At 37.7% G+C, this 72,089-nt stretch overlaps 2 protein-coding genes across 3 annotated transcripts in view; one reads left to right on the plus strand and one right to left on the minus strand.

The window, feature by feature from the left end:
* Positions 1–3,633, plus strand: part of LOC118162565 (von Willebrand factor D and EGF domain-containing protein-like) — an 11,092-nt gene extending 7,459 nt beyond the window's left edge. Inside the window, exons 4-5 of the mRNA XM_035318789.1 lie at positions 1–24; positions 1,659–3,633. The exon at positions 1–24 is cut by the window's left edge and continues 72 nt beyond it. Coding sequence (XP_035174680.1) covers positions 1–24; positions 1,659–1,768 — 134 coding nt within the window. The 3' untranslated portion in view covers positions 1,769–3,633. The remainder of the gene's footprint in view (positions 25–1,658) is intronic.
* Positions 3,634–6,612: 2,979 nt separating this feature from the next.
* On the minus strand, positions 6,613–49,344 carry VWDE (von Willebrand factor D and EGF domains). 2 transcript variants are annotated; one of them, XM_035318788.1, is made up of 31 exons: positions 49,169–49,265; positions 44,608–44,673; positions 44,029–44,213; positions 40,790–41,021; positions 37,564–37,820; positions 35,900–35,989; positions 34,365–34,509; positions 33,453–33,667; positions 33,047–33,120; positions 30,812–31,085; positions 29,078–29,286; positions 27,668–28,653; positions 26,395–26,531; positions 23,405–23,560; positions 22,652–22,756; positions 22,158–22,272; positions 20,254–20,504; positions 19,919–20,138; positions 19,240–19,377; positions 18,598–18,651; positions 16,293–16,973; positions 15,863–15,958; positions 15,685–15,780; positions 13,683–13,778; positions 12,361–12,456; positions 11,889–11,984; positions 11,369–11,464; positions 11,174–11,269; positions 9,812–9,907; positions 9,170–9,273; positions 6,613–7,594 (listed from the first exon to the last, which is right to left on the minus strand). In XM_035318788.1, exons 3-31 carry the CDS (start codon positions 44,071–44,073, stop codon positions 7,541–7,543), a joined length of 5,310 nt encoding a protein of 1,769 aa, XP_035174679.1. In that variant the 5' UTR covers positions 44,074–44,213; positions 44,608–44,673; positions 49,169–49,265; the 3' UTR covers positions 6,613–7,540. The 2 variants fall into 2 exon arrangements, with proteins under 2 accessions (XP_035174679.1, XP_035174678.1); XM_035318787.1 differs by lacking the exon at positions 44,608–44,673 and having other exon boundaries at positions 49,169–49,344.
* Positions 49,345–72,089: the final 22,745 nt, after the last annotated feature.

The following is a 72,089-nucleotide window of genomic DNA, read 5'->3' on the forward strand; positions in this document are numbered from 1 at the left end:
GGGTTGGTGGAGCATGTCACTTAGGTAAACAACTTCTGACATTTTTCTTGTATCCATTTTTCTACTTGTGTGATTTACACAATGTAGTGTTTAAATCTTCAGTGCCTAACAAAGCCGCTAGAAAAATATTTTAGAATAGTAAAGAGGTTCTTCTGCATACTGCAGATGTTATGTGTATGCATAAGGAATAGATGGCTTTTCAGATTGGTCAGAAAGACAGAGCTTTTCCACTTCAAGTTAACTTCAGATTCAGTTTTGCTTGTCACCAAATGTATTACTTAGTATATATTGTATTTCAGAAATACTTTCTGTAAACTGAGACCATGGTTTAAAGAACTAAAAATTACAGAAACACTAACACCACTGACGTGGGCTAGAAGCTTCATTAAATTTTATGGATGTCGAGAAGTGTAACTTGCTTCTCACTTCAAGGATAAATTGGGAGAAATCAATTCCAGGTGCTCTTTACAGCCAGCTTTCTCTCACCCTTCTATGAGGATTAGTTCTGACTGACATTCCTGCTGAACAACCACTTGCATTTTACCAAATTTGGATTCACAGAAGCAGATGAATATTATAAAACATTCACAGAAGCAGATGAATATTATAAAACCTTTAATCTACCTAGAGCTGCGTGGGCCTGTATGCCAGTAACAGCTCTGCCCTGATGCTAAAGATGATATAATCCCAAGATGAAAAAAGGAAAGCTTTTTGTTTGCTCTCCGGGAGACTGTGAGACAGCTCACTTAAGAGCTTTTGAACTGGATAGGATGGGTGCAAAGTCTGTGGATTATGTCCTCCTGCGTATGAAATATTTGTGTGGCTCTGGGAGTCCAAATTGGCTAGCATTAGTTCTGTAATATGTGTTGTCAAACAAACATTAACATATAAATACTTCAGTGTTCCCATTTGATCAGGAAAATGCTTGTTCTTTGTACTCAACGGTGTGTTGTGATAGAGCATGATATTAAAAGATAAGTATGGGACATGCAAAGAAACTATGAAATCCTTGGTTCCACTCCTTGCACCAGCAATAATGGTGGAAACGTTCAGGTTCTTAATGTCAAAATAATCACTGTGCCTGAACTACATAGATCTTTATCCGGTTTGACCTCTCTTGGCAAAGGCACTCATAAGCAGATTGAAACCCTCTCATTTGTTTCCTTAACTGGTGTGTAGCTGGGGGACAACTGAAGCTGTGCCTGCTCGGTTCCCCATTGCCATTCTTCTTGCAGAGGAGTGGGGAAACGGAAGGGCAATGTGTAAGCAGCAGCTAGTATGTGGTAACTGTTTCCTCGTGGATGCGTAGATCCAAGAACTGCCTTGAAAAAAGTTTCAGCAGAAATTTTTATTGGTCCCTCACTCCCATGGAGGCATCCATCTAAAAATAGTCTGTGCCTTAAAGAACAATGGAAATGATAGTATTTTAAAAGGGGAATGGAGCATGAGTAAGACTAGCCATACTGTGGCTGTATTCCAGTGAAGGCCATGAGGCTGTAAATTGAGAGGCATTGCTTTTCAGTTCTTCCATTATGCTTTTATTTATACTGTCCCTGTGCAGTCTCCAGGGAACAATTCTGCTAGTACAGTGAGACAAAGAAGAAAAACGATCCTGTGCTGTGCAGAAGACATACTGTGTGTCTGGTGTCTCATTTCAGCTGTATGTAAACTACCTTGTCAGCATGGAGGAAAATGCATAGCTCCTAACGTGTGCAGATGTCGACTGCCCTACTCTGGTCTACAGTGTACAAAGAAAAGGAAGGAATGAAGCAACTTCAGCAAAGATAAGCTGCATTTTCTTCACCATATAGAGATGAAGTCTGAGGGAGGGAGAAATTAAACATGGTAACTAGTTGATTTCAGGTAGCTTTTTTGTCTTCAGTATATTAAGTGAATGCTTTTCTGTATGAAAGGGAAGTATTGCTGATTGTAACAAGGCTGTTTTAAGTATCCAAGTGTGTTTAGTGTGTGGTGCACACTGCGTGTGTAGTGTATGATTTTTCTGCTAGTCTCATTTTTCTTTATAAGCAGAAGTATTATGTCTTGGTTGATAGAGCTGACCTTGAAATAAAATTTACTCTTCAAATAAAGTGCTTCAAAATGGATCTATTCTCTTCTGTTTATTTCCTTCTGACTAGAATCGATGTTTTATATTAGTGATGTGTTTTTTAAAAAGCACATGAAACAAAGCATCCTAATTCAGATTGTCAAAAGTGGATGTTAGTTTGTCTGATTTACCTTTGATAAGATGACAGTTGCAAGAGGAAACTTGCAGAGTTTGCATCTCTGCAGAATCACAGCAAAGAGCAAAGCATTTTATTAAAACCCCGATTCTTGCTTTTTGTGTGCTCCCTGCCCCTCACCCCCAATCAGATTTGGATTTCGATCAGTTAAGCCCTATTTAAAACAAAAGGGAAAAAAATGCTTGTTCAGACAGTTCCACTGTTACATTCTAAAAGCTTATTCCTTACTGATACTCTGAAAGTCCTTATCTTGACTACTTTTACTATCATAGTATCTGATTATCTCTGTACTCCCACTTTATTTATTTTCCTTATTGCAGCAGTATGGGGAAATGTCTTTATCTCCATTCTGGAGATGTAGATGATACATTTCCACTCAAGGTTGTGTCTTTGCAAGAGCAAGAAAATAGGGGGCTACAGACTGGCAGTGAGGAAAAGCCTTGGTTGCCATGAATCACCTGTTTGGAGGATGCCGAGATTTGCCTTCTGGCCATGCTCCATTCTGGCTTCATTTAGGTTTTGCAGCATTCTGTGTAGGCTGCAAATCTGACAGACTTCAACAGGCTTTGTTCTATGGTTCATCTGTGCTGTTTCTCAAAGGCTACAACTGAGGAAGGTTTTGCCAAAACGTGCAAGTTGAACCAGGCGATTTCCTAAATAATGTCCAAATAAATCTTTTTTAGATTGATTTTCGTCATGTTCTAGGTGACACGGAATTTTCAGTGGGAGTTTCAGCTTTGCATTATTTTGATCTATTTAACTATGCATTATTTTAATCCATGTGATAAAATAAGATTGTATCTGTGAATTAATTCTCTTATCAAAACACGTACCCTTCATAGGCAGAGTGAGTTCATGAACTTGTTTCCCCAGGGATCACAAGCTACCAAACATTGAGCAGCAGCAAAAGCAATGGGCCATGCTCCTTTACCGAACTAAGGAGAGAAACAAAGCATACTGCAGACAGAGCAAAGACAGCGTTATAGCTCACGAGGCTGCTTTTTTTCTGTTACAAAGCAGTTGTGTTGTGTAGCTGAGAAGCCTTTCTCTGCCTGTGCTGTGGAGGCTGTTGCATTTTGGTTCAGCTGAAACCTGCTGCACGTCTTGTGGAGGTTTTGGTTCTGGGCACATGGGGACAGAGTAAGAGGAGTGTATGGTTTTGTGCTGCTTTTGCTATGGTACATTGGGTATTTCAGACATGCTGGTGAAAAAATGTAGTTTTCATGCATGGAACAATGATTTCATCAACAATTCAGGATAGGATATAGGGTGATGAAATGCTGTGTCTATCGCAGCTCACTACAGTAATCAGGCCCTAACTGAGAAGTTCAGGAGTGAAGTTGAATACCTCAGATGAAGTACTGGTTGCAGGGAAGTGAATGAAAAAAAAAATGCCTCAGATCCAAGGTTTCACGGCAAATGAGCAGTATGTAAATCAAGGAGGCGTATCTCCGCGTTGTTCCTGAAAAGCCCAACTTCTAATAATAAAGCCAAAAGTGACAATAATGGTGGTTAGAACGGAAAAGAGATACTAATATCATTAGGAATGTAAGGCAAGGAACGGTCAGTGAAGCAGACCTGTAATTCATGTTCTGGGCTGGCCTGATTTAAATTGTTCCCTTTTTAGGAATGACTGAAGTGAAGTAAGCAGTAATTTGATGGAACACCCCAAATGCGATGGCATATTTTAGAAATAGCTTGAATGTAGCACCATCTGCTGGCTAAAGGATTTGCTTTTTCTCTTCCTTCTAAGAAAAATCATTTAGATCTCCACAACATTTTAATCGATTTAAAAGTGAATTTGCTAGTAGTTATCTCAAAATAGAACAGAATCATAATGTATTATAAATGACATCTGTGTCCCCAAATGATTGTTTCCAAAGTCCCACATATATCTGCTTGAAGAGCTGTCAGTGTTCATTTTCTTTTGTTTCTCCATCTCCCCCCCCCCACTGGAAGGCTGAACGTGCTTACCAGTTACAGCATGCGATTATTGGAGCTAGGCGTAGCTTCCTGTGAAAGAGTTCTGCACACAGCTCAGAGGTCAAGAAAAATGAGACAGAACAAGTTATTTATTAGAGTTAACTACAACCACTACAACACCTTATACAGATGCTCTGATTTTCGTTAAAATGACTGGAAAATTTGTAGGGGAGGTCCACTGGTTGCATTGTTGATATTCTGTCATTTTAGAGTGTGCATGGAAGGATGAGAAGTGTTTATTTTTAATGTACTTACATTTGCAGTTTACTGTTTATATCTTCTCTTCTGCTGTCAGTGTTTGGACCAAGAATGGAGTTGCTAGGTTTATTTGTGAAACATCCTTTATTGACAAACACTTCTAGCAAATATTTTTTCTAAACTAAGAAATGGTGAAAATGTTAAATTACTTTCTCTTCTCAGCAATGACAATATATAATTAACTTCTGTAAAAAGAGTAATCACGTGGACCACTTTCTTTTTTTTTTTTTTTTTTTTTAATCTTAGCCAATATGGATATAAGGTAAGTCCTTGCTAAGATCTGTGATATATCCTGTGATATGAGTGACTCCTTCCTCCAGAAAATACTCATCATACAGCATTTTAAAGATCTTTTCAGGATCATGGATAAAATTCAATCTGTGCTTAGGAGACTTTCTACTGGCTTGCAGAGCAATTTCAGTCCAGCCAGATGCTGTACATCGGATGACAGATGATGTGCATTGGTATCTTCAGTATTTAAGGAAATAGTGCAACAAAGTACAGTGAAGAGTCCAGTATTCTTATATGCCATATTGATTTATTTTACCTCTTGCTTGCTCCACTTTTTCTCTACCTACTGACTTCTGACTCCAAATCTGACGGAAAAACTCTGACATATGCAGACTATAACAATGATTTACTTCTTCAAAAACCCCTTCCTCTTACTGCAACCTGGCTCATGTGCTAAGAATCAGCATAAAAGCTTCCATTTGGCACAAGTTACCCTTTATTCCATCTGACCGCTACTGTGGCAACTCCTGCAGTAAAGTCCTCCAACCCCCATTCCAAGTCCTTAAATTCTGTTTGGCCTAATTTCTGATCAGGCTAGGTGCTTTTAGAACAATTCTGTTAACCTGTGTACATAAGCTGTTTACATGCTTCTGCTGACAAAGCTTGTGTTAAAGTGAGAAGTGTTACTGCATTCTGCTTTTCAAATTACAATAAACAAATTCTATTCCATGTGTATGATGAACAATCTAGTAACAAAAGTTTCATGTACTTCAAAACTGCCTAGTAATTATCTGTCATTATGCATGTACTAGTAATTTTTCTGCTTCATGTGCTTATTAGAACATAGTTAAAAATCACGTGCTCCATGCAAAGTTAAGCTGGTATAGCAAAAGTCTAGATGTGCTTTTGTTTGCTTAGCATGCGTTTTGAAGGTGTAGAATAAATAATATCTGCCTTTAGAAACACTGAAAATTAATGGGAAATACTAAATGTTGTGATTTAAAATATATATATATATATTCAGCCTGAAATCCTAGAAAGGCATCTGTATTGGGTCAGTTTTGTGAATGGAAGGTTGTACAAAATCATTAACCAAATACTGTTCCTGACAGGTGTTACCTTAACGCTGTAGGTAATGACACATGGAGTAGGGGTTGTTACAAGATGGGCCTATGCAATAGCTTTGTGCCTACGTTTTACAAATATTGTGTATTCAGGGCTTCATCCTGAGGCATCATTTCCAAAAGCTAGTCAGGTTTTGTTCACAGAGATCATTGTGAGCTGTGAAAAAGGAAACAGTTCAAGTGAAGTAGGTTTTAAATAATAGAACAGTTCCCAGCATATCTGGCTACCAGCCACTTGGATGCTGGATTAAAAAAACAAAACAAAACAAACAAACAAAAAAAAACACTATTGAACCACTGAAACTTAGAACGCAAGTGGGAGATGAAAAATATTTTTGAAATAAACATCAAGCACTTAGAAATCCAAAAGGCATCATTCTGGAATGATGCTGAGATTCACAAATGCCAACTTATTTTGCTGAATGGATTAAGAGGACTATCAAAAGGTGAGGAAAAATCTAGGCTCAGAACTGCTCTAACAGCTAGCTATGAGCTGGCATTTGGCATCCCATAGTGGCACTAAATGGCAAAATGAGCTTGATTTTCTTCCCATTCAGAATTAATGCACGTAAATGGGATGTTGCTCATGAGATCAGAAAATACTGAAGCTTATTTTTCAGTAAGAAAAACAACCCACAGCCCAAACCAAGTCAAAGTGGTAAATTCAGATGGCTTAGCTAAAGGGAATTTTGTGTCCATTACCAGAACTCAGTTGCTGCGGGAATTGAAATGGCTTTTGCAGCTCTAGGGGAAGGTACAAGAAAGAAGGAAACTTCAGAAAAACTAGAATTTTATTTGCTCAAAAGTTATCTGGCTTAGGGTTGGTGATAACAATTGGTTGGAACAATAGGTAATGTGAAAAAAAATATCCATATGGTGTGCTTGCAAACAGTTTCTGATTTGATATATGCAGATGGCACGACCTACAGCAAATGCCTACTCTTGTCAGTTCCTATTTTAAGGCTCAGCATGGGACATCTCTGAGTAAAACATTGTCATTTTTCTCTAAAAGACTTTATTTCCTCATCTTTCCAAATGCTATTTGAAAAAAGGAGCAAAAGTCTTACGGACACAGCATTCATCCTCTACTCACGTGAGTGTGTGTGTAAGTAATGAAGAAGGCTTATTACCTTGAAACCAGAATTATTCTGCTGCTGGTTGACTGTTCGTGAGACGTAAGGCTCTGCCTGCACTGCTACTACTGAAGTTTTGTTTTGGGTTCCCCCTTTTTCCTCACTACCAGGAAGTCAGAGCAATGCAAATACAAGATGAAGAAAAAATACCTCTGCTTTTTCTTCTCTATGCAGCCAAATAATATCCATGTAAACAACATTTAAAACCAGAATGTAGTATTCACAAGTGATTATGTGTTGCCTACTTTCCTGGAGATGCTCAGCAGATATTACAGTCTCACTCCCAAAATGGGAAGATAGTCCAGCTGACTACATCAACAGACTGAAGAGTTTTGGGTGTGCATGGTTCATGAAATCTGTGAGTCCAGTGAAGAATCAGAGGCTCTGAGGTAGCAAAAAAATATAGAAACACGTGTTACAATTACTACAAGATTGTTGTACTAAAGCTCTTCAAAAATTCATGACTGTAACATGATTTTTTTTAAAATAGTGTTCTGGATATTCCTTTCATTTAAATAAACTCTATGAATGCCTTCAAAACTTCTTGGTATTTTCAAGTCTCATGCATCTATGCAGCATTTAAGTGGTATACTTCTTTTCTTCTTCCATGATGTCTTTGTACCTTGGAGGGAAAAATAAATAAATGTGAAGAGATTTTAACTGGACCTGCTTATTGAAGAAACAATTTTAATGAATCTCTGCTTTCCTGATATGGAAAGAAACAACATCAAGATCAGTTTGTGCATACAGATTGTTCATTTGTTTGAGAAAGAAAAATTTGAGAAAGAAAATGCACTGTTTTCATCAAGGTATAGCACTGTCCAACTGACCAACAATTTATTTTCTAGATTCAAGATACACTAACGCACTGAAGGATCTTTTTATATGGGAATTTAAATTATTTCAAGTCACAGTTTGGAAATCCATACCACAAACATTACAGACCTATCATCTTTGTGGTGATCAGCATGTGTAGTTTTGTATTTTCAAAGTGTATATGAGCAGTTATTTATTGTTTCAGTTTCTTAAAAATATTTACCCCATCTCAGACAAACCATCTCATATCTAAACAAAAATGTTAATGGCATTATATGTTGTACTTGATAAAGCACTAGAGAATCTGAACTCCCAGTAGTTTCAACTGGGAGAAATCAAGGCTTAGATGAAAGTACCTATTGCTGTTTTCCCTGGTTTTTGGTTGTTTTGTTTTTATACTTATTTCTCAAAAAAAAAAAAAAAAAAACTGCATGTCTAGTAATCACAGTATAGACTTCACCATAAAAGATACTACATGGCAAAGAAAGGAAGGAGGGGAAGGATAGGCTATATTCTTGGCTGCAGCAGGAGACGAAATAACTGAATGTTTTCTTCTTTTTTAAAAAAATAATGCATGTGTGAACAGTGGCATGTAATTAAAGATGAATGTAAAGGAATAGCACCAGCATGCAGTATGAAAACCAGGTATGTTCCAGCTCCTCCAAGTGAATTCTACTGGCACCAGAAAAAATGTCTAAATATGCTGAAATTAAAAGAAGAGGAAAGTCATAGATGATGCAGAGAAATGTAGAATGCTTTCTATTTCAGATGTCACAAAGTTGTAATGAAATGTTTGAATAAATAACTTAAGTGAAAGATAGTGCCTAAGCAAAAGGAATATAACAGAAAATGACAAGACAAAGCAGAGAAATGGTCATCAGTCACTATCATGCAAGAAAGTAAAGCTATGCCCAACCTCACACCCGGGGATAATAAATGTTTGCATGAAACAGGGATGAAAAGAATGGCAGAATAGTTAGCTTAAAAAAAAAAAAAAAAAAGATCAGGGCTTGACATCATACAAGCCAAGCAATTCAGCAGTGGGATACTTTTCCTGAAAATAGGGCTAGACTCCAGAAAAGAATGAAAGTTGTTATGAAAAGAGTAAATATCAAGTCATGGCCTGCAGCAGAAAAAGAGATAATCACCTTAATTAGAAACAAAGGAAATTTACTTTAAGTGTTGGGGAGAATTCTGTAAGTATTAGCGTTCATAAAATGCTGGAATAACTGAAAAATTTTAGGAACTTTCCCTCACTGGAGGTTGAAATGAAAAAATTAGACATATGTGCTTGGTATATTTGGTGCTGCTTCATTGGATGAGGGCTAAATAACAACTTCCAAATTGCCACATCTGTGATGGCATCTTGACATCAACTTACCTGAACTCTCTTCCCACAGAGGACTCCAGTGTAACCAGGACGACAAGAGCATACGTTAGGTGACACACACTTGCCTCCAAACAGACATTTCTCATTGCACACAGCTATACCAAGAGAGAGACTTGGCTTTAGTAATTAAAACTTAGTGAAGAAAGTGGCTACAATCTATATTTTGCTAGCATAAAGGAGCTGAGAACTTGGTAAGTATTTTCACAGCAGAAAAAATCCTTAGTGCAAGGAAACTTCACACTCAAAGGAAACCAACAATACTTTTATGCCTGTCCATTTATACAAAGATACAGATTTAATATGGGAACATCCTGAAAGCATAAATGTGTGGAGCAATAAGTAAGGTGTATTTTAAAGCATCCTACTGTTTCAGGCTATTGGAATGATCGCTTAGGGCTTTTCAGCAGCCTGTGGTGTTAGCAATCCACTGCATACAGCCATGGTCACACGGTATGTTTGTATTCTTGAGGGCTTCAAAATGGGCACAGGAATATTTACTCTCTGTCCTGCCCTTGACACAGATCTGTGTTAAAATACAACCAAGGAATAGGACTTCTAGACACTGGACATTTCTGAAACATTCTAAAATGTGCTGAAGCAAAAAGAACGATGTGGCCCATACTGTAAACTTACGTGTTTGACACTGGATTCCTTCCCACTGCGGAGGACAATGGCACATGCTTGGTCCAATACATTCTCCTCCGTTCTTACATTCCTGAAGACAGATGGCTGCACAAACATCATCACAAAGTTTGGTTATATCCCAAGTTGTTACTTTACTTATTATACACATTTCAGGATGCCCACTAGATGTTGAATGCTTTTCATGCACAAAAGTCACCTCCCCTTCACTGAAAACCTAACATCAATACATTACTTAAGAGGGAACCAGAAACAATAAGGCCCATGAAGGCACTGAGATGTTCTGATGCATCAAGTACAGCTAGAGAAGCTGGATATACTGAATTCAGTGAATGCCACTAAATAGTTTTGCTTTTCTCCAAATATACCTTTCTAAAATCCAAACCTTAGCGGAAGATCTTTTGTCTATCATGCAATTTAATTCACAGTGAATTAACCCCTTCATATTTGATCCAAAATTATTTTCCGTGACCCATGTTTTCTGCATGTTCTTTCCTGCTTATTAAGCCACAATCTAAAGCACTATTATTTCTCACTGGTTAACTGACTATTTGATGATGAAATCTCTTTTCTACAACGTCCAAGAATATCTAAACCCTGTCAATATGGGTGATTTTTTTTTTCAATAAAACTTTCCAAGAATTAAGAAAAAACATGGGAAATGTTTTTTCTTCCATGCCATTAGAAAACTCACCAGCCACATCAATATCTGAGCCTCAGGTGGGGTACTATGACTGACATTAACATTTTATCTATTGGATTTCTATCATCCATCCTCATGCTGATTTTCATGCAGACTCTCCTTTTATTCAAGCTGCCACATTTTATTTATGTGCCATCAATAACTTCATTAAGATACACTGTGAACCACAGCTGTGCTACCGTCACAGTCCTATTTCTACCTTTCCTATAGAGTTTATGGCCATCGCCTCTTCTGTTCCACTTATTTCCCACCATGTTCCCAGTTTTTCAGTTTCACTGTACTTCTCTTTCTATGATATTTGGTTCTATGACCTACAGTACAAATTGAAATTCTTTCATTTCATTGACTTAGCTCTCTGCAGTTGTATGTATTCAGAAATACAGATACTTCTTATTTAGACAAGAATCGAGAAAGAAGCAAAGTATGCAAGAGTTAAAAAGATATTTTGGTCTCATGATTTAACCTAAGCTGCATGGTAGTATTAGCTCCCTATCCAAAATTTTGCTGCGAAGTTATAGACCATTATTTTCCAATGTGTGTATATTTAAAAGTTCTTTGGCACTAACTTCATATTATCTATGTGGACAGAGAGGTCCTTTAATCATATATTACATTTACAGTGGGGTTCTCCTCTTAACTACAATACTTACGTGTGTTACATCTTTTTCCTCCCCACCCTGAAGGACAAGAGCAAATGTTTGGCCCTACACATCTTCCTCCGTTCATGCACCTTGGCTCACAGATACCTTAAAGTCAAAAACATTTGCTGTTTAATACATTTAATGGTTTACAAAGTAATTGATCGGTTATTTTCAGACCCTGGAAGGATTTCAACACTGGCTTACTTTTTTCACATCTTCTGCCTGTGTAGCCATCAGGACAAGTACAGATATTGTTTCTCATGCAATGACCACCATTCTTACAAGGCGGGCTGCAGACAGCTAAAAGATACAGAAGAGAAAGCCCGTGGTTTGCATTTTGTTTGCCTTTGTAATATACTTGTAGGAAACAAGAGTGCAACACTAAAATTCTTATTTTTATATAGATGTTCAGAACTATCAGGCCTGTCTAGTAAAAATCCTACTGCTGGCCATCAATAGCAAACACAGAATAAAATAAGGAGGTGTCAGGATTGTGAATGCATACACAAGTAACCAGACTATATAACGTACAATGCCATAGGTCAACTGGTTGAGCACTGCTCAAGAGCTGAGTGCAAGACAGAGAAAGCAAATTATAAATAAATAAATAAATAATCTGTTTTGTACCACTTCTCAGGTACGTGAATTGATTATGAATTCTGTGTCTTAAGCTAACGATGTTTTCTCATATATTTAATGGCAGCTAATAGGAAAAAAAGATTACCATTCTGACACTGGGCACCAAAGAATCCACGTGGGCAGAGGCAAACATCTGGCTTAGTACAGGAGCCACCGTTAAGACACACAGGATCACACATTGCTGCACAAACAGAGTGAGGAAGAGTGAGAAGTGTGACAACAAAATGAAGTCTGTAAGATACCTGTTTCTGTTGCAAGGATTGGGGTTAAATACCTCAGATAAGTGCATGTTATACCATTCACTTAAAATCTCTATGCAACCTTTCGGATCAGTACCAGATTTCCTAGAGCTGCTACATCTTCTAGAGCTGCTACTGGCAGCAGAACTAGCACGTGGAGATGAGAGGGGGTGCAGGAGCTCCCCAGCAGTCAGTAGCCACCCAGCGCTGCTGTCAGAGCCACATGGTTCCAAATTTCAAACTATGGGAGGCCCTGCACACACTCTCCCAGGACCGTGGAACGTGCAGGAGTCCACAGTGGGGACTATCCCATGTTACCTGTACTGCATGTAGGTCCATACCATCCAGGTTTACACTGGCAGGTGTCTGGAGAGAGACATTCACCACCATTTTCACAGTGCCTGTTGCAAACCACTGCCATCCAAGCAGACAAGGAAAACAATGTTAAAAAAATAGAAAAAAGTAAATATGCTACAGCTTTATGCTTAATGCATTTTTGAGTTCTTTCCCAGATACTATCACTGGAAATTACATACAATTCCAGAAGAATACTATTCCAGAAGAATTGCTGAACAGACTGACCCAGACTCAAAGCTAGCACTAGAGATAAAGGCCGCATCCTTCCATGTAATTATCCACTATCCATCTGGTTTTATTTAGTGTTAAAAACATTAAAAAAAAATCTAGGAAAAGGAAATCCAAGACTAAGATATGTTCAGATTACACTATGGATTTGATGAGCTCCAAGGAAGGTCACTCAAGTGTCCATTACTTCAGCAAGTGTGGCTGCATGGATAGAGCAACACAAGACTAACAGACAAAGACATTAAAATATCATGGCTGTGAAAAAACATGGATCATTTTTTTCAGAACAATATCCTTTAGTCTTACCTAACAGAGAAGAGATTATTTTTGTGTCACAATTGAAACCAAAACAGGGAAAAGTGAGAGTGCAGAGTCCTGGGATTTGAAGAAAAGATGAACAAAACTCTTTTTCAAATAAAGGTCAATAGTACAGTAGCTTATTCAGGCGAATTATATACTAACAGCATGACTAAATTTGGAGTCTCTGAATGATATAAATTACCAGTATGAAGTATACGCTCAATCTGAGATTGCCAAATTGTAGCATGTAGAATTTAGTATATAAAAGATGATTGATGTGAGACTAATTTCAATTTTTCAGCTACAATCACAGCAAGTTCTCCAATTTTCATGCCAGCTCAGAAAAGATCCCACAATGTGCTTCTTAATTCAGTTTTCTGGTATCACGGTTTTTCTGATCTGCCATTCACTGATACTAGCTTCGGGACATATCTCAGCAATTAATCAATTTAACATTAATCATCTGTTTGTTGTGAAGGTAGGTGTCTCGTGCTCCACAAGCTCCGTGTTCCTGTTGCCTAAATTAAAAAGTGTTTTCACTTTTTATAATGCATTATGTTTTTAAAAGTTATGGACAAATAATATCTAATTATTGTTCGTAAAGCCCAAGTACAGGAGCCTTTAAAGAGGCACAGCTTTATATAATTTGCTAGCATTAGACTAAGCACATCAAAAACATTAACCATAATTTGCTTTGTTGTTCCCAATAAACAGGGGAAATGTTCTGTATTTTTCACTTACGCTTTTTCACTTACATGTATCACATCTTGGTCCCACAAAACCATATGGGCAGGTACAGAGGTTTCTGGCCAAGCACGTGCCTCCATTTTTACAGGGTGGTTTACACTGTGCTGCAAATACAGAATTATGCTCTTCAAGAAACTGCCTTTAAGAAGATGCATGGATTGGTTATGCTTCAGCAAAAGGGAAATGTTAATAATTTAAAGTGAGGAAAGAAGGAAATAAAGGAACATACGTAATGTTTTTGACAAGAACAACAAGAATTTAATTCCAACAGAGCACACAGAGTCCCAGCATCGGTGGTCATCCTAAAGAAAGGAAACATGAGATAATTTCCAGACAGGACCTTAGTCTTCCCACTTTAGGGGAGTGTTTAACTTAGGGGCATCTGCAGTCACTGGTGAACTTTTCTAGTTGCTGTGAAAGCTTCCCTGGTTACCATCTTCATGTAACTGCACATTACCACAAATACTGCAGAAAAAAAAATAAGATTAAACATTTATTATGGTAGAGGTTTAAGGAAATGTGTACCATAAATCCACCAAAGAGACTGGGAAAGCTCTGAAGGTAGATGTACCCAGAATTACAGTTAAAATGGACAGTCATTTTGGGTCAGCACACAAATGGACCAAGCCCTGCAGCAAAAGCAGTCAAGGAAGGGAAAAACAACAACAACAAAACAAAAAATGAGTAACAACAACAACACTGCTGCACTGCAGCCCGTGGAGAGGAGCCCATGCAGGAGCAGGGGGTCTGGGGGGAGCTGCTGCCCGTGGAGGACCCATGCTGGAGCAGTTTGCTCCTGGGGGATGGACCCCCAGGGATGGTACAGAGCCATGTGGGAGCAGTTCTTGAAGAGTTGCTGCCTATGGGCAGCCCCCGCAGGCTCAGTTTGGGAAGGCTGGCATCCCGTGGGAGGGTCCCCCCATGGAGCAGGGGCAGAGAGTGACTGAGAAGGAGCAGCAGACACGAATGACCACAGCCCCCATTCCCTGTTCCCCTGCACTGCATAGGGGAAGAGGAAGGGGGAGGAAGGTAGAAGAGAGGGGTAAAAGGTGTTTTTAGATTGCCTTTAGTTCTCACTGCTCTTGTCTGTTATTAGCAATAGGCAATAAATTACATAAATCTCCATATGCTGGATTTGTTTTGTCTGTGATGGCAACTGATGAGTTATCTCCCTGCCCTTATCTCAGCCCTTGAGCCCTCTTCCATCTAATTTCTCCCTCTCTTCTTTAGAGGAGTGAGAGAGCAGTTGTTGTGGAGTTTAAGCTGCCCAGTGGTGTGAAACCACCACAGGGTGTCACCATTACGTGCCATTAGGAACTCTCCCTAAGAGGATTTGGAACACTTGTACTTACAGAGAAATAAATCACAAGTAAGCAAAGTGGGTCACCACCTGAAGACAACTAGTATTCTCTATACAGTCAATAGAGAGAAGACAGTATTTACATGGAGGTATTTCATAATTGTTCTTCACTGAATTATAAAGAATTCAGAGGGTTGAGATATCCTCTTGTATTCTTACCCGCATCCTCAGAGACAGAGATTTTTATGTGCCAATTCAGGGATAGCAATGCCTAAGTGAAGGTGTCTAGCTTAGAGGGACTGGATTTTCACCATAGGTCATTGTCTGCTGGGAATGCACATGAAAGTGAGGCGAGATTCACTGACCTTCATTTTCCTAAAACGTGCAGAAAGGGTGAAGTGGAGAAAGGCAATTCTGAACGAATGTCCAGTGGATAAAGCATAGTAAATCTGCTTGCTCAGAAGTGAGTGATAAATAAAAAAACAACCAAACAGTTTTTTCATGATTTTTAGATTAGCACCGTACTGAAGGAGCTAGAGGTTAAATCAAAATACAGCATTTTGCTGTCATAACTTACTAAACACAGGAATCTCTGTTAAAGTAAAAGTAAAATTAACACACATCTTTCCTGTTAGAATGCACAGTTATGAAAGTCATTTACAGTACCTTTTGGGTATTTATTGATTCAGGAGTTTAAATATTTTGTTTACCTTCCTCACAAGTGGAGCCACTGAATCCTGATAGACATTCACAGACATTGGGCTTAATGCACTTCCCATGGTTTTTGCAATCAGGCCTGCATAGAGCTGTGTGAAATCAACAACAATCTTGAAATCGTTAATTCATTGATACGAGTTACCAAGGGCTAAATCAAAATACCATACTCACCAGTCTGACAGTTATAACCAGCATAACCAGGCTTGCATTTGCAAATATTGGGCGCCACACACTCCATATTTTTGCCACATGTTTGTCTACATAGTGCTGAAAGGCAATTAAGAGAACAATGGAAGGAATAAAGAAACAGACAGTGGCATTTTAGCATAACTGTGTCTTGCCTAACGAGGTAAACATATCACATAGAATCAGTTATGTCCTTTCCTGTACGTGAGGAACTTCAGGTACATTAGAAAATTATTACATCCGTACAACTAAATCCATACAACTAATAGCCTGTTATCTATGCCAATATCAATAAGCAGAAATTAAAAAATTCAATGCTATATGCATTTCAGTGATCACACAACAATGAACTTTCAGGTTAAAAGAGATCATAACATTCTTTAGAAAAAGCATTGGGTACAATTATTTGCAATACCTCTGCAAGTGAAGCCATCTCCATAATAACCATAAGGACAACGACCACACTTGACACTTCCATCGTGACCTGGCTCACAAGGTACTCCAGGAAAACAGGGTAAATTAGCACAGGTTACTGCTTTAGGAACCATGATTTCATCAGAATCTTCAGGAAGCATTTTTGGTGGGACAGTCACTTTAACAAGAACAACAGGTAAAGGACTTGCTTTATGCTTGGCTAACAGGTACTGAACCCTGTGAGCATTTCTGCCTCTGAATACTTTGTTTGGCAAAGAAAGCTCTTTGCTTGTATCTGTTGTGCTGCTAAAAGAAGCCTTCTTGTGAGTCTCAGAATAACTGTAGGGCTCAACTTGTGCCCTTGTTTTCTTCTCAGGTGATACAGCATGGCTCCTTGATGAAGTGGTCACCGCAGTGTTTACTGAGGAACTCCCTTCTGTGTTGGTAAGGTGACTGTCGGTGGTGCTGAGAGCGTGAGCAACGTTTCCAGTAACAGCTGGTTGTACAGAAGCACTTCTCTGAGAATTAAATGACTTCCAAGAGGTGACTGTTTTTACTGTGGAGGCAGGTGGAGTGCTGCTACTGGCCATTTCTATAGAAATAAATCTCTCAGGGACATCTGTAGAACTGGGAATATAGCTTGAGATGCTGAAAACCTTGACAAAGGATGACTGTTGAAAACCTACAGAATATTAGAAATAAAGAAGGAGAAAAATACAAAAATATAATAGGGCTTATTTCTTTCAAGGGCAGGGAACGTCTTCTGAACAGAAAAACATACGACCCATTCATTGTGTGCTTCAGGAAGCCTATCCTCCTGTGTGCTACATCAGAATACATGTACCCAGTAAAACATACCTCCTTGCTGGCAGAATCAGAGCAGATGAAGGTACTCTGGCTACCTCGTTTCCCACCCTCACCATGGCCTTTTCATGGATGGAAGATAAGGAGAAAGCACCACATGTATGAGGCATGCAGCTAGGGATTTTCCCATGTTGGGGCAATGAACAGCTTTACTGTCAGAGCAAATTACCAGCACCATAAATTACTACCACCTAGATAACTGCAACAGAGAGCTTAAACAAAAGATACTGCTTATTGTTCACCTGTGTATCTACATGCAGGTAATAAAGCTAGAGTCTAGAAGCAGATATTTAGTCACAAAATATACTTGCACACATTTATACTTACTGATGCGTTATCAACAGTATTTACATGAACAATCCATCTCCTTTTAGCAAAAGTATTATACATTACTTTATCAGTTTAGTTATTTCAGAGAACTCTGAGCATTCTCCAAACTTTTATCTTCACTTATGTAAAGGTTTTTATTACCGGGATGTTACATGTGTTTTATGAGTGACAGAGATGGACTCAGCCTTCTCTTTGACAGCAATGTAAAATGAACGATAAGTGCCCCATGTTCTGCCCAGGAAAAGTGAGTGTTTTGGTGGATTGTGGAAAGGAATGTGACATTGTAATTATTATAATTAATTATATGGGCTTTCAGTATTATGGATCTGAGAGGGAATTGAGCTGGAGGAGATTGTTCAACCTAACTTCAGATTTGTCCCTAACCCCATTTTGAACAGTATTAGAAAACTGTCTACAAAAAGTTAAACTTCCCCAAATTTCATTGCGACATGCCATTTCTCTGATTTATTTATTTATTTATTTATTGTTATTTGCTGAAAAGCAAAATACTTTGCAGTTGATGAAGAATTATCCAGCACTGGCAAATGAGTGAGAGAATGTTCCCCCTGCCCTGCTAACAAGTCAGTAGTAAAGGGAAAAGACACCCAAGGAGAATTCCCTGTGAATAAAGCCCCAGCAGGCACAGAGCTGGAAATGCCAGCAAGAGCATTTACAGAGTTTTGGAATTAAGGACATCCATTTGCCATATCCTTCACCTTTCTTTTGAGTTAAAGTATGAAAACGGCATTCAACATAATGCCATAAACTTTTGCTTATCTCATATAACAGATGTCCCTATCCCCATGTTACCTATTGTATGTCTGTGGTTAGTCACAAAAACAAAAGGCAACAGAAAGAATGTCATACATCACCCTGTCAATGAAATGACTTGACAGACCTAAGGGATTTGTTGATATTGACATTTCAGTGTCATTTGTAAGATCAGAAATAGGAATGCAATCCAAGTAATGAATTAAATTAAAACTGAAAAATAAAAGTGAGTAAAATAAAACTTACTAAAACCTTTAATTTGCCAGCTATATTTTTATCAGTATGAATCAGAAATTTCACTGTCTTCATTAAAAAAAAAAAAAAAAAATCACCTTTATTACCTTCAACTTCTCCTGTGGAATCCTTTCTTTCAACAGAAATGTCTTCAAAGATTTCTAAAAACAGATGAGAAGGGACGGTAATAGTCACTTTTGTTTCAACAGCAAATAAATTACAAAGCTTTAGTACATAAAATAACTCAAAATTTATAAAGCAGGTGAAGAGTAAAAATTGTTTCTTAAAGATTTTCAGTGGAGTATTTTAAAAATACAAGTTATTCAGGACTTGCGTTAACAGACAGTAAATAAATGTTTAGGCACCTTATTTCACAATTGTCTTGCTTTGAATAAACAGTTCAATGTTAAGAAGTCTAATAGTAAAGCAATTTGTCAACAACTACTTGTATTAGGAAAATAATGCGGAAAAAAATACATCACATGCTATTCTAGTTTTAGATAAACAATTTTGGACATTTTGTAGCTATTTTTTCTAATCACCTGAAAAAGGGTTTTACTACTATGTGACCTCCTGCCTTCCAATGTTGTGAACAACTGAGATTCAATCCCAGCAGTCAGAGAAAACCAATTTTTTTGCTTATTACTGAGGAGTTCTAAGTTACTGTTAGAAATATATAGCACAACCGAAGATACTTTATCTGATTACAGTCAAATAATAGCATTCTTCTGAAAAATAGATCATTTTACCATAACAGGATTTCCCATCTCCATGTAGATTATTCGGGCATGGACCACAATAGTAAGAACCAAAAGTGTTGAAGCAAAATACTCCAGGAAAGCAAGGACCAGAAAGGCATTCATCTACATCTTCCTGACAATTTTTACCTGCATTCAAATACAGATTTTTATAATATTGTTACCAGACTTTGACAGTATGTCTATAAGCGATAAAAGCACAATGTATGCAGATGATGAACACAAAGAAGTGAATCTGTTAAGTACATCAAAGTATTTCAGTACATCTACTGTGTACAGCTGACTAGGTTTGCTATGCATGATTTTTTATCATATGCCAAGTATCTTGCGTATTGAGGAAAACAAAGAGGATGGGCTCTGTGAACTGTTTTATGTGCAAGCATGGGAGGAACCACACTGTAACCAACCCACCACTCCTATTTCACCATGTTCACCAGAGGAAAACATGGAAAATTTGCTCGCATAATCACTTGCTCTTTCACTATAATCTACCCTTGCATTCATGCTAGAAAAATCTTTAAGTATATCATAAATCATAAGATCTTAACATTTCTTCATAGAAACACTAAACTCTTTTCAGTCAAAAAAATAAAAATAATTAGACATGAAATTAAAAACTCCTATTTATCACTAAGGGTGATAAATTTGTGTAAATAAAGTAGTAGTTTACCTTGAAGTTCAGGTGGACATTCACAGTAATAGCTGTTTATTCCATCCACACATCTGCCAATACCACACTGGTTAAGTTTACAGTCATCAGTATTCACTTGACAGAGATCACCTTCAAATCCAGCCACACACACACAGAGGTATCTTCCACTTCCAGGTGGGAAATTAATGTTTGTCACACATGAGCCATTATTTAGGCAATCACACGATTTTACCCTGACCTACAAGACATGCCCAATAAGACAGTTTTCTCTTTTTATGAACTAGCAACGACTTTGTAATTAGGTATTGTAAACATCTTACTAGCACGTGTCTTTTTACTATAAAATTAATTACCTCTATTTCTACCTTAGTCTCCGCATTGCAGTCATCTGTCAAAGAAAATGTTAATTTATGGGGATTCTTTGACACAGCTTTCCATAAAAGGAGACCCGATGGGGAAAGACTGGCACCTTCAGGACCAGACTTCAATGTGAAATGAATAGCAGAGCCCTCTGGATCTGAAGCCAAGAACTGATATACAAAGTCTTCTCCATAAAAAGTCTGTAGCATATCCTGAAAAGTTTCAAGCACTGGAGGTTGGTTGTCTGTAACAAAGGAGATATTTTCTCTTTTAAGCAAGAGTTGCAATATACGTATAAAAATAAAAAAGGAACATATACTTCTGTTGAGGAAGTCATATGTGATTATTTCAATAAATTCTAATATTAATTGAATGGCACAGCAAAAAACAGTAGATATTTTCATTATAAATGTGACAACATTAATTAACAAGAAATTAGTTTATTCAAGGGCTTGTAAAATGCATTGCATCTACACACAAAAAGAACTGAGATTTTATTGAAATTAAACACTGTTTTAACTACGAAGAGTTACAGTTTGCAGATCAAAGTATAGAAAGCCATGAAACTCAGAGTTGATTGGTGTTTCTGTTATAAAGGAACAGACATTGTTAAGCGCTACTTGGCAATGGGCTGAAGTTATCTTTTGTTATCTTAACAAGTTATGATAGATAAGAAGGTACAAAGTTATCTTTTGTTATCTTAACAAAACTGAGCATAGGGTGATGGAATAAGTAAAGCACTCGCTGTTCATTGGAAGCATTTCAACCACACAGCCTACTCACTTTAGATCTCTAGACACCAGGTGAAAATAAACAGGCAAAACCACCAACACCAGGACAAGGTCAGTGAAAGATTAGGAAAGGTCAGGGGAGTGAGGAGAAGCAGGAGCCCTGGGGAGAGTGTAGGTTTTGAAGCTAGGATGTAGGAAGGGGATTAAGATTGTTAAAATAAGGTTTACAGTGAAGTGACCATTTCTCCAAGCAGGAGACCATCAACTGTGGCAAAAATCCTGGAGGAAAGAATTTGTAATCAACGCCTCAGCAGTTAGACTCTTATATCCTGTTCCTGATATCATCCAGCCTGGAGAAGAGGTTGTGTTTCTCGGTTTGGGGGAATTGCTCTGTTTTACATTCTTGTCCCATTTCTGACTTTGGTTAAACTGAATTCTAATCTAGGGCTCTAACATGGAAATCCCTTGACTCACCAGCTGCTGCAGGAGCTCACATTACATCCTTTTGGAACAGAGATAGAGCTACCTTGGCTTTCAGTATGAGTTTTCACATAAGGTAATATGAAAAGAGTAGCAGCTTATATGCTGCTATTAACACCCTAAATTAATTGTTGAGTAAGTTGAACAGAGCTCACAACTGACCTTTAAACAGGAGGATGGAGTTGATAGCATCCTGAGACCTCTCCCAGTATGAATTTTCCTATAACAAAATTCTTCATATATAGGCTATCCATTCAAATAATGAAAAAAAAATACCTAAGAACATGTATCTGATTGTTGGAAAGTATCTTTTATTCCTAAATGTTGAAGACAAACATCTGTGGACATAGCTGTCCAAATATAAAGAGACTGTAACCTGCCAATTAGGCTTAAAGAGTTGTTAAATTTCAGCAGTTGAATAGTAGCAAAAAGGGAAAAAAAGGAAAAAAAAAAATGACAACAAGACTAGTCTAGAAAAGAAAACATCCTTTTCAGAAATTAGGAGAAATGCAAAATGAAAACCAAGATCAAATCACGAGCTAAAATAGTGCTTTATCTAAAACGCTTAAGTAGTTAAACTCAAAATTTCAGTACTTCCATAAATTTTGAAGCTTAGTAGTTTCAAAACTTCTTGGTACATCAAAAAATAAATGAAAAAAAAAAAAAAACAGCTATTTAGAACTTACTTTCAACAACTGACCACGTTAACCTTGAGATGTCAGGTCTGCACAGCAAGCAAGGGCTGGTTGGATTTGTGTCACCTTCACCATAACAGAGTCCATTTATGTTGCATGTTTTCTCCTTTTAGAGAAATGACAATGTGATTCATTAATTGTTGTCAAACAGTAAATCACAGAAACACAGGATTTGTATTTGTATTTTTTAAGTGTCAACTAAAACCTCATCTATCTTACATTTCCACTACTTTTAGAACTAAACAACTGACAGAATGATTTTATTTGGTATTTTATAAAGAGTTTTTGGTTGTTTTTTTGTTTGGTTTGTTGGTTGGTTTGTTTGTTTTCTCAAAATTGCTCTACCTGAGCTTCTCTTTCTGTACTTTATTTCTGTGAAAAGAAAAAAATCCTGCTGTAAACAGGGTATGATTTTTTTAGATTTTTTTTTTCTACCTGAAGAGATGTGTTTTTTCATACTAAACACAGAATAATGGCATATATACCTTTAGCGTACATAACCCAGATTCCTGTGATTCACATGTCTGACAGGCTCCATCATATATGATCATTGTTTTAGAGTTGCTATAAATGAATCCATCATTAGAAATCTGCAAGATGTAGAGTGAAAATGGATTAACCCATATAGGTATCAACACCTCAGCAGCATAGATTGCTAGCATGGGATTCAACTCACTGACAGACATAATATTTAACTGTTTAAACTCTCATAGTAGTCAGCAAAAATCTAATCAACCCTGTCAGTAAGTCAAGGCAGATACTTAACTGACCACAGGTAAGTGTTTACATTAGGGTAGATTTAATAGTTTCTAGGCTCTGTTGACCTTATTGACTCAAGATGTCTACCTCCAACAGACACTTGCGCATGCAGACTGGGCTCAACTCATTTTTTCCATAAACATGTCTGACATAATTTGATATGCAGGCTCTTGCCTTCTCATAATTTGATATGAAGGCTCTTGCCTTCTGCTCTTGAAGGATGTGTGCCTCTGTAGATTCTAGGTCGTATCTACCTAGATCTATCTGTCTATCTGTCTATCTAAAGTGGGCAGTTCCCTTGAAGGACTTCGCTCTCAAATGGCACTCATTGCTTAAGCTTAGGTTACAAAGCTGAGACCCTAAGTTAAGCAAAATGACTTCTACCCACAGTACCATTAAAGAAAGGAGAGTATCTATGGAATATATTTTTACCTTAACAGGACTATCTGTAAGTGAGTATTTGAAATTTCTACATGTACCTTTATTTGCCACCAGGCAATGGGTTTATCATCAACCAGATCCATGGCATCAGACTGCTGGCCATCATTCGGTAACTGGCAGTCGACAGTCCTGGCATTTTGGAAGGCAGCTGACATAGTTAGAGGTTCTCCAGGAATCCATTGGCTATCACTATACTAAATTTTAGGACAGAGAATCTGTTTTTCAGTGAAATGCAATATGAAAATATTTTTAATTAGAGGAAAAAAAATGTATTGCATAGTGTTTCAATGTGTGTACTGTCTTTGGATTAGAATGCTGTGGAAAATGTTAAATGTCTTTTTTTTTTTTTTCCTCACAAGTACATTTCTAGCCTGTTCCTGTGGGAGAAGAGGCTGAGAAATCTTCCCTGGTGCATGGTACTTGGCATGGCCTTACCAAGGAAGCGGAGTGCTTGCATTATTAACAGGATTAACGGGAGGGTTAAGCAGCAGTAGCACTGATGGAGCTCCAGTAGCACTGATCCAATGTATCAGTGCCTTTATTCCCCTCCATCCCTGCTCCCAGGAGAGGACAAGCTTTAGTTAAATGAACTGATGAGGTTTTGGCAGGGATCAGCTATCATTTTGGGTGCCAGGGGATACTGGCAGTTAGCCACTGAACCCCTGCACAAGCCAATAGATTACACCATTAACCCCTGTAGAGTTCTATTCTAAGCTACAGTGAGGGCAAGTCACCCAAGTCTTGAGAGACCAAGATAATAAAATAGGGATGGTAATACTTAAGTATTGATTGCAATAGGAAGCAGGGTTAAGCATACTGAAAATAAAGTTAGGCAGACTAAGAATCAAGAGAACAGCAAGTTCAAAATCATTTTGAGCTTAACTAGGTTTTACAGTGCTGGCTGCTTTTTTCAGTTTGGAGGCAATTGAGGCATTTATTTAATCCCTATCCTGACATGGGAAGCATAGCCTTGCATTTTTACTAACAGAAAAATATATATCTGAAAAGACATAACTTTCTGTTAAAACCAAAATTTTGGTTTTCTTTCATCTTATACTGAGTTAAGAAATTCATGGCAAGGGTGACTAAAAATGTAAGTAAATATTTCTAAATAGGTGATTCCGAGAGCATTTAACCTTCAAAACATGATGCAATCTGTTTCTCCAGAAACATTTTTTTATTAGCTGGAAGCACATTCAGATAAGGTTTTTCAGAAACGTACTGACCATTCAAAAAAATCAATTAAAATTCTCCATATCTACTAGAACAAGGTTCATAGAAAAATGTGCTTCTGCATTTCAATGTAAATAAGAAGAAACTAAAACTATATTTTTGTTTTGGGGGTTTAAATGCACTCTTATCCTTTACAAAATCTAAGAAAATTCTGGATCTTGGCTCCTTGGCCATGTCTTACCCAAACCTCTACCAAGAGATGTGTACTAGTTCATCTCTGAGGTATTCCATTACAGACTTATCTCAATCCCCTCTTTTAGCATTATGCACAAGACCAACACCCTTCTAACATGGTAGGCCAGTCCACGGACAATGGATTTGATTTAGTATTTCAAAAGTGAAAATATTAAAAATGAAAATTTCAGTGTGCATTAGCTCTAAATTCTGCTGAAAAGCCTCTTCTATGAAATTTTGATCATTTAAGTTTATCTCAAAATACAAGGAGTTCCATACTGTTGTGACTCCACTGGCATTTGCATAAACCCATTATTACAAGAGCCTGAAAATTAAAAAATCTTTCATGGTATTTTCAAGAAACAAAACAAATCACCTCTCAGCCTCTTCCTTAATTTTAAATACTATCACTGGTGTTCACTTTCTAACCTGGCTCTTGACAGTATGAAGATCAATAAAAGTGATTAACTAGGAGGTTTGGGTAGTTAGAAGCCAAGTATACTACCACAAAGAGTGTTATACCAGAATATCTTGCCATGAGTTAAGACAGACATTTCAAGCTGTGACAAGCAAACTCCCAATAATTGTTTCACTGTGAGCTGGGTCTAAAAGTCTTTTAAACTAATGGAGTGTAAACGTACTCTCAGCTGTCTCATTTCAAGCCAACTTGCAGATGAGTGGATACATATTGTGCTCAGGAAAAAATAAAAATAAAAAAATCTATAGCCCATATTGCTTAATCTTTCAAAAATAACCTTAAATAACCTTAATATCCACTACCTAAACTTTTTTTTTTCTTTGGTATCAGGGACAAAAGTTTCCCATTGAGCGTTTCTCCTTTTGCCATCCCCTCCCCCAGATCAGTGAAAACCAGTTTTACTTGGAAGCTTTTTTATTCTCATGTCTAACATGATGTAAAAACTTGTAATTACAGATTGTTCATTTCAGGCTAACACTTGTAAACAGCTTGTAATTTTCCCTTGGGCAAATTCTAAGTCTGAGTAACAGCATTCTGTCTGTACAGACTCCTCTTTATAGTGCAGCATTCTTAATCTCCTGTTCAAACCTGGGGTATAGAACCAACATATTAATAAATAGCCATGGCATTCAACCCTAGGGAAATGGACAACACATCAAAAATGTCTTTCCCTTTTTGTAACAGATTTATTATGTTTTTAACAGGGCTATTTCAAGCATTAGATTTGAGACAGAAATCCAGTAATGTCTTTAACCTTGCTGTCCTTTTTCAAAGAAGTGGTATTTCACTTCCTCTCCATAAGCACTTAAAAAAAAAGAAAAAAAAAAAAAAAGAAAACGAACAACAATGTAGTGGTTGCTACTAATAGGTCTGCCCTTGCCCTTTCCTGATGGATAGCTGCTGTATGCTGTTATCTCCCTCTTAGCTGCTGAACATTCCCATTATGTTTCCTATTTCTCTTATCATTGAGGAAATGGCAATCTTGCAAAGACTTGAGTGTCTGCTGCGAAGTATTGAGTGCCTCTGCTTTTAGTTTCTACTAAAGCATTAGGTCGTACACACAAATGATTACTAGATGTCAGACAGTTTTTCCTCATTTGCTGAGAAGTTTAAACATAATTGTTACCATACAATGAGATCTACCTGCAACTTGATAATTTCACACTTCAGACTTGATGACTCCCTGAAGCCACGTCCAAAAACTCTCACTGATGTGCAGTCATACTGCCGAATATCGCATAGCCCAGCATTTTCCAGCTCCAAAATTTCTGGAGCCTGGTCTTCAAAGTAGAGGTTAGAAAATGAAGGTAAATATATTGAACTCATTCGTATGCATTTACTTTAAGCAATATGTTTCTTTGTCTATCTAACTACTTAACTATGTGAACAATAAAACCTGGAACCAGCTGATGAAAGGTACAAACAGAAACATTTTGTGTTGTTAAAATGAGTTTTAGCTTTAAAGCCAGACTTTTTCTCTTCTCTTGGAACTTCAGTATCATAAAGCAGAAAAAAACATTCATGCCATAATAAACACTTGTGAATATGTGGGTTGCTTTTTCATCTATGGCTCTTTACATCATGCTTGCAGTATAAAATATAATTGAATCTCAGACTCTTGTAATAAGAATTGGAAAGATTAGAATTATAAAATAATTTATAATTGGAATTTTTTATTTAAAGACCAAACAGAAACATCACAGGTAGAGGTTAGTTCATGAACTAAACTTACAAAAATTAGAATACTCAGTTTTTTTGAAGTAAAATTAACATATTTGATTTAAAGAGGAAGCAAATATTTATTATTACTCTCTTCTTTCTTCCATTTATTTTTAAATGCTATTGTAAAACAAAATATTGTTTTTGTTTTGAAAGGGTTTCACATTTTCTAGTACTTCTCATGTTTTTATAGTATAGCTGCTTACCTGCATTTTCAGTCACTATCTTTTTACTGAAAAAACCCTGCCCAGCTCTATTTGCTATACCTCTTTTCTTCACCATCAACTCTGCTTCCACCACACTTAACAGTTAGCTTACAGACATGTAGACACCTAAAACATCCCACTTGCAGTTAATAAACAGGACCTCAGGAGTGTACGGCAGATCTTCCTTGAAGAAGGCAGCATACAGAAGCACGGTAATCTCTTGAGGCAGTACTCTGGATTGCAAACTGAGTGGTCATTTTTTAAAATCTGACATACCAGAAACTAAGCCCACGTTTTGCCCTTGGGAAACAAGAAGGCTGAATAGAGAACAATAACGGCTGTATTAAATTGGAACTAGACTGCTGAACACAGTCCCATGATAGGGAACCCCTGTCAGTGTATAAAAAGCAGGAGAAAAAAGCAGCAAAATAAACATATGTTGCAGAAATATGGAAAACGTTAAGGAAATCTCATTGTTTTTCCCCACTTACCAGATAGTATGCTGCAGTCATATGAGCCATAGCCTTGAAAGCAGGCACAACCCCAGTCTGTACATTCTCCGTTACCACTACAGAGACCGGGACATTTCAGTGCAATAAGTAGGTTCTCAACAGAACCTTGAAGCTCTTCTTGATTGTCATTTATTTCTTCTAAAACTCTCTTTTCACATTCATTCTCTAAAAGAGCTAAAGAAGCTTCTGCCCATCTGAGGTCATCTTTCAGCAGCAAATCTTTAATACACATACTGATCGCATCTTCTATTCGCCTGCCAAGAAGGCCACCACAAGATCTTCCTATACTGGAATTGGCTATTGCTTGCTGGCACAGTCCCAAAGCTCTAGATTCAGTGAGGCCAGAAGGTGTGGGCCAAGAAGGAAGAAACTTCTGGTCTGTGTCAGTGGCGTGGTCCTCTGGGAAAAAGTACCTATAGCCCTCCAAGTCTGTTTGGCTAAGACTTTGGAATAGAAATACTGGATGATATTCATAATAATTTTGGCGCTTTTCTCTACTTGTAATAGATTGACTTTCCTGAAGATTACTACTGTAACTGGGAGAAATTATTTTCACACCTGATCTTGAAGTTTCTTCTCTTTCTGCACCAAAACTGACCTCTGAGTTTGCAGAGACACGTGTGTTTACTAGTGAAGGTTTGTGAAGTTTGGTTTGATTATCCTCCCTCTGCACAAGTGTAGAGGAATCCATTTCATGTGCAGGTGAACGTTTCTTTAAGCCTCTGACAAGCTCAACAGGACTGAGATACTCAGCAGTGACATCCAGTCCTGGTATCAAAGAAAGAAATCTACCATTTTCACTTTCTTTGCAAGACAGAGGAAGTTCTGATTTAGAGACTGCCTCTAGTTTATTCACGGATCGATATAATCCAGCAACTTCAAGTGTGCAGTCACAGAAGGCTGTTTTCCTAGAAGATGGTAAAGAAGCCGGTATCCTGTCAAACAAGCTATCTCCTGGTGGAATTCTACAGAAGAAATAAAAAGAAGAATCTGTATCAACTTCCTTGTCTTTTTTTTTTTTCTTTTTTTTCCCCATAAAGAATCAGAGCTTGTTTTGCTTTTTGTTGTTTCATACTTCTACAGGACTGACTACAGAATCTGCAACATACAACTATGATTACGGACCCCAGTTAAATCACAAAACCCGTATGAATAACTTTTAAAAAATAGTTTAGGGGAATAGATCTTTTTTGGATATTTTGTTCAAAACCTACTCAAACTAATCTTACATCACAGTATTTAAATACTAATTTGGCACTTCAGTCTGAATTTACTCTGATTTTAACTTAAAAAGTTGGATTTTTTTATTTCAACAAGTTTTTAAACAGCACAAAGGCAAGGCTGAACCAAAACTGATGATGTTTGATTGAAACAGAAGTGTTTTGTTACCTCCATTCCTTAATAAAAGAAAAAGGAGCATTAGAATTGTTTGGGATTTCCACCCCACCGGTAGTGTGATAGTCATTCTCTGCAATTCCGTCAAAGGTGCCACAGAGTCCCATTGTATTTCTGTAATCTGAACTGGGTGCCCTAAGTGTTATGCTCATCCCCCATTCACTCACATCAGCACGAATGAAAGCTCCAGAAGAAAACAAAACCTAAAAAGAGATTGATGATATCATTGTGAGAAGCATGACTTTTAATTTACCTAATAAAATCAAGTGTTTGTTGCCAAGGAACAATTTGCAAAGCCAGGCATACCAAGTTATCCCATTAAATTCTGGCTCTAACTATTCTAAATCAGAAAAATTTTGTTATTTCTTCTTCTGGAGAAATGCTGTAAATGCAAATCCAATGCATCTCAGTCTTAGCAAGCATCTGGATGGTTCTCTACAAGTCAATAAGCTTCACCCATCATTATCTTCTATATTATTGACTTTTGGGGAGCACTTTACTCACTTTTGTTTTGTCAGCTACATGATTCTCTGTGTTAGTAGCTTAAAACAGAATAATTTTCTACCTGCAAATGCAATCCTAAGTGTTCTAGACAGCTCAGAGTAGTCTCAAATATTCATTATTTTATTCTACAATGCTCAGTAATTCTTCTTGATCAGTAGAAATATTACTATCTTGAAAATAAACTGAGAATTAAAATTTTTAGTTTACTAATCTGAAGAATTAAAAAATACAATCCAGATTTATTTTTACTCAAAGAAAAATAAAAAAAAAAAAAAGGAAAAGAAAAAAGCTTATGAGTGTTGTGCCAAAGGAGAAGATGCTCTTTTCCACATAAAGGAGAAAGAAACACTAATCATTCATGGGAATCCATGGAGAATTTTATGGCTGTTGTGAGGATACAAGATTTTATAACTTCCAAGTTTAAATACTGTTTCTATTATTAATGGTGCACAAACCTCAGTAAGTCACTTAATTTTTCTGTTTCTCAGTATCTTTACCTCCAAAACATAAGAAATTTCATTTCTCTATTGCCTAATGATATTTAATATTTAATATCTGAAGTCTTCAGGTAACAGCTAAATATTTAAAGGATTCTTATACTAATAGCCAAATCTACTTTGAAATGGTATATCTGTTTTTATGGCTTGCTTTCCAGACCAACCGAATGATTAAGAGCAATTCAGTGTTTCATTTTGAAATTCTGCTTCATTTTAAGCTCAGCGGAGTCCTATGGCAATTCTATACAAACGAAAAGCTACAGGAAATTATAAAAGCAAACATGAATCTGAGGGCCAAACTCTTCAGAGAAACCACCTACACTTCCAGTTCTGTGGATGTCACCTGGCATACTTCATTATGCGTCTATACCACTTTCCCATATGGCACTGGTGTGAGCAAGCAGCACACAGAGATCCCATTTCAGAAAATTAGAACTGCTAAATAAGTGCATATTAGATCAGAAAACAGCACCATCCACACAAGGGTTGTATATTGTAACTGACAACACAGTTCCAGAAAGGTGTGCACATTGACACATCTTTGTTTTTGAGGACAACGTCCCTCACTTACAAGCAAAACACTAGGTAAAGGATGATGATCATAAAATAAACATTATGCTACCGCTTAATTGCAGAAACTAAAGAATGTTTTAGTTCTTAAGTTTATGTGAACTGGTAAAAATAATTGCTGAATTAATTGTTACCTTCCTAAGCAATATTTACTTACTGTTACTTTCCTTCCTAGGTAGGATTCAGTGATTCTGACATGGCTTCCTGTCGTGTCTCTACTTATTACAGACAAGTGTGGCTGTGACTCATGTAGCTGACCACTGCACATGTCAAATGCAATTATATCACTCCCTTCTTTGGCAACAAAGCCACAGTTACAGGATGCTGGATAGTGAAGACTTCCACAGTCCCACTGGCGAACATGAACTTCGAAATCTCGAGACATGCTCTTAGAGAGAACAAATGTTCCAGTTTTAAAATTGTCATAAAGTCTGGAATCAAAAGAAAAGTATGTGATGTCACTTTGGTTATAAAACAGTTTTATCACCATGTGTCAGCAACTTTACCTTAAAACAGATTTACAATATCTGATGGGCTTTGATACTGCAATTCATTTTCACGCATCAGAAAAAAGAAGCTCAGCCCGCAAACCAATGCACAACTTGTTCTGAACAAACACCATCATATCTTCTGTGAAGCTCTAAATAAAAAATTTCAAACCTGTTCTACAGCAGAAAAAGAAGAAAGTAGAGAAGGGTCACAAGTAGAGTGTAAGTAGACAATGTTTGCAAATGGAAATGTAACCATAAAGCCACTTTGATTCTTTAATGCTTTTTAATTGTGCTTATGCATACATTAACATGGAATCATAGGTACTTCTCACCCTTTGTGTTTCTACTGCAATGCACCCAGACAGCAAGAGCAAGATGCTTAACTGTGTGCGTGTGGGGGGCAGGTGTTGACGATTGTATGAGTACCCTTGAAAAAATGATTTAGAAAGTCACATACTTTTAAAAAGGTCTGCTTTATTAAGATGGAGATGGGGAATGCGTATTCCCAAAGATTTGAAAATGATTTAAGATGAAAACCATAAATAGTCACTTCCATTTTTTCCCCTTAGGGTTAGCCATCTGTTCCCTGAAGCAAGGTTAGAATAGCCAATTTAATGATTCAGAGGTGAAAAGAGGAGGAGGAAAAAAAATAAGAAAGAAAAGGAACAACAACAAAGAAAAAAAACTTTTGCAGCAAGTTTAACAGCCTCTTGGCTATAAATGGCATTTGATAGTTAATTGCAGAAGGGTGATTTGCTTTCTGTTTAAAGGCCCAGCAGACAAACTGCAGATGGCCACCCTGCTGGGACTGCACGAGATTACCCGTGATTCAGCAGGGACAGCTCCCTTTCTATTTGTTTCCCCAGTTTGTAAAATAAATTAGCAACACTGTTTATCATTAAAAATAAAGTTCTTTCCCAGAAGCCCCATGCTTCCAGCAAGAACATATCACAGTAAATCACCGCTTCACAAGAAAGCTTGATCACAATGCACTGAAGGTTAAAATGCCCACTGAAGCCATCCCTATAATTTCTACTGAAGAAAGAGCGGCAAATCTGCATTACTCCTCTGACTTTATTATTAGTGTCACAGTGCTATCAGAGCAGCCATTACAACCTGCCTTTTCCGTTCCTTTATCAAATTCACAAAAAGAACCATGCTGTGGGCCGAACACCCTTATTTGGAGGCAACACATCCCCTTCCTCTCACCCTGTCACTTGAAGAAATGTGCTTCTGTTGAGCAGGGAATACACAAGTCCCTCAGATGGAAGCTGTGCTTGTTTTGATTTCTTCCATGCATTTGAAACACTTTGAAAGACAGAAGCATACCAAAACCGTGCCAGCTGTGGCTAAGGAAGCTGTCTTCACTTTGTAAAGAAGGTTTAGTGATGTGCAAGTGACAGCAGTGAATAAATTGCTGTCAATGACATTAACGAACCTAGCACAATGTTATACTGACAGTAGATAGCTTCTAGCAACTTGATCCTTTCAGGAATTCCGATGCTTAACACCAGAAATATGGAAACTATACTGCAGACTGGAAACACTTCTGCATTAGAACAGTTTTGCCTAATTTTATCATTGTTCATACTTAATGATATTTCCACCTTCCATATTCAGACTGTACAGCCACCATTCCTCTCATGGCATACTCCTCTAAATAGAAAAATAGTTCACTTGCTTCCACTTTTTGGCACAACTTAAATCTTGTATTTTGAAATATAAAATTACAAACATACTAACAAGCTTTAACTAACCGAAACATGTTTATCGTTACTGTCCACGGAAGAGTATAAAACACACAGCACAATTACAGAAAACTACAGTTTGCATCACCAGCATAGATTAAAACAGAACCAAAAAAAAAATCTTAAAATTAAGAGCAACAATCCAGTGATTACCTTCCATCAAATGTAATTATATGAGGGTCAGTAAATGAGTAGCAGTAGGCAGTTGGTAGATCCTTCACTGTAATCTTCAAAACAAAGAAGCACATAGTTAAGTCATGTCAGGTTAAGACATAAACAGACTCAGGCACATTATTTGTCTTATTATATTAATTTACTTTATAATAAATAGGTTATATTATACTTTTTAACCAATCTAAGTGGTTGTATTAATACTCAATTATATATAAAAAAAATTTATCCAAATGAAAATGCAGCATTTGAATAAAAATAAACCAAGGGAAAATTGACCACTTAGAAATCTTGGTGTGATCAGCACGTCACAATTGAAATAGAAACCTCATTTACATCATATTTCTGGCCTGTTGGTTTTAAAGGGCTTAACATGAAAATTTTCAACCTGTATGCTTTCTGGAACATAGCCATTCCACAGAAAATTCTCACTGGATATAGGTTCAACAGCAATTCTGGTAATTCTGTCTCCATCCTGCATAAAGTCTGTCACAGCAGTGAAATAAATTATAGCTTGACTACAGATTCCATTATTGCAGGGTTTCTGGAGAAGATCCACATGACAAGAAGAAAGAGCCAAGTTTAAACCTAACTGCTCTTTACCTGTTTTAATGAAAACACATCATTAGTGAGCTTTCCTCTAAACAAGTCACATTTTTTATATTACTGTTAACATAAATACTGATTTATTTGCAAATAGCAAAGATTTTTCTGTTCATAAATGAAAATAACTATATGTTTTTGTTGGGTTTGGTCATGCATACCCCCCTCTCTACAGCTTCACACAAACACAAGAAAATGGTTTTAATTTTCCACAGTGATAGACAAATTAAAATCATGGAAGTCTTGCTGATGTGACAAAAATGACTGTCTGCACAAGCAAGGCTCCTTGTGAGGTTCACAGGACTTGGGCTTGACAAAGTACTACAGAAAAAGACAATAATAGTAACAACTGAGGACTTCATGACTGTGTATACAATACTTCCAAAACAACAAGTCGAAAAAAATAACTAAATTATAAACTTTGCAAGTATTGTGGTACTCTGACTATTCGAGTCAATGTGGCTCTGATAGCCATAGCTGTGAAAGCTGCCTTCTACTTCAACAAGTAATGGATTATGGTCACATTCTTCTTTCAACAATAGAATATACAGTCTGTGAATATTTTAATATTTTAGGAAGTATTTTACAGTATTTTACAATGTACCTTCTGCTCCCAAGAAACAAACTAGGAGGAATATTTGGATAAACACAGCAAACATACAAAATGCAACACACTAAAAATCAGATTAATACTTACCTTCATCAACAGTACTCAATGTTAGTGATATTTTACAGTCACTTTCAAGCTGGTTAAATTCAGGGCAAGGAATAGGAATTCTACTTTCTATTGCCAGCCTGTATTCCTTGCCATCTTCTGATATATCATATGTTTCTGGATGTATCTAGCACAGAAGAAAGTATACTTAAAATGCAAACAACCTTTATGAACTACAGCACCACTACTGATCAGGTGGGAGTAAAGTACAAAAAACTAGACACAGAATGGCATGGTGCATGGCTGATTATACTTGATTAGTGTAATCTAGACAGTCTGAAGAGCAGTGGCATACTGGGAAGAAGATGAGGATACTGTAACAAGAGTCTGGAAAGTGTGAGAATAAGGGGCAAGGATAAAGTAAAGCTAGCTAAATAGGCAAGGGATTAGAAGAGCACATTAACACCACTAAAATGCATTCCCTGGGTAACTTCTGGAAATCAGTATACAAGTGATTTGCTGTTTTGTCTGGAGAAAAAAAAAAAAAAAAAAAAAACATACGGGCCTCATATAAAAAGGAAATGCATTCAGATTTTATAGATTGTACTACTTACTTGCACTTTTATGAGATTAATCTGGCCCTGATCCTGCAGAAAGGTAAATTCTTTATGACAGACAAATCCTCACTCAAGTCAACACGATTACTCCCAATATGTAATTGTGTGCAGCCTGTCCTTGTGGGATCAGGGTCCCAACTCCTGCCAGCAAACTAGTACATAAATCTACAGTACAAATTAAAGTTTCCTTTTGGACCTGTTCTCTGGCCACTGATCAAGTGGCATCACACAGCTCATATCTACATAGTTAAAACTTTTTCCAGTTTTCCTCTCTAAGCCCAAAGTCTTCTTCCCCTCAGACAGCTGTGAACAGGACTTATGTCAGCCATGCTCTGGGACAGCCGGTTGGCATAGGCCAAAATCAGGCCAGAGAGGGTAGAAGTAGCTAAACATAATGGACAAAAATATGCCAGGGCTCAAGTCTAAGCCATGGCCCTCCTTAGTTTACAAATACAGAGGAAGCATCAGAATCTACTCTAGTTGCTGGAGGTCAAGGCTTTCACTGGGTTGTTATAGCTTGCATGAATTCTTGATTCAATCTTCCTGCATTTGTATTAAATCATAGAATCATCGAATCATTTAGGTTGGAAAAGACCTCTAAGATCACCTAGTTCAACCTTTGAGTAGTCAATATGGGGAATACAGAAACATCTTTGACTCTTCCAGTTCACTACACACAACAATGTACTTTATTAATAAACAATTAATAAATTTTGAGTACCTTCTAGTCAGAGGACTCACTGTCTGCTGTGACTACTGTGATTTACTTGCTTTTGTTTAGCATTCTACATTGTCTTATCAGACTGGGACACAGTAATTGCATATATATTCACAATATCTACCCATGTAAATGTTCTAGTGTACCCACAGAAAAAGTCCAAGTAGTTACATATCTGCTGCATTCATACTCAGAAAGTCCTACTACAATAAAGTAAAATATTATTTTCTTTTTCAAATTACCTTAATGCCAGCAAAAAATTCCTTGCTCTCAGCTGAAGAACTTTGCACACCTGGCTTTTCCACAAAAAAAGCAGAACTGCTACAGTAGACCTGTAGAACAAAATCAACATCGAAGAACACACTTTTGGTATGAAGTGGTCATGTGAATATAAAACCCAGCCATAATGCTTGCTGAACTCATCAAGCCTGCTCTTCTGTTTGCATCAGAAGTTAACAGTTGCCAGTGGTGCAGCTTAATTGATTGAATTAGATTGAAAATTCTAAGATCTGTTCCTGGCATACTCTACCCGTTACTCAGACACTTCTTGAACTAAAGGCACCATGTTTAATAAGAACCTAAATCTCCATGCATTTAACTAATCCCTTCTGGAGCATTTCTGCACCCCAGACCACCTTGTGGAAATGCATTCTATACTTTCTTAATTGTTGTTTATTTATTTTTGTCTGATTTATGTTTGTTGCCTTTTAATTTCGTTGAGTACTCACTAGATCATAGATAATGCAAAACAATCATCCCCTCTTTCTCTCTTCTCAGTACAGTTTTTTCCTGGTGTTACGGGCCTGGATTAACCTTTTATTAAGCTGAGAAACTTTGCAGTGATTTCCCTCCACTGAACCAGTTCCATGCTTCTATACACCATTTTTTTTGTTGGTGGTAGTTTGTTTTGCTGTATCCTTTTTTTGCGATGTGATGACCACACATGCAATATTTCAGATCTTGAGAAAAGCAAGGACTCATCACAGCAGCAGGTAGTTTATAACTGCGCCTTTTCTTTTGATTGTCACTGAGCTAACACACGCAACAATTCACAAATTCTCTGAAGGATTTTTGAGGATTAGCAATTACTATTGCCTGTAAACCATTCAAGCAGCCTGCTTTTGGCCTGAACCCCACGGCACTATCAACATAAAACAGCTTGAGAAAACAGACTTCAGTTGGGTATTAGTATATGTACACACACAAACACAAAATGTTCTTATGTTTTTTATTTTGGCTAAGAAAGCTTAACCTCTGTTTTGATATATGCAGGTAGGAAGCCTATTGACTTTCCAGTGCTTAAGCTTCTCAAAAGTTACCATACCAACCTAGATCTTCATTCTGCTACCATTGAAGCTAATGTAATTACTCACACTGCTTTTGAGAATTATACTATTTAATCTGATACCAGAGACAAAATCATCAAGCAGTGCCTGATTGATTCTGAAAAAAGAAATCTATCTGCTGAATAAACAGCACAGCTTCTCAAAACCACTACCTCATATAGGCTCTCAATTAGACAGTAACATCCAAAATATTCTTAATTTACAGGATCAAATAAAATTGTAGTAAAAGTAAAGAAGATTCAACTTGAAAAAGCATTTATCTAATGAAGGCACAGTATACTGTACTGACACAGTCTCAAAATGATAGTGGCACTGATAATTGCTGATATATTCTGTGACGTTTCCACATGCATATGGACACTGACAATGTAAACAAGAACTAGAGGCAGTATATTTCTGCCAAGAAAAAAATATACAGAAAGATGTTGGGACTCCATCTCTAACAACTGTTAATATTTGCTGAGCATTTATGAAATCATAAACCTTTAGACAAAACAGCTACAGAGGAGAAATAACACATTTACAAAAATAAGAAGAGATTATAATAGTTTTTAACATACTCTGTCTCCAAGTCTGACGTTTATCCCATCTAGCTCTAAAAGTGAGAATGCACGAACTGCTGTCTCACGTTTCAGTTCCTCTTTGATACCTTCAGGAGAAAGTCTTGACCAAGTCACAACAAATCCAACCGAGCTGTTTGCAAAAGGAACGTCAAAGGTACACCTTAGATAAATGCTGCCTTTGATCAACTCTGCTACAACCTCAGGAATGTCTGGTAGTGGTGGTGACACAGATGGAGATGAAGGAGCCAGCTTACCTAGTTAAACAAAAGTGTGGTTTGTGCTTTTTATTCTGTGCAAAAACAATATCGGATGAAACAACATCGACATATACTTTATCAATTAATACACTAATAATATTTACCTTTTTTCACATCTTATGTAATGGCTTAGGGAATCAGAGAAAACATGTATTTTGCTTTCATTAGTTATTAAAATTAGAAAAACTGATTATATTCTATACCATACAAAGGTGCTGAAGAATCAAAAAAAATGAGCAAATTAAATGCAATGAATCATTTCACCAGACAGCAACATCCAAAGGAATTTGCCTACTTATGAAGAAAAAAATAGAATGGGCTACGTAAAAAAGGAAAAGAATACGGAACAGTATGATTCCTTAGGAGTTAGATATAACATGAATCTGCCAGACAAAGTAATATGTAAATTAGTATTATTAAAACTACTTTTTAATATTACAGTACTTACTCTGAACATTATGTTGAGAAATTACTTTTGCATTTGCAGTTCTCAAGTTACCTTCTAACTTCTCATTTTGCATCAGACCAAGCAATACCATTGATAAATGAACACTTTTTTGTATTTAAGAAAGTGTGTAATTTAGAATGTGTTGACATTATTCGGTCATGGATGCAAAGAAAATCTCAAAAAAAAAAAAAAAAAAAAAAAAAAAAAAAAAAAAGGCAAAAGAAAATACTGCTACAGATGCCTTGAATTTTCATTCCCTCAGCATCACAGGTCTCTGGCTTTGCATCTGCAACATCTCTAAATTCTTCCTAACTCAGATATCGACATACATACAGAATATTCCTATAGCAAAACTCATAAATTATTGCCCCATGTTAAAACAACAACAATGACAACAACAAAACAAATATCACAAGAAACTAACTGATATATCAGTTCCCAGAGCAGTCAGTACAAAACCCTAAGCCAGAGATCACAAGTTGTGTGGCTGCATCTAGGAGCAAGGGTACAGAACATTTTAGCACTTACATCTTTTTATACAGATGTACCCAGCAAATACCGGGAAATGTTGCTAATAATGAATAAATAAATAAATAAGAAAATAAACTATTCTCTAAAATACATCTTTTGTCTCCCAAAGTGCTTATCTGAATGCTTATTTATTAGCGGTAACCTAGGACAGCCAAATTGAGCGCAGACCTGCTTTGTTAAAAAAAATATGCATCTTTCCTACATGGGCCTAAGAAAACATATCCATGCACTGCTATTGTTTGCTTTGAATGCTATTAAAAACAAACACAACAACAACAACAAAATAAATCACAGTGGAACCTTGATTAAACATGAAAATAACAGCATTTTAACAGGAATAGGGCAAGGTTATTTGCTCAAAGTTGAAAGGGCAGCAGCAAAACTGAAAAACTCATCCATTAGAAAGAATGAAAAGTAGATTTTGATGTTCCATGCTTCAGCAATACAACATTTGTATTCCTTAGCATGTACAGGATTAACTGCTTGAAAATCTACATCACGCGTTTACAGCTATCAAGCATTAAAGAGAAAATGCAGTACATATGGTAACCTAGATACAAAAAGCAGCACAAAAATACAAACACTTAGCATGAAAAACCATCACCTTAAAAAGGGCTTTTAAACTCAAAATGTGTTTTGGACTTGGAGTATTCACCAGAGTCAATCCAGAGTTATGTTTCTTCTCTGCTTTGAAGCAGTAGAAATTTGCTAGCCTGCTGCCTATAGTTTTTATGTGCTCTTTCCTCTTCATGAACCCATCATCAAAAGCAAATGCAGAGTCATTTTGTGCAGGCGTTCTTTGTTGTTTCAGTCACTTGCATTCTGACATTCAGTCCCATTTCTGGCATTTTTTTCTGTCAATAAACTCTTAGAGAATTACTTAACAATTGGTCCTAAAGGGATAATGATGGGCCAATAACGCACAGTAAAAACTACCAGTAGTGTCGCTACTAAGCTTTTGCAAGCAGTCAGTAATAGAGAATATGACTTAGAGCAATACATTATTTCATGCATAAAAGTATTGCAAGTATTTTCATCAACAGTGTTTTACAGAACTAATAAAAATCTCCTACCACACTGGCTTGTCATTATTTATCAATATTAACTGTAAGAGTTTAACAGTACTTTCCTTAAGTTATCTAAAGGAAATTCCATTATTCCAGCATGAATAATGGAATACTGAAGTTTCAGGCTGTGAACAACACAGTTTAGCAGCACAAGGGTCCACAACATTACAAGGCATTGCAGAAGGACTCACTTCAGTTCTTTCTCACCATACTAAGAAGTGTGTATCAGTAGAGTATTTATGGGGTGAACTTTCTTCTGGCAACAATGAATGTACTCTCCAAAAACAAGATAAAAGAGTTAGAGCAAGAAGGATACGCCTAATGAAAACAAACAATAATTGATATAAATATATTTTCCACAAGTTCTTAAACAACATTTACTCTTATACATGACTCTGTAAACTTTCAGTAACGGTGATTCATACAGTATCAGTGCCAACATAGGTACTCTGAATTTTGACTTCTGGGTGTGTCTGATAACCCTACCAGACTACATGGAAAAAACAAATTCCTAAGTTTTGGGGACTTTGAACAACACTTGTTTGCCAAATAAAATTAAAAGGGGTGGCGTGATTGCACCTTGCTATAACAAATCATTTTCTATCACATCCAAACTAAGAGTGCAGAAAACTTTTGTATAACTATTGCTAGACATGCTCAGCAAAATAGCTTATAAAAAAAGACATTTTCACTGAAACATCATTTACTGTTTTTATGTTGTTACTTTCAGCTATTTTTTAATAACTATAAAATAATCAAACACCAGAGAACACCAACAGAAGATACATTCTTTTTAAGAAGATTTACATGAAAGAAATGCTGAAGAAGTGAAGAACGCTGCTGTTCAGAACATGAGAAAACTTGAAAAACACACTAATAAACATACGCTCTTAACTGAATTAGAGCATGTACTTTCTCACCTTCTGCACAATACCCCATGCATCCTTGGGTGGGCTGCAGCAGGTAAACAAAGAAGTCTCCGCAGTTCCTCACACTGACAGGGATTCGGAAAAGACAACAGTCTTTTGAAGTGCTGAAGAAAAACTGCCATGTCGCACAGGCTGTTAACTGCTTGATCTCACCCGGTTGAGGCATGGATTCTGACTCCCTCAGAGATAACCAGACAGGTGCTTGAGTACCACAGTGATTCATCTGAAGCACCAGAAAAAAATGCCAGAAGATGGTTAATGCTATGTCAAATTGTTGCTGTGGTTTAAGGAGGTACATATGTATTCAATTTCCTGCATGAGCTTTTAGCAAAGTTCAGATAATGTAATTGAGGGTTTGCTTTTTTCCCCTTCAAAGTTGAATACAAATACACACAAAAGAGACTTAAGTCCTTATTTGGGTCTCATGAATTTGGCTTTCTAAAGACAGGATAAGATTTAGCCCCTGAAGCAGGAGCCACCATACATGAGCTTTCTGCCCCAAAGAGCTACCAGTTGTGTCATGGCATAATGATTTAACCTACAACAACTGTGTGAAGGCTATCAGAGCACAAAGGGTAGAACATACCTGCACCGAATATCAATTAAGGGTATTAAAGCATTTCACTGCCATTTGCTGTGGACTCAAGGCTCAGCTAACCTTCTGGATTTTATCTAATCACCAGATGATGCAAGGTTACTCGCTTGCACCCTAGCTACATGACACCTACTAAGCACAGTCTGTCTTTCAGCTTCCCACCTCTGTAAGCGGACATGCTTGTAGCACCCCTGCACCAACCACAGTAGTTTGTAGAAACCATAAATCCTTGGCTGTTTATGAAGCAGTGGACATTAAAAGGTCTGTGGTTCCGCTGCCAATTCAACAGATGATTTAAGACAGTTGTTGCTTCCTCTCACCCAAACAAAAGTCTTGCCAAGGTATGAGGAGAGCTGTGCTGTGCAATAGTCCCCATCCTCCTGCCGCCACTTTGGCTGTATGTGGTCTCCAGGTCAGGGAAGCTGCCATGCAGGTCACAACAGTAGCACCCCTCGTAATAACCAAAACCTAAGCCTGATTCATCGGATGCTGGAGTTTAACAATGGAATACAGAAAACTAATCCTGATGAAAGGAGATGAGGGAATCTGGTTCATGGGTTACCAGAACGGGTTCAAGATCACTGCCTGTCTTGTGATGCAGAAAGCAAGCACAGGAGAAAGACAGAAGGACAACAGTACGTATTTGTCCTCACAAAACCTTGAAGATTTTTCTCAGTTAACTAATTATTAAATATAATAAACCCCAAACTTTCAATGAAGTTCCTGAAGTATGCAAAAACCAGGATTTGAAAAATATTTACATGATAAATATAATCTGAAATTTTAAGATTCTGAAAACCTCTTTTCCTTCATAAATTGCCTCAAATATTTTTTGACCTGAGAGTGAAACGAGGTCTCTGAACATCTTCTTTTAATACCTCTTGGTCTGAAGTCTAAAGACTATTGCAGGCTCATTGTACACAGAACTCATCTCAAAAGTACATTTTTCTTTATTTAGAGTGTCTGAGCCATCAGACTGAGTGTCATCAATCCATCAGACAGACAGAATCTGTGAGAAGTAGACACAAATGGGATGGATTGTTTAACACAGTCTGAATCTTTGACAAGCATTAAGTATAGCTGTAATAAAACTTCTCCTAAAGGGAAGGAAAGGAGGAAACTCCCAAAACAAGATACTCATTTTAGTTCAGTTTTAATGTTTTGACTTCAATGTTTCAAAATAATTGTCTTGGCTTTGTCAACACATGCAAAGAGGTAGATGTCAGAGCATAAAATCTCATTTGCTGACTAAGATTCAAATCAATCTCTTGCCAAAAGTAATTACCTGGGCTCTTCCCTATTTGGATGGTAGCCTGTTTTTACCATACATTTATTAAGCACTGAGAGCTTGGGACAGATTTTTAATACTCTTCTAAATTATCAGAGTACGTATCTTGACAGTTTAATCCAAGGCCAGGTTGGATGAGGCTTTGGGCAACCTGATCTAGTGGGAGGTGCCCCTGCCCATGGCAGGGGGCTTGGAACTGCATGATCTTTAAGATCCCTTCCAACCCAAACCATTCTGTGATTCTATGAATCTGTGTTCTGATTTTTTTTACTGGTTTATCATATTGGTTCTTTTGTAGATGTGTCCATTTTGAGGAAATAAAACTATTCAGTTAATTTGTTTCTATTAAATCTAGCTGATAAGTCCTTCATTCAGGAAACAGGCTTTGCTCAAGCTTTTTGCAGTATAACAGCATGGATAACAATAGCCTCTACACACAGCCCTTTAAGTCCTTGAGTCAGTTGCACAGTAAAGGTACTTCAGTGGCTTTATAATGCTCTAAAGATTTTTTTTTTTTTTAAAAAAAAGGGAGAGACAAAGTGCTATAAACTCAATTTATTTTTTATAGTATTTTTTAACTGTTTTGAATTCCTTTTAAAAGGGTTTTATTTTGTTTTTGAAGAGACTGAACTGAGGCAATTTCAATTCTGAATAAAAATCACAGGTAAAATATTCTAATGACGCTTAATGACATTTTTTTAAATAAGGAAATATTTTCAAATAGGAAGCTACAAAGATATATCTCCTTCAAATGTAACTATTACAAAGATGTTGAAATAGCTTCAAAATCAAGCATTGTAAGTCTAAAGTGTTACATATTCTAAGTCGTTCTTGAGCCTTAGTGGACTTGCCGATGATAAGGGAACTAATCTGCTGTTAGCTCTGTTAGTTCAGTTCATTTTAGGAGTAATCTCTTCTCTCCAACATGATCACTTTTAAAAGCTCCACAATTACTGGGATTATGTGGCTGCAAGTCTTCATACTGCTTGCACATAGCTTTAGGAAAAGACTGACCATCACACAGCTGCAGCTTTACAGCATGATATCCCTGCTATGCTAGCATTGAGAAAATCACCCGTAGCAGTGACTATCAATGACATTTTTTGAATGCTCTAAAAGTGATTTAATTTATCATCTTCTGCCATAGCCCATGCAGTGTAAAATTTTTCAACACATAAGACTTTATTGTTCAGTTAACATACTTTAATATGCCACACACTTAGAAAAAAAGGTGCTTTACATTCTTTCACATAAGTCTCCATAACTGTGTCATTTTTATACCTATCTTACTGAAAAATTCTTATGAAAAATGTGTATTTTTCATAAACAAATGAGGTGTAACAATACCTCCACACACTTGGTCGGCATCTCAGCAGGCTTATCAAAAATCATAAAGCGATACCAGCCTGGTGTTAGGGAATGGTCACATATTAAATCCTGAATAGCTGACTGCTGGATGTGGGATGAATCAAAATCGACACTTCGGTAAGGGCTCTGCAGGATCTGATGTCCACCGGGATGGCATTCAAGAACTGTGGGGAAAGAGCATTGAGACAAAATGTCAAACAAATACATTAAAAAAAGATTTCAAGAATTTTTAACTGGAAGATAGCACAGAATGGTATGAGACCACTTTTACTGAAAAACATATTGAAATCTTCGTAATAACAACAAATAGCTATGTTAGCACTCTAAAATTTAATAGAATTCATCACGTGGTAACATTCCTTTGTTTAAATGGACAATAAATGCAAATTAATAAGTATGTTAAGTATTTACTCCAGATGTTAAAAAGGTGGGAAGCTTTTATAATTTAAACAGTGTTTAGGCTTTCTCTCTGGATTTTAACTCATTGCTGATGTTTACAAAACCTAATGACCTGAAGAAAAATGGGGTGTCTGATATGTGAGAGGATCAAACTCTTACTTCATGAGGAAAAAGGATTATCCAGAGGTCCATCTTTTGCATATAGGCTACCACTTTACAGGGGCCCTGTGTATGAAATGAGGAATTCCCTCAAATGGATCCAATAGTTGCACATAGTTTGCATGTATAAATGTGGATTATACTATAAGTACCTATCATTTTCCATACTTTATTACACATTTTAAATCAATTGGCATAGCTGGCATGGTCAACTGTAATAAATACAAGCATATTTTGGGACATTTAAGTGACCTTATGGCCTCAAAATAATCTCAAAATTACTGCTAGGTAAAATTAGGATTCAGAGTCTGAAAAAGTATTAGCAACATTTTTTTTTTTAAATGCAAACTCATTCAGAAATAAAACAAAACACCAGAATATCTGAGACCACTCTTTGGAATCAGAGATGACTCCTGCCAAAGGCAGTAACAGTAAAAGTTCTGGCTTGTGCTGTTTTTACCTGCAATGTAATGAATGGCCATTCTTTCTCAGAAAAGTGCTTGGGAAGTTAAAGTAGCAAAAAATAAAGCAAGAGGATGTCAAAATATATGTATCTTTTAAAAATGGATACCAACTGATGCTGACTGTGAATGGAATTTCAGGCTATACTGGATAATAAAATTAATCTCAATTCTTCCCTCTACAATGAATTAAAAAATACATCTGTAAGCAAAGCTCCATAATATTATATTTTGAGTATTATTAGTCTGATCTCTCAGTGCTTATGTACAGATTGTTTTGTTTGTTTTTTATATTTGTTCCATATGTTGCTTGGTCTAATTGTGTCACAGATTACAAAAACATTTTTGGTTCAAACTGTGCAATAATCCAGTATCTAGCATAGTCTTTCAAATCATTGTTTGGATAACCACAGTTATAAGACAGTTCCCAAATCAGTGAATTCCCACCCTTTAAATGGAGAAGATGCGCGCTAGTGAAACAGACCTCTTTCAAGCAAGATATAACAATCCTATAGTCTTTCAAAGACTAAAGATTTAATCTGATATAGCTTTAGGCTACCCAAGCAGGTAACAATAGCTTTATCTTCTATCCTCTAAGGGCAGATGGAAGTCAATGTGATTGACTGTGCCACCACTGTGCTTCTGAGTTGCCTGTCGTAGCCTGTAGGCTATTCATGTCCATACAAGTTGACCTTATCGAGAACTTATCCCTCGTTGGAATTTGAAGAAAAGCCCTTGAAGAATCAAAGGTCAGTCATGTGTGTTATTGAAATGTTTCCCAAGCAAGCTTTAGCACAAGTAGTTTATGAACCATGGTGAAAGTTTCTTCCTGTCTTCTATTTTTTTATTGGAATTCTACCTTTCTTACAGCACCCTCATTAGTTTTCTTTCCTGTAATTGCAACACTCCTGAAACAATTAATATCCGTTACATTTTCCATTAATAAATCAAGCTAGACACGAGACAAGTCTTTATTTTTTTTTCTTCTACAGTTTAATTAGATCAACGTTTGATTGATCTCTAAAACAGCTGACTGTACTCACTTGTAATAGGGTTATAAATCCTACTAAAGATCAAATTATATGTTTCTTATTATTATGCACATTACTTTAAAATGTCACCCAGCTCTTCATATATTCTCTCTTCGTTTCTCGAAGTACGCTGGTATTTCCAGAGCTGTTCCTTAGAAATCTCATGTTGTTTAATGCTATTTGATTTCTTTTCATTTTCTATCTCCTCACCCACTCTGAAAACAACTGAAAATACTGCCCATCGTCAGTAACACAGTTTAAACTATTGTTATCTGCATGTGTACTGCTGTGCTAACTCCAGCAACAGCAGAAACGAGTACAAGTATTGTGCTGATGGACACACACACAATGTTCTGTTTGTTTGCTGTGAGAAAGTTACCAATGCAACGTTACCACTCAAATCACAGACATTTTAGGAGAGATGGCTAAATTTTCCACTGAAATCTTTATTTCCTTATTCAGGACTTGTAAGAAGTAATGTGGATATAAGCAGTTCTTTCAACTTCATTCTCAGAATGACTAACACCGGTTCTGCAGTAATGGTCCAGAAAAGCTATGCCTATGTCTAACCCCCAGCAATTTTCAGCCCAATGAGTCAAGTCTGACAAAATAGTAAGGAACTGAAAACAGTGTTTGATACTCAAAGCGTTAAGGAACTTACTTACAGGGTAAGCTTATCTACCAGCTCTGTCTAGTATTGAAGGTACACTAAAGTATGGCAAGACTTTGTCACAATATATCCTGACACAAAATGAAAAACTCGTGTTAGTTTGCTTTAACAGAATTTATCGTTTGATTATTCTTGAATAAAATCTTACTACATACATGGGAATATTCCCTTTATTTCTTTTAGGACTTTTAAACATTTAGTGATTTATATGTTTAGTAACTTTCATTTTTAATTTTTGCTTTATTAGAATTTGACTTCACTGTTCTAAAATACAAAATACACAAATAAATACTTAAGAATTGAGATTGAAATTCAGCCTCCTTTGAAGATTGTGCAATTGGTTTAACTTAACCTAGGGTCAACACAAACTAACTATGAGGAGATGCTTACTTCTAGGAAGTCAAACTCTCCCAGTGTGTTTGGAGGTCTAGATACAACATGCGGAAAAAGCAGTCAATCTTGAGAAAAACATGTATCTGTTTCCATAGAATTTGAGTTTATTTTTCATTTTCAGTCCTTTTTTCCACAAACACCCTGTATACTGTCTTATAGCTCTCTGCTGCTCGTTAACAGAGGACTCTGCCTGCCAGGAAGAATTTGATCCCCTATTTACTGTTTCCTGACTATTGTCAGGATTAGTACAGCAAGCTTTCCCTGGATCCCTCCCAGACCTACTGGTCCTGCCAGATACTGAGAAATGTGACCCTAATCCAGAAAATAATTTAACTTTTGCAAGAACTTAAACACAAGGATAGCATTGTGCTGGAGATGAGCAATAGGAAGTGCTCTGCTTGATCAAGGCTACTGCTCTCAATTAAAAGACTGAGGCCTCATTATTAAATCCAGTCCTGAGCTTACAAGATGAAAACTTCCTTAAGCAGTACAAATAGCTCAGCTCAGGATTAATAAATCATTTTGGTTAATGCATCTCTGCTCCGTTTGCTCCCATGCTTCATGGTATCTATTTGTTATGTCAGGTTATTCTGAGAGCTGTTTTTCTGGTTGCTTTCTATATTGGGCAGATTTTTCCAGTTCTCTGTCAGAACAGTTTAAAATGCAAAAACTAAAAATAAAATAAAATATATGCATTAAGCCTTTTTGGGAGACACAGAGATGGAATTTCTAAAGCGACAATGGCAATTGTTTTTGGAGGATTGTTTTCCGAGAGGCATGGCTACTTAAGCTCTATCCAGACAAAAAAATTAAACTATTTTAGGCATGTCATTAGGCTGAGTGTCAGGGAACTGCACTTTTCCACTTGCTGCCAACACACCGGGGTTGGTACAGTGACTGGATCAGGTAACAGGTACCCTAAACACCAACAAGTTAACAAAAGGTTCTTGAAAATAATGGGAGCCCATTTTCCACAAAGAGATGTTAAACAGCTTCCCAATGACCACCTCCAAAGTGCTCACATGGAAAAAAGAGTTTTAGAAAGGAAAGACATTTGAATTCTCTCTTCACATCTGCAGGGAAGGGCTGATACATGGTTTCCACCTGCTCTTGGGCAAGGTCCAGGCTAAGGAGCTGTCAGGGAGTGCGGGGCACAGGCCAGCGAGGGGAATGGTCCCCAGGGAGCGGTGGTCCAGGCACAGACTGGCAGCACAGCTCCTCAGGTGCCAATAGCCCAGCAGTTTATATCTCCTGCTCTCCAAGGGCCAAGATCTTGCCAGTGACTCTAAGTGAACAAACATGAACATCAGTACATGCCCACTCTGATCTTGCGTCCTTTTTCTGGCTTCTACTGACAGCAAAGGACGCTGCATATCCACGTCCCACAGCACTAATTGGAGTTAGGACTGCTTCAACAGAGGTGAGCTCAGATGGATTTGTGGATTTAAACTCCAAACACCAAAATAAGAAGAAGGTGACTTTCTGAAAGAAGTTATCCTGAAATGATTACTTAGGAAAACCCTTTTTTTGGTGAAATACAAATGTAACTATTTACCCAAAAGACACCCTTTGCTTGGATGAGAGCATAAAACCCACAATTATAAATGTAGCAGTTACAATGTTGCAAGGCGGGGAAACAGGAAGATGAATGCTATACAATAAACAACGAAGCAAGTACAACCAGCATGCACACATTAATACATCCTTACAAAAAGCACTACTTGATCTGGCATTAAAACACTTTCCACCACTCACATCCACTTCTGAGGGGATGCTTTGAAAAGTTAGTAAAAAACATCCACGTAAGTATATGCTTATAGACTATTTTCTAGTAGTTTCCCATACAAAATGCTGCCCCATCTATTCCTCAAGTGGGCTTTTCTCCCAGAAATATTGAGCAACAGAGACACGGGCCGGGTCATTTCCCTGCCGGGGGCGCTGCCACGCCGCCCCCCGGCGCCTCCCCGCTGCCCTGATGGCGGCCATGCCCCACCGGCCCCACTCACCTGGACGGCGGGCGGTGGCGGCGGCCAGGCAGCCCAGCACGGCCGCGCACAGCCAGAGGCCGCCCCCCGCCATGGCCCGGCCCTTCTCCGCTCCGCAGCCGCCGTGGTTGTGGCGGCTCCCGGCGCCCACCCCCTTAATGCCTTAATGCCGCCCCTCCCGAGGGGGCCGCGGCGGGGCCGGCCTTCAGACCGCCCCTGGCCCCGGCCACGGCCCCGCCGTGATGGCGGTGAGGGCCGGGTTGCCCCTCGGGGCCTGCTGGAGGTGCTCGGCGGGGTGCTACCTGTGTTTCTTCCCTAACGTGTGGTAAAGTGCTGGGAAAGAGCCCGTTTCAAGTTGCTCGATGTTAATGCTGCGGTCCTTTCCTTAAATCACCAAAGGTGTTTGGTAATTGTGCTTTAGTAACCACAAATTCCTGTGTTGGACACCATTAATGCAGGGCGTGTTACATCAAGTAGCTGGTGGTTTCCAAGCAGGTGGTGCTTCAAGGCTTGCTGGGAGATGCACCTGTTTGGAAATGTCTAGCAGAGGACAGAGAAGTGGCCCAGTGTTTAAGATGTTGTAAACTTTTTTGTTATTTTTCTTTCTAGGCCCCCAGCTTACTGCAGACACCAAAACATTTTAGACACACACAGGTACACAGCAGACCACAGAAATCTGTCACGCTCTCTTTAGGATGCGTAGACCTACCTGGAACACATAGCTGCTGCTGCCACAGGTGAGTCTCCGACCCCTGCACACAAAAATGCTGCATCCTGCCACCCGCTAAACCTCTGCAAGGAGAAACATTGGGTGAGGGCTGCCTCCAGGAGGTGCTGGTGTTGGTGGCCCCTTGCAGAGCAGGTGTCCCTGCAGCAGGTCCCAGGGCAGGAGTGGAGGCAGAGGCATGGCACCCTTGTGTCTGCAGCCTCCGTCTTCCGGGCACACACCCTGAGCCTCTTCACTGGAAGAAGCAGGTCGGCTCCCTCAGACCAGCAAGTTTTTATAAGGTATTTCTGTCAGTTCTCTAAACCATGTAAGTTTCTCCTAAAATAACTTTCTGGTTTGTTACCAAATATGATAAACTGTTATCCTAGAAAGACGCATGACTGAAATTACAGTTTGTATTTCCCAAAGGGTGTATTTATAAAGAAGGCAACAGGAAAGAAAGAGGTATTTTACCAAACAAGTTACAAAATAAAGAACTGGAAATAGAGACACTGTGAATCTCTGACAAACTTTTAAACATTAGGGTATTTCTTTGACCCCTGCCAATCATGATGGAGTGGTATTTACAGGAGGATTAACACCTTTCATCATGGATCATGCAGGAGACCGAAAGAGGTGACAATAACAGCTGCTGGACTAAAGAAAGCTTTCATTTTTCCTTCCCTGGTATTCCTCTACCAGCTCCCTCTGCTGCTATCAGCCTTGCAGTATCTTACAACAACAGAAGAGCAAGAGAGTAATGTGGTTGAAAGAGCTGACAATTGGCCAAATGTAGTTCTTGGCTCTCATGGGGACAGAGTTGTGTCAGTGACAATGGATTTATGAAAAAATAAGTAATTCTAGGGCAGGTTTATGGCAGTATAGGTCTTTCCAGCAGGCTGCAATAAAAAAATAAAAAAAGTTTTAGTAATTTATTGACATTGTTTTATTAAAGCATACCATAGACTATGTAAAACAGGTTTGCACTATGGAAAGCACCCTGCACTCACGATATAATATTAAATCATGCTACTATTTTGCAGCATACTACTATTAAGTAGCAGGATATTTGGGAAGAAAAAAACAAGGGTGTAGAGTGGAGGATGAATTGAAGATACTGTACATGATTATGTAGTGCAAGACATCACTGTTGTAAAAATTTTTCTGAAAACACAGCGTAGGAAGCAACAGTGTCAATGCTAAGGGGCATTTAGACACTGCGGCACAGAGAAACATTTCCCCAAAATGGATTGTATGAAGAAATATAAAGAAAGAGAGAGGTAAGGCTAGCTCTGAAAATCATCCCAGGAGTAACTTCCAGTTTAGCAATGTAAGTCTTTTCAATGAAGCTTTTAAATACATATTTAATTTAAGGTGGACTCCTATGTCCCATCTATACATGAACTTCACTCTTTGCTTAGCACAAAGCCTGAGCAGATGTGCTTTTGCTGACTTATTAAGGAGGTTATAGGATAGTGATTAACTGGAGAAAACAGCCATGTTGGATGACAAGGAGCAGGGACTTAGGCAATGCTGAAAGTAGAGTTATTGCAGATGTTTAAAATTTCAGATAAAAAATAAGGTTCTGCTTATACTATGTCTTAGGTATTGCAGCTAGGTTGGACTGATGTAATGGTTATCTGCCTAAGTACGTGACTGTGCAGCTCCAATATGTGTGTACGTGTAACAGGAAACCTTGGGAAAACATGAGAAAAAGAAGAGTCTCATAAATACAGCCAGCATTATTGGCAACATGCTAGTGATCTCTGTAACAATGCGCCTTGGATCATTCATATATGCAAAATGCATGTCTTATACAGTATTTAACAAGATTATATTATCTCCACTTGCATTTGGGGAAGCAGGCCAGAATAGACAGCAGGCAAGTGACTATGGGTAAAGGAGTACTAGCTTTAAACATTTTACGTAAATAGGTCAGGAAAACTAACCAGCAGTGTTTGCCAATACATGTACATTCCCAAATATGTGCACATGGATGTTCAGGTGTGAACTGGAAATAAGAAATCACCTGTGAGTCTTAAAAGTATTTAGCTCCAGACTAAGCCATGAATGCTTTTTGTAGTTATATCCAAGCCCTAAATTCCTAAGTAAATAAGGGGATCATCTAGAACAAAAACAGTGCTTGTGGCATGCTAGGTGGAAGAAGTGATTAGTGTGTGTGCTGGTGCACAGGAGCAGGGAAGCAGGGGTTGAGAGCTGAGGGCAGCACTTGGGTAGGTGGCTGTTGTCTTGAGAGGTGAATCCCCATCTCTGACACTTAGAGGCTCTCAGAGATATTTTGTAAATAAAGGTAAACAATTAGAGAAGAATCCAATTAAGTTTAAGCTAAAACTGCCCGCTGTATGTGATTTATTATAAGCCTTTTCTTTCAAATTGTGAGCATGAATGGAAGTCTGTCTTCAGTGAATCCCCACTGCTATACCATTAATCCTGCCTGCTATTGTAGGCAAAGTAAATTTGAATAAGCCCTTTAAGCCTATGTTGCTGTACTTGTTATCTGTGCAGAGATAGAACATAGATGGTAACGCCAAATAAAGCTGTGAGCAGAAATTGGAAGCTGGGGGAGATTTCCCTGCTTCAAAGGGTCATTGTAGTAATGCCAAATGCAGAATGTTTGGGAAGAGTTGCCTTCAGCAGATAACATCCCCCCTGTAAGGAGCAGATGGCTGCAAGATAGCCCACAGCTCTGGGCAAATCTAAAAGCATCTGAGAGCTATAAGTTTTCTTGCCCTTTCGTGTTTTCAGTTCTTTCTGTTTGTAAAAATAATTTCTTTTTCAGTTCTGCCAGGTTGTATATGCGAATGGTAAGCAAACTTGTCCTTTCTGAAACAATAAATTACTATCATTCTTTGTCTAATCTAATCAATTCTGTCCTTAAAATCAAATTCCAATCTTCCCTTCAAATTGTGGGTTGTGTGACTCTTAACTTAGCTAAGGTTCATTGGATTTCAAAACATGGTCTAACAGCTTTGAAGCTAATGTCCTGAAACATCCCTAAGACACACTAAGACACACTAGCAGTTCCAGTTCAGAGTGAGATATTTGATTCTGTCTCCCATTTCTATCTTCGACACCAAATAAATAGAAACAAAGAATCAGTAACAGTCATATGCATTTATTTATTTTGATTATTCTTTGGCTAACTTTACATCATTACAAGAGGTTAAACTTGCTCATGTTTATTCTGCTGGCGGCTTTTTCTGAAAACTCCATGGCTGTTGAGTGGCATTTGTTTTTCAAAACGCTTTTAAAATTTGTAGAGAAGATTTTTAAAACTGCCCTGTAAATGTACTCAGTGTTGACAGTCTGTTTAGCTTTCAGAAGTAATGACATCTTCAGTATGTTTTCGCTCCTAATTCTCTTTCATATTTGACCTTTTGTATATACTACATTTGACTTATGCAGTAAAGGACTTCAGTGTAAAAATCTAATGTAATTTGGTTTGGATAAGCAGTGTAAGGCTTAGTATAAATCGGAGGAAATCAATTTCCAGTGCTTAAAGGGGTTATTGAGAGCCATATAAAATCAGTGGTAGGCTTTCAATTAGCATCAATTGCTTTGGATCAGCCCTGTACTCTTTTATGTTTCTCAAGTACTTTTGTATTGTTTATTATATAATGGCTTGAAACTTAACTCAAAGGTCTACCAGCTGTATTTTTGCACAATGTGCTGAATGTTCTGAAGGCTGGGAAGTACTTTGGCTGCTGGAATATTAATGGCATAATCTTTGTTTTACCCATACTGAACTGTAGCAGTGACATGTAATTATATTGATTGCTTAGGTATGATGCAACTCAACTATTATTTCTTCTCTTTCTATATCCAATGATATTTGTGTGCATAAAATGGAATAAGTTGTAATTTTTAAAAAGTAGAGAAACATAGAATTAATTCTTTAGCCTGCATAGACTATGTACGCTACTTGAATAAGGTCCAAAGCATTGGTCTTGTAGGTAGCCATAAATTTCATATTCTTCACCTTACTGACTTTAGCGTGTTTCTGTTTGAACTACTACATTTGATTTTTGTCAAAAATTAACATTACTGGATAAAAGTCTTGACTGAATTATGCGCTCTACTAAAATGCAAGTGAAAAGAAATATTCTCGACACATATAACCTTTTCATATGATAAACAACTAATTAAATATTTTTCTCAATTTTTCCGATTACCTTTGTTAATATCAAAGGCTTTGGGCCTACAAAGACTAAAATGTGTTTTGGTGAAATCCCTCAAGAAGAAGGGGGATTTAAAACCAAACCTCACAGACTGTCATGTTAACAGCTCTGTTCTTTCTTTCTGGACCTACATTTCTCATCCGAGCTTTTACCTTGTACGTGGGACTAATTTACTTTTCTGGGGAGTCAGTAAGGTCACTAAGTAGCCAGCTCCAGCTGTGGCCAAACATGAACATGGCACCACTGGTTGCGGTACATCCTAACTTGGTGGTTAACTAACAACACTAAATATACAGATAAATAAAGTGTGGCTAGCTTGGCAAGGAAAAGACACATTCACCAAAGCAGAAAAAGCACCTTTGTTGACTTTGTGTTATGAAAAGGACTTGTTCCTTGACTGGGGAGAGAGTTTGCAGTTGAGGATCACAAAAGAAAGATAAAATACAGATGAGGTATCCTCAGCTTTTACTGCTGTGCTGTTAGCCCAGCTATATGACTGGAAATGGAAATAAGTGAGTATTTTCCAGGTTATACTTATAGTAAAACTTATATGTTTCTTATAGAAATCACAGTTTCAGCAAAGCAATATATCCTGATTTTTGAAAGATGGTTTTGGAAAATTTCTCAGCAGTTCTACTTAGTGTATGTCATATGTGAAGCCAGTGAAATTATATCTATACAAGGAATGGGATGGTAACAACAAATGCACCCTAGAGGAGCAAAACAGATAATCAACTAGCTTTAGCTGGTTAGGAGTTGCACTGAGGAGCTTGCTGAGGATTCACCCAGAATTTCTGTTTTCATGTGTCTCTTCAAACAGTAAGGAGAAACTGAGAAATAACAAGTCCTCACAGACAGAAGCAGTTTTCCACTGGGCTTTGCTGAGGTTTTAAGCAAGTATTTAAAGGAACAGATTCTCCCTACCACAGACAAATGGGAAATATGTTTCCTGTCTGTTGCCCAGATAGATCTATATTTTTTTCTTGGAGAGGGCTAAGATATCTGACTGCAGATAGCACTTTCTTGGCACAGCAAATCATGAGAAAGTTTTTTAATCGTGTAGTTTGAAGAAACTGGAAGCACAATCTCTGGTGTCCTCTTAACTTCTCTCTCTGATGGTTTGGCCATCTGAATTTTCAGGTTAACACCATTGTTTTTTAAAATGCTTAAAAGAACAGAGCATGACTAGAACTGACAGAAATCTTTTGACACAGGAACAAAGCACAGGCTTCATTTTGAAATTGTAATAAACAAAATGTTCAAAAACTATTTTGCAGAGTTGTGCAAATGCTGTGTTACTGTCAGTAGTAGAGCATCCTTCTTCTATTGATCATCTAAATATATTTCTTTATGAGCCTGAAAATCTCAAATTAAATAAATTTATCTTATTTCTAATAATTGCCTGTTAGGCTACTGTTCAGTTTTATGTTTCAGAGACCACCCATGGGCTTAAAGAATGCCTTCATCAGGTTATTGCAGAAACTGTCAGATTAAATCATCATAAAAGGTACAAAAAACTGTAAAAAACAGAGCCAAATTATACCATTAAACTACAGCAATATCCGAATGCAAGTTGAGAAAAGAGTGAGGAGAAAGGTTGAGGAGAATGGTGAATGCTGAGTGTTGTAAGAGTCCCAGTTACACTGGTATGGTCCCAGTGAACTGTGTGGCTTGGTGCTGATAGAAGTTGGTCGCGGGGGGGGGGGTATTAACAGGATTTTAATACAGCTGAAGCAATTCGGAAAATAAGACTTCACAGTTAAGTGGGGTTTCTTTCAGTCTTGCCTGTGTGTTTTTAGTTCTCCTTTGCGTATAATACTTTGTTAATGATCCACTGTCATGAATTCCAAATACAATCCACAAATATAAAATCAAGACAGGGTCTAATGAAAAACACTGGATAATAAAACTTCCCATATCTCCCAACAGTCCTCAAACACCTGTTAAATCTTTGTTTTGTAGCCTGCCCTGACATGCGATGGAGATTAATGCTTATGAGTCCCTTGTCAGAAGAATATAAAATATCACAGTTTATAGCATCATGTACAGGTCAACAGAGAGCACATATCTCAAATGCATCCACTACATCCCACTAAGACTATTCCTAGATGATGCCCTCTGCATTCAGATGAGAAGAATAAGTACCCTGGTCAATGCTGTACTTTAACTATCTGAAAGCAAATGTGATCTGATTATTTACTAACCTAAAGGGACTGTTGCTCAAAACTGAAGATGTTTAGAATTAAAGTGATCAATACAATTAAAGACTTTCTAGTTCTGTATTTAGATGTGTGACAAAGGAACAGGCTGTTTAATATCTGTTCATTTTTGTCTACATAGTAATACAGACTTGTTCACAGGAAAAGTGCCTCTCAGTCAAGAAGAATGACAATACTGTAGGGGAGGCAGAGATATAAATATTTGTCCCTCTTGTGTGTAACTCAGTCTCTGAACTAAAAGTATCTTCTTAAGCCAGAGATGTTCCCTGTAGCATTTTTTTCCCTATCAGTCCTTGATTTTTTTTGTCTTCTCTTCTCCAAGCAACCCCATGTGTATAGAAGCCAGCTCATCCGTATTTTGAGGATTTCAAACTTCACTACCCATTAAGAGCAGGCTAACTGAAGTTAACATATGCAATCTCTGAACCCTCTGGAAAGGTAATATAATCAGACAGTCCTTATCTGTCATCTTTCCCCTTTGATGATTCAGATTTAGGCTATAGATATTACTTGCATTTGCTGGTTTGTAAAACTAGGAATTCCCTTCTACAGATCTATAACTTAGTGATGCTCTTACCTGTTTCCTGACTTGCTGCTGTGCTAAGAACAGATATCCTGCTGTTCAGCTGGACCCTTAGCATTGTGTATTTGAAGATAATCCCTAGACCACTGTATTTTCAGCATCTGTGGCCATAAAGGTTCTAACAGTTGTCCCTTCTGAGTGTAATTTTAGGTTTTACAAGAATTCTGCTAGAAGATTTTCAAGCTGTGATTATCTCTTCCTGCTTTGTGTGCTATTGCTAAGGAAAAAAGGTACTAAAAGTTTCAAAAGCAATACATTCTGTAGTGTTTTAAGACCTCAAATTTGCAACTAAATTATGTACTTAGCTTTACACACTTGACTTCTTCAGACTATTAACAGCTTACACTGCAGCACGTTTAAGTGTTTGCAGGATTAAGATCCACATCCTCTCTGAACCATTAAATGTTTTGGAATTGAAGAGCAGTTAGATTCCCCAAGGGGTTGTCTTTTATGTATAAATGGAGAACATCCATGGCTTGCATCTGGGATTTCTCATCTTGTTTGAGTGATCTAATCTCCTTAACGTGTATGTGTGTACTCATGCACTTAAATATGTAGACATGGTAATGACTAGAATAGGCTGGGGGGAGGACGGAGAAAGCAGGAGAAGGAAACATCAAATAACATTTAAAACATTTTCACCTATTTTCTGTACATTTAAAAACATTTTATCTTCTGGCCATCTCTACAAATTACCCACCGCTTCCCTGCACTCTGCCTAGCAGAGGTCAGGGCAATTTTGAATATTCCAAACCATTGACTACCATTTAGTGTACAAACCAGAAAACAGTTAAACCCCAGGAATTTTCCTTTTTTTTTCTCCTCATATTGAATTTTATTTCCAGTTTTCTGAGCATATCCCCCCCCCCCCCAGCCCCCCACAACGGGTCTGAAGCAGTTCTTTATAACTTCAGAATGTGTATATATATAAATATATATATATATAATATATATATAAATATATATAAAAATATATATAAATATATATATATATACACGCACGTGAATTATATGTATCTATTTAAGTGTGTGTGTGTACCTTTCACATATAAAGCATATATAATGATTTCCAGGATGGAAATTGTTTACAGAATGATTGGCTTCATCACCTTTTCTGGGATCAAGGGGAGGGTGACCAGCCTGTGGTTCCCAGGGCGTCCTTCTTGCACTTCTTGCGGACAGGAGAGACACTTTCTTCCCATCCTCAGGATTCTCCGCTGGTGGCCACCACTTCTCAAAGATACCCAAGACATTGGCCAATTCCCTCAGCACACGTGACTGCATCCCACCAGGTCCCATAGATTTGTGTATGTCCTTTTTTTTTTTAATTTTCTCCAACCTGGTCTCCTTCTACCTAACAGTTAATTCCAAACCATTTAACTATTGACTTGGGTTTATTTGTCAGATTTTGAAAATTTAGCATCTTTAATACTTTCTACAATTGTTTCTGGACCTTTCAGTATCTCAAGTAAAGGATTATCAGTTATTGCAAAACAATCTGACTAATATTGTAAAAAGATCTGAAGTTTCAAATACTGCAAATGTATTGCTCACTGGGAATAAAAGCAGTACATCTTCTGATCCAGAGGTCATTTTGTTCAGCTGTAATTTCACTCTGGAGCTATTCTCTGTACAGTAAATGTTAAGGCTGCATCTCCAACCTGTGGAAATTTATCTAAGTAAAACCAGAACATAACTAACATGATATGGTCAGTCTAATGGAGCATATTAGTGAATTAAATTTGTGAAGAACGTTGCTGTGTGTAAATAGAATAATTAACCTTCACATATGAGACCTTGTGCCTTGTTCCATGGCAAAATTCACATATTTTAACAAATGCAACTGCTTACAATTTACTGCAAGCTTAATGTACAAGTGTGAATTCAGTAGTTTTAGCAGTATTTATAAATTTGATTGATTTTTTTGTATAGCTTTCAGAATAGCAGTAGCTGTCTAGACATACCTCCATGAATTAAGACAAAGCACTGGGATATGTCTGTAAAATGCTTGCTTTTAAAGAATCCCATCATAAATCAGCAGATAGGTTTTGTAGATTTTCACTAATATTCTAACAAAGAATATAGCGTTTTTCTTTTTCATGACATTTTTGTAAACATTTGTAACCCACAGGCTCAAGAGGAGTCAACTGACTAATAGCAATTGTCAAAACTGTTTAGAGGTGCATTTCTCAGCTGCTTGGGAAGGGCGTGTTTTGCCAGCAGCTCAGGATCAAGACACGCTCTCTGACCTTGGCTCTGTGTCACCCTTCTGCTCAGTGGCATCACCATTTGGAACCATGAATGTGATTGAAGGCATTCCCTGATAGAAACCTATGGAATTGAGAGGGCTGCACATGTGAGCATGTGTGTTTGTGGTTATTTCCATGGTAGGTTATTTCTACAGGTAGTTTTCAGTTAAAAAATTTCAATAAAAGCTTAATGAATAAAGGTTATAGCCATTACAAAAACACTAGATGGGATAGCTGCAAGCCACTGAGACCCAGTTGTACTAGAAAATAAAAACATCTGTTTGTTTTTTTACTAAGCTGTGCTATTGTGGCTTTTTCAAATACACACTCCAGAAAATCAAAACAAAACAATACAAACCAAGAAACTGGAAACATGCCATTGCTCATAGCAGTATGATAACAAAATAAAAGCTACATTCTTGTTATTGATAGGATTAGGTTTTCCTCCTGTTAAAATGTTGGTCTGCTGTATATCCCGTTGTAAAAATGCAGAAGATTAGAGAACCTTTCAGACAGAAAGGTTAGTTGCCTCCAGGAGTTAGTGTAAATACCTTAAGGACAAGTTCTGTTTTGTTTCCTCAAGCAGACAGAGTGCTTTGGGCCAAAATTCTACAAAAATGTAAGAATAAACATTTTTCTCATAAACTTTCCAATCCATGTAAATCATGCTTACAAAGCTACAGCAGCATCCTGTCAAGAAATAATTCTTTCTCCCTTCTAAACACTTTCTCCTGGAGGTTATTCACGCTCTTTAAAGAGCTGCTGCACACCTGGAACTGTATCAACATATTCCCCACCACCACCCTGGTATTTACATTATTTCCATACAAGCTATTATGGAGGAAAGTACAATCGTCATTCAAAGAATAGGATATTTGGAAGAATCTTGAAGACTATGATTCCTATTGAACAGAAGTCTCACATGAAATATGAGATGTGAGACAAAACTTTTTTTAAAAAAAAAAAAATTACAATTCCTTTTGTAGACATTTTTATGTCACTCATGCAAGATTGCTTTTTTGTTTGTTTGTTTGTTAGTTTATATAGGAATATCTCTTATTTTATGCAACTTTCTAAGCCAGATATAGCTGAAAGCAGTAAGTGGGCAAGGAGGTGATTGTATGTAATGATTTCATTTTCCTAGAAAGGAAAAACCTAATGTGCTGAATTGCTACAGTTGGAATTGGCTTTAAATCCAAATACTCTGCAAATATGAGAAACATTCCTCACATATTTATAGCATTCTTTTACTCAGATGTCAGTATTGAACCAGTTCAGGACCTTATCCTTAAAGAGAATCAAAGCTCTATGACAACATTTCACATATCTCAAAAATTCTTTCTCAATAGTACTAAGTAGAAATGCAGCATGCATGAAGAGTGCCGTAAAGATTTAGAGCACAGTAGCTTCTTGTGAAGGATGTCATTTAAAAAATAGCTTTAATGATGATCTTCAGACAATAATGATGACTTTGAAACCAGCTTTTCTTGACTAATTCAAATGCAGAATGTTACTCCAGGGTAAGCATTTTTCTGGTCATCTTTTCTTTCTGCAGTGAGCATGGACTGACTGAGGGGTATTTTGCTTCTGGTGATGACGAAAATCAGCTTATTGATGAAGCTTTCTAACACGAGGTTTTACAAATGGACAAACCTATTTGCTGAATTAAGCAATGGGGTATTTTCCATCTTATTTTGCTATTCAGCTGTTGTTACTCAAAAGGAAGTGCATATCCTCATTACTACTTTTCCTTATGACTATACTGTCAGGAATTGAGTTTACTGGGGACAAAATTAGTCTTCTATTCCCCTGTAAAAGGATTTTACATATTGTAGGGATCTTGGGTTCCTTATAAAACATTGCTGTCCTGTTGTGCCACTTATGTAGATATATGTTTAATTTGAATATTTCAGCAAATATAGTTAGAAACATCAATGGGCAAGATAAATCCTTCATCTGCTATATACAAGTGTAAAAAATCTTTTGCTTATTTACGAGGAGAGGTACAAGCACATATACACGTACATATAAAAAAGGCAGAGCTGCACAAAACACATCTTCATATTTCTTATATGTGCAAAAACTGGCTTTGGACAGATACTGGAAATAGCTGCAGGGCTCACTGTCCTCTTGGACTTTGTACTGATTTTCACACGGTATGAACTCTGGGCTAGACTCTTAAAATTTTGAATCTCTATCTGAATATAAACACCTAGCTGTTCATTCAGAGTTAAAAAGCTTTTGAGGATGTTAGCATCTCATTTATTTGTTGATGTCTTTAGCATCTGGTCCTATGTGGCTCTCAGAACTGGGATGTTAAGATTGTTGTATTCTTATCTTAAAACAGAATCAATCCCACTTGAATTCCACTGAAGGCAGTGGCGCTTATCTAACTTGTAGTTAATTGGCCCATAGGGTTGGTCCTTAAAGGTTCTTTTAGTTTCCTGAATGAGGGATTATTGCACCAGTTGTAGGCACTTAGTAAAGTCTTTTATTAGGGACAAATTCATGGAATTTTTAAAGCTTGTTTTATTTTTAAAAAATGAAGTTTTGCAGGCTATATTTGTGCCTGTCTTTCAGTCTCTGTCCACTCCAGAGACTTGTTAACCAAATTTCAAGCAAATCTGGCAGAGGAGTAGAGACATCAGCAATTTTGAGAAGAGACCCAAGCTATTACCTTACTGTAATCTAGGTGGTCATTATTCAATTTCATATCCATTTTGAGAGGAGTAGCCAGCTGTGCAATTAGTGTTTGCACAGTGGCTGGGCAGCCTGCAGGTGGAAAACTCCGTATTGGCCACAGAAGCATTGCCAATTGCCTGGGGTGAGCAGCCAACAATATGGGAAGAGCTGGTGGGTGATGAAGTTACTTTGCTTCCTCACACACCAGCTTGGCTTCTCATTCTCTTATAATTGTATAAGACAGCACATTATACAAGCAATCAGGCTCAGGGGAACTCTGCTTATTTATTATCCGAATAAAGTACGTTGACATTAAATAACTGTCATGAAGAAGTAAGTCATTGTCTCCCACAGGGAAGCTGTTCTTTTATCTTGTCTTAGAGATTGATAATTTCAGAGCCACAGACAGGTCTCATCTTCTTTTCCATGTTTTTCCATTTACATATGCTAATGGCTATTCTGGCTGTGGATGGCACCAGTTTCCTAAAGCCATTGTTACAGAAAATTAAATTTCTCAAAATTGATTGATGACACAGTTAAAATTTTAACTTAATTAAAATGTATAATTAGTGGCATGTGAGCTAACCTTGACATTAAAAATACAACATAGGGAGTAGACTTAAACAAGTACTATTGCAAAAATAATATAATACACAGAATGGTGTTTATTATAACCCCTCAGGTCCCATACCAGATAAATGGAAGAGTTATTGTGTCACTGGAAACAGTACCAGAGTTATTCTCCTTAAGAAAAATCAAATACCAAAAAGTCATAGATGCCAATGCAGTTCCTGTGGTGGAATGAGGAGGAAAGAAAGATACCACACAGAAATACCTCCTTCACTGCTGTGTAATTTAATGTGTCTGTTTTCTGTGGAAGGTGCCTTGCATTTGGGTTTCATCGTCTCATGTACACAGCAAAGGGGAGGGGAGGAAGAGAAAAGTAAGGCCTTGCTCTTGCGAGGAAGCCTGTGCATCCAGCTCAATCTTCTACTGAAACTCATATTGCACATATTTGAACTTGCAAAGTCTCAAGGAGGTGTTGGCATAGAAAAGACAAAGTGGCTTCAGTGGCCCTGCCACTCTTCATCCTGTGATAATTTCTTCTCTACAGTTCTTACATCAAAGTTCTTTTGTTGCCCAGCTCTAGAATTGAAAAGAAGGGGTCAGTAAAAGATTGAACAAAGATTCCCTGTTGGCTTTGTCCTGATTGCCAGCTCAGTGGCAAACTCCAATCTTTATTTATGTACAAAGCTTAGGTTGCATTTAGAAACAAGGTACCAAATCATTAGCTCAGACACAGGGAAGAAGAGAAGTGTCCACTTGAACTAGGTAACACTGTGTACCATGTCTTCAGCATGATTAGGAGGAAGAGGGGACAGATTTTAACTTGTGCCTATGGCCTGTACCAATGTAACATCAGATTTACATGGAAATGGCATAAATACATTTGATTTAATCTCCCTGACAATGTTGTTTACAGGCCTGTCTCCTTAGTCCAAAGGAGCGTGTCTGGGTTTTGCTACAGCAAATTGTCTTCTCTTTGCACAAATAATGGGTACAACATATTAATTCTCTGTGTTTGAAGACATGAAAACATTTTTTATGGACTTGAAATGAGGACATTACTTCATCTGAGGTCTCAACAAATACATTTGAGTTCCACTTGGTTATGACCTACTGACTTGCAGGATTTAGGTCACATAGATTTGAGCGCTCACAGAGTGGGCTCCTTTCTTTAAAAAAGCATTTAGTAGAATCACAGAATATCCCGAGTTGGAAGGGACCCGTGAGGATCATTGAGTCCAACTCCTGGCTCCACAGGACCACCCCAAAATCAGACCATGTGTCTGAGAGTGTTGTCCGAACACTTCTTGAACTCCAGCAGGCTCAGTGCTGTGACTACTGCCCTGGGGAGCCTGTTCCAGTACCCCAATTTCCTTATGGGTTGAATTACTGCAGGGAACACATGAAAATTCTTTCTTTTGGTTGCCAAACTAGAAATAAAACAGCTCCTTATTTAAGTTGAAAATAAAGCTGTCTCCCTAGAAATTACAGTCTTAGAGTTTTTCTTCATTGCCAGTTTAACCTAGCTCTTAGTGAGTTCACAGATCTTAAGGCCACCTTCCTCATCTTGTTAAAGACAACATTTCTAACATTTCTCCTCTGTGTCCAGGTCTTCATGTGCATTGTGCATCTTGCTAAAAAAGTCAGTACTTTAATTTCCTGTGGGAAGAACCTAGGGATAAAATAGTTAACCCTCAGGGGCTGAGGCTTAGAGTCTAATCTCACAGATCATGTAGAGAAGCTGTTAAATGGCACATTTGGAGGGGCCAAATTCTAACAGTACTTCTAGAAAACCTGATTTTTCTCAGCAACTTTGCTTGTGCAATGTGAGATAATTAAAGCTCCCACACTTCAATGTACAACAAATCTCCTTTTGGCTATAGTGAAGCAGGGACATTAGGGTATTTTCTGGTCACTGTGTTTTTGTTTTGTTTTATTTTTTCCGTTGGTGCAGCTGTTTGGTTTTCAATAATGAAGCAGCATTCATTCAACCCTTCATCTCTGCTGTGATTTCCTTCAGAGTGGTACTATAAAAGCAGTGAATGTAAAATTGGACCTATTTAGTATGAATCTAACTTGAGAGTAAATTTTAGGGTACAGTGACAGTCAAAGGTAGGAGGAAACTTGGACAGGGCCCACTGAGATACTGATATTCTGTGAGAAACTGAAGCTCTCTGTCAGTAGATAAAACATCTTAGAAACTTAAGGTGCCATTTTGTTGTTGCTGTTTGTTTGTTTGTTTGTTCTTTGTTTGTTTTTTTTTATATTGCCTTTGTCCTTCTTACTGACATAATTTCAGTAGCAGGAGCATAAAGGGACACTAGCTTTTAGAAGAGCTTTTCAGAGAGGCATTTTTGCATTGTTTTCTTCAAAGATTTTTGAAAATGGGTTCTAAAAGCAGGAGTACAAGTGGCATTGGTCAAAGAGATTGAGCCAAAACACTTGGAAAAAATGAGTTAAAGTTGTTCATCTGCACCCTAGTGTACCTTAAGACTAAAAGCCCATTTCAAGTTAAAGTACCTAAGACATACAATTTTACATCAGCATGCTAGTGTATATATTCAAAAGTCTGTATGCTTTCACAGGCTGAATGCTGCCGTGTCAATTGGATAACCGTCTTGATATGCAATAAATAGTTTCCCAGATCTAAACAATCAAGATGGCCAATAACTTGGCTATGCCAGAATGGGTCCCCTGTTTCGTAGTCATGTTAAAAACTGAAAATAATAGTTTTTAGGGAACACTATATTTTTTCCCCCTTCTGGTGATGTTGATACAATTCAAGTTGAGTGTAGTCAGTAAAAGAAGTTCAATTATTTTGCTGCATTGTAGTCATATGGCAAATTTTTATAGCTATAACTACTCTTGCTTTATTTGCAATCCCAGTAGGGCATGGCTGAGATAGAATAATATTGCACAGCAGGGCTGTCTTATTTCACAAAACATTTCATTGAGGGTTTTGAGCTATCTCCTACTAATCAGATTTCTCACCAAGGTGCCCACCCACCCAAATCAAGTGTGGTCAGTGGACCTGGCAGGTTACCACGTTCCAAGCAGTTTAATGAATATCTACCCATTTAATTTTGCTTAAGACGAATCAGCAGGGTGGCTACACAGGGTGGGATTATTGCTTCTGCATCCTGTTGTTCTTGACTGTGGGTTTAATTTCTGCTTCTGCGATGTAAGTTGGTAATTGTAATCCGAGACAGTACATTTGATCTTGCTGCTTCTGGCAATGGAATCCCATTGAGCCACCTATTCCAAAACAATGTGGGGAGGTTTCTTGTAAACCTAAATATTGCCTGACACAAAATAACATATCTAGCCATGGAGCAACAGCTGGCGTGCTGGGGATATATTCATTTGCAACCTTCTGCACTGCCTCAAGCAGATATTGCTATACATAAAAGAATTGGAAGATGACATAAAAAAATATTATTTGTAGAGAGGATATTTGTTTCCACAGCTGTTTTCAGTCCTCCTTCGTTATTCCTAACATTTTGCTGGTTCCTTCCTATTCTTGTTTCTCTGGCGGTACCTGTGATGCATTTTTGAAACTCTAATATAAAATATTTGTTGTAGAATCTTCCACTTGGGGTTGTCATTTATTTTATAACTGTTACGATATAGATCATTACTTACTTCCTAGGCATATTGTCAGACAGCTTTCAGAAGAATTAAAAGAAGAATTAAGAAGAAGAATTAAAAAGAAGAATTTCAGAAGAATTAAAAAATTAAACCAAAAGCAGATGAAAACAGAATAGCAGACTTCATGGATATCCATTATTTTGCTCTCTGGTTTATGCCTTACATGGTACAAGGCAGCCCAGGATCTAGTGTCAGCTCTCTCTATATTTTTTTTTTTTGATAGCTTTGCTCCAGCTTTATCATTAAGGACTTAATTCTGCAATCATTTATGAACCAAAATCCCATTTTAGTTCCTGAATATGCATTCAGATTACAGAAAGGAAAAAACAGTCTGTAGAAATATGATTGCAAATACAGCTGTAAACAAGTGGGCTGCTAAAAGTGTTGTACAGAAGGAGACACTTAGCGTGCAGGTTTTCATCTAATCACAGGTTCCCATAATAAAATAAGAAAGATATAGCTGTCTGGAAGATAGCTACATTTTCTCTAAAATGAAGTGAAGCTCCAAGACAGAAAACTTTTTTCCTTTCCCGCAGTCTGTATGGCTCAATTATATTTCTTGCCACTCTGCCTCTTATTTTGGGACTTGTTACTTTGCAAACATAACTCAACAGGGATTCCTTAACACGTTGTCTTGTGAAGACAAAGTTTGCTTTGCTTGTGGCTAAATTATCATACAAATGTTTTCAATGTGACTGTCCTGTGACGTGGTCTTGGACATTTCAGAGAGGAGGACGGGTTTAAGGACAGATCAGTCAAAAATAAAAGAAAAAAAAGAAAAAAAAAAGATGTTGATGAGATACTATTTTAGAAACCGCAGAGCTGCACTGACCTTTATCTTCTAATTGCCACAAGCAGCCTTGAAGCCCTGATGCTGCATGGAGAACAAATCTATAATTTACACATGGATAAGATCTGCCTGAGCATCATCTCCAGGCTAACCAGTCCCAGCTCTTTCAGCCTTTTCTCATACCAAAGATGCCCTGATCCCTTAATCATCTTTGTGGCCGTTCACTGGGCTTGCACCAGTGCGTCCATCTCTCCTGTACTGGGGAGTTCAGCAGTGGACACTGGACACACTGCTCTGCCGTTAATAGCTGGAAGGCAGATAGGAAGGGTAATATAGCAGAAGCTCCAAAGTAACATTCCAAAACTATGACCACCTGAATTCATGTCCCAGACCTGTGGGTTTCAACGGCTGCAGAAGTTACACAAAAGTGACTGCTAGAAAGCCAGAAATAACTGCTTTCTTTAAGAGAAATCCATGTAAACTAGAAATGAGAATTGGGCATTTTGGATCACCTTTGCAACGGAAATTAGACTATTGTGCTGCAACACATTAGACTATTGTGCTGCTGCAAAAGGTATTTTAATCAATCTTTTTGCTCAAGATTTTCCCTTTTCCAGATGCAGTGGCTGGGGGCGAGAGAAGACAATGGCTTGCCTACTGTACTCCAGGAAGAAAAACCTGAGAGAGGAATAAAATGGAGTTATTGAACTAGTTAATGAGTATGCTGAAAGCATCTGTCTTCTCAGTCTGTTTATAATTTTTCAAAAGAATGCTAATATATTTTGACGTGACAGAATGAATGAATAGGAAAAACAACAACACTAGAGCACTGGAAAAAAAAAAAAAAAAAAAAGGAAACCAAAGTCTCAAGAGTAATGGGAAATGAGAAAATTTCATGTTCTTCTATAAAGAGAATCACTCTTTATCTAAATTCCTAAACCCCAGGTTGAAAAGCATAAAGTAATGCATTTAATTTCCTGGCACTAGGTAGTCACTTATAACAGATCATCTAGGGATATGTTTCCTGTTAATGTAAATGCTGAGCTTCTGGAATAAATCAATCTTTGTCCCCCCCTCCCAGGACTGTTTTCAAAGGACACTATTGAGAGATGCTGTCAAATCTGAATGTTTGGTTTCTCAGCACTTAGAAATGAAACTCTTTATAACTGCATATATGATCATCAGGGGGTTAAAAATAATGAATACCAACTTTTTTTTTTTCCCTTCTTTTGCTTAACAAGTAAGATTGAATCTTTCCTAAGTCTGGAAGCTTTACATCTATGTGCTGAATGTTCTGTTCAGCATCAAGGCAAATCCCAAGTTAAGCTATCAGAGCTGAAAAACAATACCATTGCCTTATCTAAAGCTTTCGTTCAGAAGATTCAGAAACATTCAGTAAACATTAGCAAATTTAAGTAATTCTGTGTGAAGCAGATAGTCAGAATTCAAAAGCCTGTAAGTGCCAGGAAATCCATTAGCTCTCCGTTATCAAAGGGCATCCCAAAGAGTAAGCCAATGAAAAATAGAGTATGTTAGAAGAAAGTCAGTCACAGATTACAGAGACTCTTACTGTCAAAAGTGTATAACTTGAGAAAGAGCTGATATATGAAGTTAGTTTCCTTTCCTTTCCTTTCAGGTTCTGATTAAATGTTTCTTAGACTTGATAGGAAGCCTCTCTTCTTTTCATGGGACTCGACTCCCACATTCAGAAAGGATTCTGAAATTTGGCCTGACTATTACAATAAAAGCATCTGAAATGGATTTCATTTATTTATTCATTTATTTATTTTTATTTTTGAAAAGAGAACTGCAATCTCATCCTTGGTCAAGTAGAGGGCAGTAATGAGTTCGGTGGGAGCCACACAAAATGCTGAGAATTCTGGATCATATGCCAAACCCCTGCTGGACTCTACCCCATGATCAGATACTGGTTAAGGGAGATTCTAGAAGATCAAACACCCATCAAATCTCATTGCTTCTATAAAATAAATAATCAGCTTTTTAGTAGCAATAAGCCTGGAAACTGAACTAAGTCTCAAGTCTTATAATGCATTGTTCTTACTCCATACCTCCTTGGTGGGTGGCTATTTAAATTCATCATCTGAAATCTTTTGGGACAGCATAAATAACCTCTCTAGTGACTTGTCATTAGACATATTGGTTTTACTCCCCCTCTATACCTGGTTGGTATAAAATAACACCATCAATCTTGTAAAAAGAACCCCTTGTTTTGCTCCTCCAGCCCAGTTACCACCGCTGTCTCTCCATAAGTCATGAATACTCCTAGCACAGCAGGAACACATTAATGATTTATTTTTTCTTGGGAATACCGTTATTACAAATGATTTTGTTACTTTGCTGGGTACTCTCACTGCAGGACATTGTTGCTAATAGATCCCCTTGAGCATTTGCAGTCTACATTCCTCATTTAACTGGATCCCAGGTGCTATGCATGTTAAATACCTCATCTATAATCTCTTTAAGCATGAGATTTCTGTCACAGTATCTTTTCTGGCTAGGCAATTTCTTGTAGCAACAGTAAAAGCAGCACAAGGCTTTTCTAAAATTCATGGGAGAAGTTGCTAGTTGTAGTTATTCACAGCTGTCTGCAGCAACAGGCTCATATTTTGGGAGAACATCAGTTCCAGCACCCCTTATCTCTGCCACTATGTATGACTTCTCAGTTTTATGAAATCTTGGATCAATTTCAGACTATCCTGTTATTTTCTTATAAGCCTCTCAAACTATGTCACAGAAGTTTGTGAGCATTAAAGCCCAAGCGAGTTTTACCATAGACTGCAGTGGGGGCAGAACTGAGTGCCAGGCCTGAATGCTTTGAAAAATCTTACTCTTCATGCCTCCTGCAAGACTTTGTTAGTAGAGCCCTACTAACACAGAGAGGTCTTTAAACCTGAGGGAAAGGTTTTAGAGGTAAAAGGGCATAGAAAACAGCTGGCTGGCTGGTAGGTCTTGCATTAACCTGGTCCTACAACCATGGGGTGTGCTGGGCTAGGCAAGATGGAGACTGTGTTGTGGAGGGGAAAGACTGAAAAGCTGTGAGATGTCATTTGGCTGGGGAGGAATCAGCCAGGAAGAGTGGTTCTGGGTCATACAAAGAGAAGTCTGTCTAGTGGGCTTGATTTATCTTTTGTTATAGAGCAGCTGTGAAGAGAATATCTAACCTGAGAGGACATCTGAGTTGGAGTGACTATTTAGCATGCAAGCCCCTTGGGTTGCACCTCATATGGACTGCAAACCTAGAGGACAGTAATGTTGTGAAAGGCTTGTGCCTTGTGTCATTATCTTTTAATAAATACATGTAGAACAGATTTTATTTGGAGATGCTCAAGGACTGACTTTATAATTTTTCCTGAAGTATTTCTTTCTTGTGCATATTCTTGTGTGCTTTTGCACATACTCCTTGTAACTGCAATTGTAGCTTATGCTCATGTGTGATTAGTCAGTCATGAAGAGCTAAGCTGCTATTTTTCTTATGTACTTTCTTCCAAAATAAGATCTCACTGAATAAAAGTAAAAAGTGTTTTAAGTAAAAGTGTTTGAAAATGAATATTGCTGTATAGGTACAACATTTTGCACTTTTTACTCCTCTTTACAAAGAACGAGAAAATGTAATGGTAAGATTAATTCAATACACTTATGAGAGAGGGACACGTGGAAACAAGGAAATACGGATTGACACTACACTGGCACTATTTATAAACATAAACTGAATAATAAGCCTTCTGTTTTTCCAAGTAAATGTTAATTCATCTGTGACCTACTGTAGTGTTTATACTATGGTAACACATCTGTTCATATGTGGAGAATAAAACAGAGAGTACCATATTTCATCTACAGTATAAACACGAGACATTATAAAGAAGTCTCCTCAGCTTTACAGTTTCCACAGAGAAATTCCTTGCAAAGTTGTCTGGACGTTTTAGTCGGATTCTGAAGTGCTCGTACACTTAGAAGATTTGCCTTGAAAAGAATCATGAAGAAAAAATATTAAATGGATTGTGGAGCTATGGAAAGCTGCCTAGGAGGAAGTCGTTTTGTTTGTATGAGTAGTTGATAGTTTTTATGCATTCCTTTGAACATATCTGTAGACTACATAGCAGATGTGCCTCCCATGTCCTGCTAAGCATTTTCCCTCACTTACCACCCTTACAGATAACACGGGCGGGATGGCCAGCAAGGGAATGCACTGCTCAGCCAGGCAGCTCGCAGGCGTGCAGCCAGGGCTGGCGGAGCAGTGCGTCAGCCACAGGGGCTGCTCGCTGCACAGCGCTGCGCCTGCCTGCTGCCTGCCGCACGCATCAGGGCCAGGCCTCTGTAGGTGCAGCGATAAAGAACAGCAGGGTTGCTGCTGCCAGGAAGGGAGGTAGGGGATGTTGTATGCTGTTGGAGAGAAAGGTAGGTGACAAGGTGGCAGGCAGGTGCTGCAGTCAGGGTGGTGGCTGGAGACATGGGAAAGAGACCCACCGAACTGCTGCATCAGGTCACCGCTGACCTGTGGGCTGTTCTGACTTCAAAGTAGAGGCTGGTCAGGGCCTGTTTGTTGCTCACTAACTCCTTGTCCAAGTCAGCGACACTGAGGCGAGAACAGTTTCCATTCACAAGCTGTAACGACAGAGAAGCTGTAATGTAGTTTTTATGTCATCTTTACAAACACTGCTACATTCTGGATAAAGATGTGGCACTGACTGTAGCAGCCATGGAATTCACAATAATTCATATGCAGTACTGAGCCGTCTGAGATACCTGCAGCCTCCCCCCTCCAGAGGTAAGAACTATACCACAGGCCTCTTCTCCACTGTGCTTGTCAGCCAGAACAGCCTTTGTTGGTTTGGGACTGAGCTATACATTCTCTAAAGCTTCTGTAATATTGATTAGTTCTCCCATATAACAAAAAATTATATACAAACTGCATATATTTTCTACAAGTTGAGGAATTTCAATAATGCCTCAGGTGTATAGCACAACTTGTCTCCCCAGCTCCAGTGGAGTTTAGTTGGAATAACTGTGCTGAAATGAGATGCAGAATAAGTTTATTTTCTGAGCTGCCAAAGACATTTGCCTCATTGAAAACATTTCTGAAATTCTGCACTTATAGTTATGGCTTACATCTAATCTTCATTTAGTGAAAACATCTATTGACACCAATGGCAGGAAGGAATGTGACAGAGTAGGAATGTTTGGTTTGGATTAAGGTGTTTTTTTTCCTTTTATAGCCTCTCTCCCTAAGAAAAGGGTCATTGAATGAATGATGTTTACTGGGACAAAATCAGTCTTTGCT

The sequence above is a fragment of the Oxyura jamaicensis genome, chromosome 2 (assembly GCF_011077185.1).
Source record: "Oxyura jamaicensis isolate SHBP4307 breed ruddy duck chromosome 2, BPBGC_Ojam_1.0, whole genome shotgun sequence".
NCBI classification, from domain to species: domain Eukaryota; kingdom Metazoa; phylum Chordata; class Aves; order Anseriformes; family Anatidae; genus Oxyura; species Oxyura jamaicensis.

Coding starts and splice junctions, on each gene's coding strand:
- VWDE (XM_035318787.1), bottom strand. CDS start 49,241: ATGGCGGGGGGCGGCCTCTGGCTGTGCGCGGCCGTGCTGGGCTGCCTG. Junction 26,532..27,667: donor TGACTGCAGCATACTATCTG/GTAAGTGGGGAA, acceptor TCTACTTTGAAG/ACCAGGCTCCAGAAATTTTG. Junction 9,908..11,173: donor AGGAAAAAGATGTAACACAC/GTAAGTATTGTA, acceptor ATGTTTGTGCAG/CCATCTGTCTTCAGGAATGT.